The 62,265-nt window shown below is 35.8% G+C and overlaps 8 protein-coding genes and 1 pseudogene across 11 annotated transcripts; 1 reads left to right on the forward strand and 8 right to left on the reverse strand.

Annotated features, from left to right (window-relative positions):
• Positions 1–3,126: 3,126 nt before the first annotated feature.
• On the reverse strand, positions 3,127–3,834 carry LOC140888780 (uncharacterized). The gene is made up of 2 exons (XM_073296479.1): positions 3,760–3,834; positions 3,127–3,537 (listed from the first exon to the last, which is right to left on the reverse strand). Exons 1-2 carry the CDS (start codon positions 3,832–3,834, stop codon positions 3,127–3,129), a joined length of 486 nt encoding a protein of 161 aa, XP_073152580.1.
• Positions 3,835–4,025: 191 nt separating this feature from the next.
• Positions 4,026–5,450, reverse strand: LOC140888782 (uncharacterized). The gene has a single exon (XM_073296481.1). It carries the CDS (start codon positions 5,088–5,090, stop codon positions 4,026–4,028), a length of 1,065 nt encoding a protein of 354 aa, XP_073152582.1. The 5' UTR covers positions 5,091–5,450.
• Positions 5,451–5,643: 193 nt separating this feature from the next.
• On the reverse strand, positions 5,644–9,720 carry LOC140891036 (uncharacterized). The gene is made up of 2 exons (XM_073299258.1): positions 6,190–9,720; positions 5,644–6,073 (listed from the first exon to the last, which is right to left on the reverse strand). Exons 1-2 carry the CDS (start codon positions 9,485–9,487, stop codon positions 5,733–5,735), a joined length of 3,639 nt encoding a protein of 1,212 aa, XP_073155359.1. The 5' UTR covers positions 9,488–9,720; the 3' UTR covers positions 5,644–5,732.
• Positions 9,721–13,458: 3,738 nt separating this feature from the next.
• LOC140886488 (probable inactive histone-lysine N-methyltransferase SUVR2) lies at positions 13,459–20,366 on the reverse strand. Of its 4 annotated transcripts, none has more exons than XM_073293079.1 (12): positions 20,237–20,366; positions 18,738–18,968; positions 18,400–18,435; positions 18,206–18,241; positions 17,447–18,068; positions 16,713–16,823; positions 15,655–16,403; positions 15,293–15,558; positions 14,854–14,920; positions 14,702–14,752; positions 14,189–14,285; positions 13,459–13,808 (listed from the first exon to the last, which is right to left on the reverse strand). In XM_073293079.1, exons 2-12 carry the CDS (start codon positions 18,924–18,926, stop codon positions 13,786–13,788), a joined length of 2,247 nt encoding a protein of 748 aa, XP_073149180.1. In that variant the 5' UTR covers positions 18,927–18,968; positions 20,237–20,366; the 3' UTR covers positions 13,459–13,785. The 4 variants fall into 4 exon arrangements, with proteins under 4 accessions (XP_073149180.1, XP_073149179.1, XP_073149178.1 ...); XM_073293078.1 differs by having other exon boundaries at positions 15,655–16,406; XM_073293077.1 differs by having other exon boundaries at positions 16,713–16,871.
• Positions 20,367–29,304: 8,938 nt separating this feature from the next.
• Positions 29,305–34,029, forward strand: LOC140892001 (BRCA1-associated RING domain protein 1-like). Its single transcript, XM_073300725.1, has 13 exons — positions 29,305–29,477; positions 29,596–29,649; positions 29,738–29,808; positions 29,979–30,074; positions 30,159–30,520; positions 30,722–30,976; positions 31,128–31,228; positions 31,462–31,648; positions 31,755–31,863; positions 32,235–32,344; positions 32,652–32,817; positions 32,900–33,018; positions 33,542–34,029. The coding sequence occupies exons 1-13, from the start codon at positions 29,389–29,391 to the stop codon at positions 33,842–33,844; spliced, it is 2,022 nt and encodes a 673-aa protein (XP_073156826.1). The 5' UTR covers positions 29,305–29,388; the 3' UTR covers positions 33,845–34,029.
• A 1,440-nt stretch (positions 34,030–35,469) lies between these two features.
• LOC140892460 (BRCA1-associated RING domain protein 1-like) lies at positions 35,470–39,884 on the reverse strand. The gene is made up of 13 exons (XM_073301352.1): positions 39,747–39,884; positions 39,588–39,641; positions 39,431–39,501; positions 39,163–39,258; positions 38,696–39,078; positions 38,155–38,490; positions 37,930–38,030; positions 37,528–37,714; positions 37,313–37,422; positions 36,814–36,901; positions 36,466–36,631; positions 36,260–36,378; positions 35,470–35,831 (listed from the first exon to the last, which is right to left on the reverse strand). Exons 1-13 carry the CDS (start codon positions 39,833–39,835, stop codon positions 35,517–35,519), a joined length of 2,115 nt encoding a protein of 704 aa, XP_073157453.1. The 5' UTR covers positions 39,836–39,884; the 3' UTR covers positions 35,470–35,516.
• A 1,770-nt stretch (positions 39,885–41,654) lies between these two features.
• LOC140887174 (rho GDP-dissociation inhibitor 1-like) lies at positions 41,655–44,064 on the reverse strand. Its single transcript, XM_073294250.1, has 5 exons — positions 43,457–44,064; positions 42,944–43,007; positions 42,634–42,855; positions 42,273–42,397; positions 41,655–41,977 (listed from the first exon to the last, which is right to left on the reverse strand). The coding sequence occupies exons 1-5, from the start codon at positions 43,637–43,639 to the stop codon at positions 41,909–41,911; spliced, it is 663 nt and encodes a 220-aa protein (XP_073150351.1). The 5' UTR covers positions 43,640–44,064; the 3' UTR covers positions 41,655–41,908.
• A 222-nt stretch (positions 44,065–44,286) lies between these two features.
• LOC140887173 (protein NPGR2-like) lies at positions 44,287–48,703 on the reverse strand (annotated as a pseudogene).
• A 1,438-nt stretch (positions 48,704–50,141) lies between these two features.
• LOC140888783 (probable fatty acyl-CoA reductase 4) lies at positions 50,142–54,743 on the reverse strand. The gene is made up of 10 exons (XM_073296482.1): positions 54,677–54,743; positions 54,476–54,579; positions 53,815–54,023; positions 52,496–52,596; positions 52,136–52,334; positions 51,492–51,653; positions 51,120–51,201; positions 50,877–50,963; positions 50,390–50,517; positions 50,142–50,292 (listed from the first exon to the last, which is right to left on the reverse strand). The coding sequence occupies exons 1-10, from the start codon at positions 54,741–54,743 to the stop codon at positions 50,142–50,144; spliced, it is 1,290 nt and encodes a 429-aa protein (XP_073152583.1).
• Between the last annotated feature and the right edge of the window lie 7,522 nt (positions 54,744–62,265).

The raw sequence follows: 62,265 nt of genomic DNA on the forward strand, positions 1-62,265 counted from the left end.
TCGAACTTTTGGTTGCCTTTGTCATGCCACTAACCTCTCACCAACACATAAGTTCGATCACCGAGCCCATCGCTGCATATTTATTGGTTACCCACTCGGTCAAAAAGGTTATCGTCTTTATGATCTTACAACAAAGAAATTCTTTGCTTCACGTGATGTTATCTTTCAAGAACAAAATTTTCCTTTTCATACCAATACTCACGAAGAGCAACATGACGAAACGGTATTGCCATTAACTCATATGTGTGATGAACCAATGACCCCCACCCCAGAAAAGGACCCTCTCGAAAATGATAACCATCTTTTACCACCTTCGTCATCACCCACCATAGACTCAACCAATCAGAATATTCCTAACCTTGATCATATCACACCATCACCACCTCTCGTTACACGACATTCTGATAGAACCAAACAGCCTAATCTTCGACTTCGAGATTATCACCTATTCCACTCGACCAGCACTGCCCCTGCCCAGTCATCTTCCTCGTCAGGTACGCACCATCCTTTTTCTCGTTATATTTCTTACGCACAACTTGCACCAAATTATCGAAAATTTGTTTGTGCTATTTCCATGCTCGTAGAACCCGTCACTTATGAACAGGCGGCATTGGATCCAAAATGGTGTCAAGCTATGGATGCAGAATTAAGAGCTCTTGAACAAAATAATACATGGACACTCACACGACTACCCGCTGGCCACCGTCAAATTGGTTGCAAATGGGTCTTCAAAATTAAATATAATTCTGATGGCACAGTTGAGCGCTATAAAGCGCGATTGGTAGCGAAAGGCTTCACTCAACGGGAAGGGATTGATTATAAAGAAACATTTGCTCCCATAGCAAAGTTAACTACAGTTCGTTGTCTTCTTGCGGTTGCTGCAACACATAATTGGCCCCTTTACCACATGGATGTTGAAAATGCTTTCCTTCATGGTGAGTTATTTGAAGAAGTTTACATGCAGTTACCTCCGGGATTTCCTCGACAGGGGGAGACACCTTTGGTATGTCGACTCAATAAGTCCCTATATGGCCTCAAACAAGCGTCTCGAAGCTGGTTTCATAAATTTTCTGAAAGCATTCAGCAAGGCGGTTTTCATCAATCTAGAGCTGACTATTCACTTTTCACCAAAGTATCTGGTAACTCATTCACAGCAATACTTATTTATGTTGATGACATGATCATAACTGGAAATGACAACAATGAAATAGCTGATCTTAAAAAGTTCCTTCATGCGAAATTTCGAATCAAAGATCTCGGCCAATTGCGTTACTTTCTCGGGATTGAAGTTGCTCGTTCCGCCAAGGGCATATCGATATCTCAACGAAAATACACACTTGACATCTTAGACGAGGCTGGTTTACTAGGGGCTAAGCCACTATCAACTCCTATGGAAGAGAATATTCGGCTTTTATCCACAGAAGGAGAAGTATTGAGGAATCCATCTGTTTATAGGAGATTGGTCGGACGACTCATCTATCTCACCATCACAAGGCCAGAAATAAGTTATTCAGTTCATGTTTTAAGTCAGTTTATGCAAGAACCAAGAAAGCCACATTTAGATGCAGTTCACCATCTTCTGAGGTATCTTAAAGGAGCACCGGGACAAGGACTACTCTATCCAGCCAATGGAAACTTAATGCTGAGGGGATTTTGTGATGCAGATTGGGCCCGATGTCCAACCACTAGGCGATCTGTAACTGGTTATTGCATTTTCCTTGGAGGGGCTCTCATTTCACGGAAAACTAAGAAACAAATTACAGTGTCAAGGTCTTCGGCAGAATCCGAATATCGAGCCATGGCATCCATCACTTGCGAGCTCACATGGCTCAAGTATTTGTTGAGCGACTTACAAATAAAACATCAAGAGGCAGCCAAGTTATTTTGTGATAGTGAAGCGGCACTACATATTGCAGCCAATCCAGTATATCACGAACGTACTAAGCATATAGAAATCGATTGTCATGTTGTTCGTGAAAGAATTCAATCTGGTGAGATAGTAACTGCTCATGTTTCATCTAACTGTCAAGTTGCCGATTTATTCACCAAGCCACTCAATTCCTCAAAATTTCATTCTCTTCTTGACAAGTTCGGCGTCATTGACATACACGCTCCAACTTGAGGGGGAGTATTAGGAAAAGATACAAATTGCATTCTATTTGGGAGTAGATCATCCGATGCACAACCACCGGGATATGATTATCTTAATTTAGGATTGTGTATATTTTGTTTATTTTACTTTTCATCTTTCCATTTCATAGCGCATAAGCTTGTAATATATATATACGCAAAGTCTGTAATACAAAACTATCAATTCCATAATATAGAAAAGCGTGACTTCACTCCATTTTATTTTCCCATCATTTAATTTCTTAGTTTTCATGAAGTGATATCAACTCCAATGATAGGCCATAGTTTTTGATAAAACAAGGCTGTAAACCCATCTGGTCCCGGGGCTTTGGACGGATGCATATCAAACACCGCTCGTCTGACCTCATCTTCCGTGAATGGTTCACATAGAGATTCATTCATGTGATTAGTAACCACAGTTTCCACACAATCTATTACCTTGTCGATATCCTGTTGATTAGGATTCGAAGAAGAAACGAGGGGATCAAAATATTGCGATATAATATCAACCATACCTTTTTCACCATAGCACCAATCACCATTCAAGTTCAACAACCCCGAGATACGATTTGTTTGTCGAAGAACAGTAGCTGTTGAGTGAAAAAATTTCGTGTTTCTGTCTCCATGCTTCAACCAATTAGCCCTGGACCTTTGACTCAAGTGAATCTCCTCCTGTGCTATAAGTTTTTCAATTTCCTTCTCAATCTCAAGTATACGGTGGTGGTTATTTTTGGCATGAGTTGATCGCATCAATCGGTTAAGTTCTTCACGGAGTTGACTGATTTTCTTATTCATTTGGTTAAACCGGTTTCCTGCCCAATTCTTAAGATTCCCACTGCACTGTTCAAGAGCAATTGAAAGATTAGCATTCATTGTGCATCCTTCCCACAAATGAGTAAATGATGTAGTAAAATCATCCTCCAATAACCGTTTGTGCTCGAAGGTAAACCGCTCAGGTTTTTTGAACAAATTCATCTATTTTCTCTGATCCATATACTATAAGACCGCCCTATGATGTGAACCCCAGAAATCCAGATTTTTAACCCCCGCTGATGGATACTTCATTCTCCAATCCAGATTACAAACAAAACGATCTAACCGGGCAAATAGCATCTCATCCCCTTTATGCTTATTACACCAAGTAAAAGGATCCCCAGTACATCCAAGATCATGTAGTCCACAATCTTCCATTACATTTGAGAAAGCCGTCATTTGAACAATAGAACGTCTTTGGCCTCCCATTTTTTCTGACTCAAACAGAATTTCATTAAAATCTCCTCCAATTAGCCAAGGTAGATTCTTGAGCTCATGAATACCCTCCAATCGACGGAGCAGCTGCCAAGATAATTTTCGCTGAGATAAAATAGGATTACCATAAAAGCCAGTGAATGGCCAATGAGTCTTATCCTGTTTCACAAGGCAATCAATATGTCCAGGCGAGTAAGATTGAATACCGATATTGATAGGATCACACCAAAGCATCATCAAACCCCCCCCCCCCCCCCCCTCCCTACGGTGATCATAGTCCACCACAAAACATCCATTAAATTGAAGACTACTAATCCATACTCGGCACTGATTATTATATAGCTTAGTTTCACAGATAAATAGTATATATGGGTTACTTACAGCGATAAGACGCTTGAGATCTCGGATTGCACGTTGGTTCCCAAGCCCCCGTGCATTCCAAACTAAGCAATTCATAGTGATCGGCGGGGCTGCTCCGCAGCCGCCACCAAATTACTACTGCCCGCTCGTTCAATATTGTCTTCAAACTTTGCCCTTTTCTCTCGATCAGATGGACTTACTGGTCCTGTCAAGATTCTCTTTGAAGAGCTTACATCTTTTAAACATTCCATAGATTGCATCTTTGCTTTCTTCGGCTCCCTTGCTATTCACTTCCATTTCCCCTCATTGTTCATACTCTCAAGAATCAAAATGTTCTTAACAGGCTGGTCACTTTTACTGTCCAGTACCCTCTCTGTTTCAGTTAAATTCACATCCACCTTATCCAAGTTTGCTGGAATCTTCTCTTCATTGCTTTCACCATGTTCAGCCAATTCACTTAGTTGATGAGAAACTCCTCTCTCCTTGCCGTTTTGAGGTGAATTAAACAAGGCCAAAACATCATCCGAATTTTCCAGCCCATCCTTCGAATGCATACTTGGTGTTTCTGTACTATCAGAACTATTACTTTTAGACGACTGAAATTTCCTGTCTCCTGAAAAAGGTAATGCCCGAATCCAATTGCCAAAAGGGGGCTCATATTCCACTCCAGTCTTCTCCTCATAGTCCCTTTGCATATGACCCAATCTTCCACACTTAAAACAGAAGTTCGGTAGACGTTCATACAGTAATAATATACAGATTTCTTCCATCATATTTTCAGTTTTCACCCAAATACCTTGTCGCAACGGTTTTGTTATATCCAGAATTACTCTTACTCGAGCAAATTTTCCGGAACACCGGCCATCCTCTTCTGAATCAATCTCAATTACCCTACCTATTCCCTCCGCTATATTTCGAATAATTGAGTCTTGCATAAAAGCTAATGGAACATTGTGACATTGCACCCACACAGGTATTTCATCAAATACCATATCCGTCGATTTCTGCAAACCCATTGGTGCTTTAAAAACTATCAGATCCTTGAAGAATGTCCATGGTCCATCCATCAGAGCACGCCGTCGATCAGTCATAGAGGCAAAATCTAGAAATAACAGATTTTCCCCAATTACTTTTATTTTCACCGAATTCTTCGCTTGAAGGATACGTGGCATTTGGACTCTAAACGTTTCACGGTTAATTACCTTAGCAGAGAACACCTTACCCACAAGACAAGAATCCAGCTTTTGTTGCCCAAAATTTGACTGGTCTTTGGAGATAATTCGAGGAGCTTCATTGTTGCTCTGAGATAACTTCAATCTTCCCACCCTCTTTGCTATTTCTTCCGGATCCATACATAAATAAACACTCCTCAGTACAAAGACAAGGAGAGAAACCCTATTCCAGAATAGGAGATATGCTCTCAGAGACGCCCAGGGAAACGAGAGATGGGTGAAACAAATTTTATTTATTTATGTTTTGATCAAATTGGTATTTAATTTTGGTTGCAAGGAAAATGGCATACATAAATTTCATGGAGTGATTTTCTATGTACAATAATTATTATTTCGATCTGCTAGTACTGCAAATATCAAAATTCACAACCAATAAAACATTCAAATTCAAACATTCACCATCGAGTCATCACCATCCGCCACCTTACGTCCTCGGAGCTTAGGCCGGCGTCTGGCGGCCCTCGTCGGAGTTTTGGGAGTCCTCAGGTAATCTCCGATATGCTCCGGCAAGTTATGATGACCATTTCCAATTTTTAGTGGTTCAAGTGTCTCTGTTTAGATATCACTAATAATTTTCCATCCATTTCATAATAGTTTCAAAAAATCAAGTGTGCTCTACTTTCAAAATATATCACTTACTATCTGTATTCAGTTCAGGTATTGTACACTAAAGTAGATTATGTTTCTGAGAAATCTAAACAATTTGCAATTCTATTCACATCACCATCTCATACTCTTTGGAATATGTCAGTTTCCCTGTTTTCATCGATCCTCGCGGCTCTGGAAGTTAAGCCAAGCCTGAGTATGAGCCGCTAGTTCTTGCGCGACAAAACGCATGTCTGGCCTTGTCTCTGGATCATCTCTAGTACATGCTAATGCAATGTTGACTATGAACATCACTTCCTCTGCTATAGGGCCAGTGGGGGGTGACACGCGTTGATCGACCACATCCTTCAAATAAATATCAGAGTTGCGGTGCAATGCTGAATTCGCCGCCCCGGATATGAGCTCTCCTGGATGCTTTCCCATCATGACTTCCAATGCCACCACTCCGAAGCTGAATACGTCGGATTTCTCTGTGACTTTCATGGTAAGTGCCAGCTCTAAACATGTTCAGAAGAGATAACATGTCACTAAAAAGAATATTTTGTTTCCATATAGTTGCATAAACTAAGGTAGCTGGCAAGCAGGAGTTGAAAATACAAACTAGCTCAGTTACCTGGTGCCATGTAGCCGTAGGAACCGGCGACTGTGGACCAGTTTGATGAATCAGGATTCAGCAGTTTTGCTGTACCAAAATCTGAGAGCCTTGTTTCAAATTCCGACTCCAACAAAATGTTGTTTATTGAAACGTCGCGGTGCACGATAGGTGGGGAGCAGTCATGATGCAGATAGGCGAGTGCATGTGCTATTCCTTGGACGATTTTCACTCTCGTAGCCCAGTGTAGTTCTGGTGCCTCCCTATCATCATACAGAACCTTTTGCAAGCTGCCTTTTTCTATATACTCGTAGACCAGGTACACTGACCCTCTCAGAGAACAATATCCATAAAGCTTAATTATGTTCCTATGCCTTACTTCTGTCAATGTTCGAATTTCATTCACAAAACTAAGGAGATTCGTTGGTGGTATAGCAGTAGAGTCAGAGATATTGAGCTTCTTAACTGCAACAATCTGTCCATCTGGCAAATCCGCTCTGAAAACACTTCCAAATCCTCCTCTACCTATGCAATGCTTCTCGCTAAAATCGTCAGTCGCCTTGACAATATCTCCAAATGTGAGTCTCCCTTCCTTTTCCCAAACGAGTGATTCAGTATTTCCAAAGGTTGTAGCTTTACTTTCTTCGTCATGTTTCTTCGTTTTCTTCCTAAAGATAAGACATCCAACAATAATGGTTGCCAAAATTATGATGCTGACAACTGGAACAATGACACCAACTAGAATCTTGATCCTCTTATTTTGTGACTTGGAAGTTGAAGAAGTGGCTTCACAAGGTGATAATCCTTGGGCACTTTCACACAGGCCAGAGTTACCAATATAAGCTGTGGCAGGTGCTTTTGCGAATACATCACCGGAGGGAATCGGACCAGATAGGTTATTGTAGGAGAAACTGAAGTTAGTCAGGCTATACATTCCAGATAATGATGAAGGAATTCCACCTGAAAGGTTGTTATGTGACAGGTTTAGAGTCTCCAATATGTTTAGCTGTCCCAAACTCGACGGAATACTCCCGGACAATGAATTGTTGCTAAGATCCAAAAGTGATTGTAACGCCTTTAAATTTCCAAGTTCAGATGGAATATTCCCTGATAAATTGTTATTGCTCAAGTTCAAGCTTAGCAAGTTTCCACAATTCCCAAGCTCTTCTGAAATGTTTCCTGATAATGTATTTGCTGACAGATCAAGAACTTGGAGCCGCACCAAGTTTCCAATAGTTCGAGGAATTTGTCCCTTCAACTGATTGTTCCTCAGACTGAGCTTCAACAGTTGGCCTAAACGTCCCAATTCAGCAGGAACTTCGTCGGTCAATTCATTTGAATCCAAATCAAGAACACCCAAATGTGTCAAATTCCCCAACTCAGCTGGAATATGTCCAGAAATTTTATTGTGATCCATCTGAATATTGGTAAGCTGTTCATATTGTCCCCATTTTGGTGTAAGTTGGCCAGTAAATTTGTTTCTGCCGAGAGAGATGAATATAAGATCTGGATGATATCCAAATGCCTCAGAGATGTCCCCAGAAAATTGGTTGTCTTCAAGCCTTACTCTCTGAAGGCTTGAACAATTCTTCAAACATTCCGGCAACGGACCCGAAAAATCGTTGCCCTCCACTGCAAAACGAATTAAAGCAGAGCCACTGCATAGACCAGGAGGCAGTTCTCCAGAGAATGAATTATTTGAAAAGCTAACAATGCTCAATCCAGGACTATTTTGTCCCACCTCCATTGGAATGATTCCTGAAAGTTGGTTATTGAACACAGAGAGAACCTGCAAATTACTGAGGTTGGAGATGGATTCTGGCAACTGCCCACTCAACTTGTTTGTATTGAGATCAAGATTTTCAAGTGATGTTAAATCTCCAATCGCAGGTGGGATGGTTCCGTTGAAATCATTGAAGTAAAGGTTTAGGATTTTGAGCTTGGTGAGATTCTTGATTGTTATGGGAATTGCGCCGAAAAAATTGTTATCTGCAAGGTCGAGTTCCATTAAATTCTGCAGGTTTCCAATCTCAGGTGGAATGGAACCTGAAAATGTGTTACTGGACAGAAAAAGATAATTGAGGTTTGTAAGCAAGCCTATTTCAGATGGAACATCTCCGGTGAAATGATTGTTTTGAAGCTGCAATGATGTTAATTCAGTCCAGTGGCTGATGAATGGGCGCAAGATATCTCCAAAGAGATAATTATCGGACAATCCCAAATTGGTTAACTTGGTCAAATTTGAAAAAGATGAAGGTAAAGGTCCGGTGAGCGAATTAACGGCCAAAGCCAAGTAAGTAAGGTTAGTACACTGACCAAGCTCAAATGGGATTGTGGAATTAAAGCCATTCATCTGGAGATCTAGATACTCAAGTTCCCTCAGATTGCCTAAAGAAGATGGAATACTTCCTTTAAATGAATTGTTGGACAGATCAAGAATTTGGAGACCAGATATCAAGTGAATGGAATCAGGTATGGAGCCAGAGAAGAAGTTGTTAGCTAATCGAATATCTTTCAACTTCGAAAGATTGGTTAGATTTGCTAATAAAGACCCCTGAAATGAATTGGTAGTGAGAATGAGATATTCAAGCTGGAGCAGATTCTTGAATACTGATTCAGGGATTTGGCCAGTGAAATTGTTTACTGACAAATCAAGAAAAGTGAGGTTGGGACAACTGGAGATAAAACCTGGAAATTCCAAGGTAAGTGAGTTGTCAAAAAGGCTCAGGTGAGTCAACAAAGGGAATCCCCGGATTCTAGACCAGTCACCAGACTCCAAGAAATTCGAGCCAAAATCCAAGAATCTCACCTTTCGAAAATTGCCGATTTGATAAGGAACCATCCCATTGAGAGAGTTATTATACAAACTAATGTACTCAATCTCCTTGAGATTCCCAATCTCTGGTGGAATAATGCCATTGAATAAATTGTTGCTGAGGTCCAAGAAAGTGATCCTGGATAGATTGCCAATGCTAGACGGTATCGAACCGCCGAAATTATTTCCATTGAGATTGAAACTGGTGAGACTTGGAAAAGAACTAAAATCAATGACTTCAAGTCTGCCTGAAAGATTTGCATCTGATAAGTTTATAGCAGAAACCGAGCCACCAGCGTTGCATCTAATCCCCGTCCATCTGCAGAGGCTTCTTACATTGTTTAGTGACCATGAATTAAGAGATGAAGCCGGTGACAAACCTGATCTTTTCCATTTCACCAGTTCTTCTGCCTCTGTTCTTGCAGAAGACTCTATCTTAAATGGAAGCAAGGCAAAAAGAAGAATATGAAGCAAGAAAATGAAAGGTTTTTGGGATGTTTTCATGTCTCTTTTCTTGAAGTAAATACTCTAAATTCTTGCCATTCTCTGTTTTCTTTGATGTGATAGATGGAAAGTGAAAACTTGGATTTTTGGCTGCCTACAGAATCAAGAATTTATGGAAGAGATGAAGGTAAATAGGTCCAATAAGGTGATAAATTCTCGGGTCTTTTGTCAAGAGTGGTGGTCTGCCTACTGGATATTTCAACCCTATATATATATATATGTGCGTGTGTGTGGGCGCATTCCTTCAAAATATGAATACAAATACAAACTCTTAAAAAGTTGCAACCAACTTGAAATGAGTACATAACCCTTTTAGTCCACGAGCAAAACCCGATAAAGAAAACTTTACAAAGAGACAACTTGTGGATTTTGGGCTGACAAAAAGTAGGGGTGGGTTTTCGGTATACCGCATAAAAAATATCGTTATTTAAAAAATTTATATCGGTACCGATACCGAAATTTCGAAATTTTGATATGGAAAAATTATACTGATACCCTACAAATACCCAAAAAAAAATCGGTATACCAAAAAAATTTTGTATATCAAAAAAATTTTAATACGGTATCCCGATAATTCGATATTTTGATACGGTATGTAAACCCTATCCAAAAGGAACAAGAATTTGTAGAAGAGATGAAGTTGTAAATAGGTCCAAGAAGGTAATAAATTCTCGGGTCTTTTGTCAAAAGTGGTGGTCTCCTGGTACTAAACATGATCATCTTAGGTGCATTATTTTAATTTTTAACACTACTTGACTCGATTCGATTTATTCTTTTCTATCCTTAAAAACACTGATCAAAATATTGACCTAAAAGTTATGCAATTGGATGATTGCAATACCAAAAACATGAGGTGATGGTTGTGTCATTCATGCGTTTCCATTGACGAAGACCAATTAGAAAATCCAAAATTTTGGTCTTGGTATTTTATCAAGACTTCTTTGTAATTCCACAAAATGAGAGATTCAACATTCAAACTCCATATAATATTCGGAATCCACACCCAACATTAGACATTTCATTGAAAGACATTTATTCAAGACTTTTTAGATTTATTATTTTTCTCACATTATTATTAGCAAGAAAAGCAGCAGCCGCAGAACAATTAAGCGGACAAAACTATAGGAAAACTCATTATAGTCTATGCTAATTCACCCTCCAATATGAACCCTTGGATATTCAAAATAAGGTGTATGTCGCCTCCCAAAACACATATCAATGATAAAATCTCTTTAGACTTAGACTTTTGGCAAAAATTATTAAATTAATTAAGCGTCCTAATAAAAGGGGGAGTTTTATCTTTAAAAAGAATTAAGTCGTTTATCCAAGATATTCAATAAAATTAATAATAAATAAACTTGAGTGTTTAATCATATTATCTAAAAACTATATATATATTTAAGATTAACATGGTTTATTTTTATTATTATTAAATTTAATCATCGCAAAAACTCTTATAAGTTTATCTCACGAATTAATTATGTGAGATCTATCTATTATCTAACCTCACCCATGAAAGTATGATCTTCCAATCTAATTTTGGAACGAGTCGACCCGTTTCATGGATCAAGCAGACCTATAAATTTTTAATTATTGGGCACAATTTTATAATAATCTTGTTTCCTCTAGTTATTTCAATTAATTTTAGATTATATCTTTTTCTGCTTAATTATAAGCTTGCTTAATCCTCTCAAAAAATTATACTTGCTTAATAAATACGTGTCACGTGTGTATGTACTTATATGCACAATCAATCATATGTGATTAATTAACGAATAAATAAAAGTAAAACGAATTCAATTCGCCTGTCCAACGAAGAAATGTGAATATTTAGATTAGATTAATAATTTATTTTAATGTATTTGAATTATTTTGATCAACATGTAATATTTTTACCATGCTTAGTGCTCGTTCAAAAAACCATTGGATAATCAAAATGCAACTTATTAAAGATTAAAATTAAAAATTATAAAATTAAAATATATAATACACATTGAATCACCTACGGTATAAATTCAAGAAGATTAATGACTCGCTGAAAAACCAAGAAAGTTACTCTGAAATCGATCTGCATGCATGCAAATGGCGGACGATGAAGAATCTCCATTCGAGCCGGGGAAGATTTTGGTACGCGACTTGGCTCCAAAAACCACTCAAGATTATCTGAATCGCTATTTTACGCAGTTCGGCGACGTCACGGAAGCCATTATCCCGCACAACAGTGTCACCGGAAGTCCCCACAGTTTCGGCTTCGTCGTCTTCAAACACCCTTTTCGAGTCCCTTTCATTCTGCAACTACCACACTGCATTCATCATCACTGCGTGAGAAAAATTAAATTAAGCTCGCTCAAAATATGTGTATTTCTTTCTTTCAATATTTGTTAATTTCTCGATCATTTCTTGATCATATGTCATTCGGGCTGGTAATTTATATATATATTTTTAGAACTCGCAATGTGATTGAATTTGAGTTACGTGACGTACGACTTGATAAAAACAAATGGTGAAATTTGAATATTTTCTCCCCAACTTTCTTGGTTTGCGCCCAAGAAATGCTTATGATGCGATATATATAATCAATTCTTTCAACTGATCAGATTGAAGTTTCAAGGGCAATAAAAGAAGAAGATCTGCAAACTTTGGAATCCCAGAGAATGAATTCACCTTGTGATCATTTTGAAAGGCTTAGCAGTTCTGACAGAAGAAAAATAGTCGTACGAGGACCGCCAAATGTCCGCATTACCAACGACGAATTCCTCAAGTTTTTTCAAGGTTTTGGTAATGTCATATTGTGTCAGCTCTGGAATGACATAGGTGAAGGTCATATCACCTTCAGGATAAAACGTGGTGCCGATAGAGTATTGTACCAAGGCTCCTGCATCATCAACGGCACGCGTTTCAGGGTATATGGGATGAAACCCTTTCCCCAGCTCCAAGATCACAATGATGCTCACAGTTCAAATGTTCAAGAAGAGGCAGAGGAAAGTTCTGGTGCTGATCATGTTAATGGTACCAAAGACATGCAACCACAGGAAGCTGCCGCAAGCGTTGGAAACAGTACCAGAAACGCGCAAATGGTTCCGGCTGCAGCAGATTTCATTCCTCGAAACATGCAAAGTATTCCTCCTGGACCAGATTCCGGTGAAGGATACAGGCCAATTATTCCGGCTGGAGCAAGTTCTGGTACTGCAGGTCATCCATGGAATAATTCTTTCCACACTAATTTCCCTCCAAGTGACCAAAGGATACTGCATTATCGTCTTCAGATGAATTATATGGTACCAGGTGTTCCCGTGCTCCATTATCGTGGTCTTCGTCCCGCCTTATATCAAGCTCGCGATGGAATGGGAATTCCTATCAATGCTGCCAATAATTTCCCCGGCAGAGTAGTTGCCATCTTCCCGCCAAATTACGCCGGCCATGGAAACTTTCCCATGACGTTTACTGATCATGCAGATCAAGATTTCAATCACAATGGCAATTCTAATGGATGAGTGTTAGCGTAGCCGCTCAAGATTCTTGGAATAGGAATTCGAGAAAAATATGCAGCAATATATATGAGCAGTGTTCGTGAGTGGTTTTTTCATCTGATATGTGGACTGAAAATAACATTCTGAATTTCCTTTTCTTTGCGTCAACAATTAAATTCTTCATTTGTTTGAGCTCGTATTGTGTATTCATCTAATCCCAGATTATCCGGTCAATTTGATTTTAGGGGATTCTATTCATTTGGCTTTTACTTCACTTTTATGCATGGACAATGTACATAATCTGATTTTTATATAATTGCTAACAAACAATAGACAATGTCCCAGCGATTTCTTACTTTGATTTTAATAAAACGTCCCGAGGTACCGTAATTTTAAAATTTGGCTCATCTCCATAGCCGGAAGGGACATAATTTAGCAGATATTTTCTAAAGAACTACATTTTAAGTAAAATAGATGTAACATTTTAAAAAATACACGTGATTTAAAGGATGTCTTGCTACCCAAATTAACTAGCATTAGCCATGAGCCAGTTAGAGATGGTTTCAGACAAATGGTACTCCTACAAATATTCACCAAAGGATCAGAGAATAAGATTCGAATATTTTCTGCCATTCATGGCTCAAATGCAACATGATTTCTAGGTTACAACCTCAAAGAAGAGAACTACAAGCCTTGACAATTGTTAGTCGAGGCGATGTGACTTCAAAAGTTGCAGCTACAACTTCAAAGCTAATCGCATGGTTATGCTATTCATTGATATGGAAAAAGGGCAAGCAGGTAAATGGCGCCCCAATGAAAGCCTCGCGGTCATCTTCTCGATGATCTAGATCCTACGAAACAAAACGGGACGTAGGGAATTATTAATGTCAACAACAAAAGTAAGATATCCCTACAATTACAAACAAAACTTGGATGAGATCTCTGAATTTGAAAGTCTTCACTTAGAAGACTTTGCATGTGACAAGTCAAGTTAACGTGTGACAAGTCAAGTTAACGCTGGAAAGGTGAACAATAATAGGTCTTGAAGAACAACAGTAGGATACGTTTACTATCGTGCAATTTCATGAAACTAAAGTTTCTCAAGCCACAAGAAAACAAATTAAGATGGTAACAAGTATGGTATCCAACCCACGCATGGACAATCATTTCACATAAGCAAATCTGCTTTATATAACCAAATAAATAAGTTTCCCTGAAATGTGGTACTTACTACTTGAACGTTTTATGTTGCGGCAAAACTTGCTGCCACATTGACAACGAAATGCCTTTATAGGATGGTCGTGGTCATCAAAATCAATACCATAATCCTGCAAACAGGCAATACACTTCTTAGCTACCAAGTTCCTGAATACACTAATTAATGTTTACTTCATCAATGAGCGACTACCATATTCAAATACATGCTTAATGTGCTGTATAAAGCAACCAAACATTGTGGTCAGCTTGGTAGAGTGAGGCAGGCGTCTAAGTAGACCATAACCCTACCTCCCAGTGAGCATTAAAATTGTTTCTTTTATGCGTGGAATTGAGTAAAATACCCAAAGGTACCCTTCAGTGCGGAAGACAAGATTCCTCATGGTTAAAATTTAAAGAAGTATATGCGCTATCATATTTAAAAATTATCATGAAAATAAATAGCATTTTCAAGACATGTCTCTCTTAATCTCCATGAAACTGAAAGCTTTAAGTATGAAGCAAGAACAAGTAACTAAAATGCAATTACCCAAGTAAGTTCTTCCATCGCTTTCACGTTTCTTGTAGTAAAGAATGCGAGCTGCATTGAGAGAAAATAACCAATCAACTTCAATTAGAAGACTCGACTTTAATCGACATAGATAGTGGGACAAGGTATAGGAAAAAAAAGGGATCCCATACATGATAATAGTGGTGATCCGGAGTCTCCACTTCCACAGGTATCTCAACCATGTTTGAGTCATAACATCTGAAAGCAAAAGGAAAATAAAGATCATCTGCCATTGATATCAGAACCAGAATCTTTGAAATGAAAACTATAACTGAAGCTTTTCCTGTTTACAGGGACAGGGGAAGCGACGCAAAGACATGTTATTTGTAACACAACTTGCATAATACAGGTCGATATAATCGAATCCAATGGTTGTCAAAATTTCAAAATAATAATTGAAATCACGAGCAACTTCTTATAAACTAATATTAAGATGATGCACTGTCAAACCAAATCCAGATGCGACAATCGCGAGGAAAAATATTTAAGACAGATTACCCGATCAAAAGTTTTTTAAAAAAAATAAATAACTGTGGTATGAAATGCATGAGTCTTGATAAATGAACTTACCTGTGATTGATAAACCTCGCAACATTTCCATAATAAGTAGCATCCAAACAAAGAGCTTCTTCGTCTTTGAGTACTTCTTCCGCACCCCAATCAGCATCAAGAAGAACAGGATATGAATGTTTCTCCCCTTTGGGACTGCGTGAAACACGATCAAAGAGCTCTGCATTCGTTAAAACTTCTCCAACATACTCACAAACAAATGCACCTTTTGGCAGGTCCTCCAGTGTACGTAGACCCCACCCCTTAACTTCAGATATCATAAACACCTACGGAAACATGGCATGGAAAACACCAAAAAACATCATAAAACTATGTGAAAAAATTTCAGTGGGCTGGAGCTAGGATGAGAGAGAAGACGCTACCTGTAATTTGCGACTTATTCCTCTCTGTACTACTCGGTTTCCACACAGTATATTGCAGCCACATTTCCACCAGCATTCTTTGATGAACTTCCTCACTAGATGCCCTTTGCAAGGTTCAACGACATCTTCATTTTTTGATCTTTCAAGAACGCATTCCTTACAGAAAAACTGGCAGTGCTTCTTTGGATCACGATTCATGGAAATACACTCGTTAAGAAAGTCATCTTTAACAAGGCCTTCGGTAGTGTATGCAAATTCACCTCCAGTTTCATGTGCACAGGCGCAGGGAGTGGATAACAACAGACAATCCCCAGAACAAGTACCACAACAGTTATTATCTCCCATACGAGCCAGAGAGAAATTCAAATATGCATTTTGAAAAACTGCATTTTGGGGTATGTAAAAGAAAGATGGAGGACGCTCATCATTGACTTCATTCATTATTGTGATTATAACTTTTTCCAGTCCCTTGGCAATATCCAAAACACCATCAAGTGAGCTGACAGTATTCGGAGCCACTAGCAGCTGATGGGCAACCTCCAAGCTCAAATCATTCATTTCTTCAGCACAGCTCACTCCGTTTGATCCACAGTCATCTAGACTTGCCATCTTCTTTAGAGTTGTGACATCATCCATGCCAGTACAAGTTGGAGGAAGTGGCAATGCATTGGGAAGAGGCACCCCAGAATCAAACTGAACAATTGATCCACTAACAGACCTAAAACCCAAACATCCAGCACCTGGGGCATCTGCTGCAGAAGATTAATACAGTAAGACAATGATAGGAGTTAAAGCTATGATTCTGGAACTCTCTAGTAGATTTGCATCCTAATTTCTGAAGTTATCATCAACAAACTCTAAAGGAAAATCATAAAGGAAAGTTTGACTCCAGACTTTTGTATGATATGAGACATTCATCCATCACCAATGCTGTAATTGATAGAGATCAATTACATTTACGCCGTCCGCAAGCCAAATCACAGATTTGAGAGAGACTTGATAACATATCACTTTTCCAAAAGGCAAGGAAGCAATCCTCGGTTGTGGAAGGCACTCACCTGGGATCTTTGCTAGAGCTCCACTGTTTCTCAGTTCATTTGCAGCAGCATTTCCATCAGCTGCGCCTATTCTTTGAGCAGTATGGGATGCTGAGAGTTCAGGGTCATCATCTGCAATGGTGCCATTCATTCTCAAAGCGCCTCCTTCATTCAATGTATCTGTGAATTTTGAACTATGATCCTAAGAATGACTAGTAGAATACAATATTATGTAATGTTTAAGTAACAAAATAGCTGTGCACGAGAGAACGTTAAATGGAATCATGAAAGGGTCATGTGTATACTTGATGACAAGATTTTTACAAATATAATGCTATCTTCAGTAAATCCAATCAGGAATCTGAATGGCATAAATCAAAAGCCAACCAAGAAGCATATTCCTCGAAATTTAACAGGTAAAGTTGAAATATAAAATGTATAAAGCTAATGGTCAGATGCACCCAAAAAACTAACTCCATTTCATCGAATACAAGCAATTAATATACGCTAATGGCACCAGCAAGTGAATCAAAACAGAAGCTATAAACAAGAAACACCCACAAAGATCTGGGGAAAAAAAGAAATGAGATTTCAGTTCATCTAAGGGAGACCTGCTAAATTGACAAAATTTTACATATACACAGATATGTGTTGGCCCCTCAAATTTAGAATACTAATGACAATTCAATTTCAATCAACAAAAGAACAAAAATTTAGGACGCACACACTGGACAACCAGAAGAGGAAAGGTATACCTGGATGGACCTTGGCCACAGGAAACCCTGGACATGGTGTGTCATCAATGATTGGCTCATCTTTAGGCTTAATCAGAGTATGATTGGTATTGCTCTTTTGTTTGGGCGAGGGTGACAAAACATTGTCACACTTATTATTTGGGTCTTTTAGGCATGCTGCATCAGATGGAATTCCAGAAACTGCACTCTTCTCCCCAGACTGTGGAGAGGCAGATCCCTTTCCTCTGTCTCTCAGCCTCATTGGATGAGAAGGCAATCTCCTTTCTGTTCCCGGTGAGGTATTTTGCTGAAATTTGCCTATGTCACTGAGCTGGCAGGGATCATTTTTCTCATCGACAATCAAGGATTTGGCAGAAGTATGTTGCTCTTGTTTATTAGCACCAAGCGATTGACATGTGTCAACCGGATCCACTGTACAGTGTGAACCATTTGCCTTTGGCAAATTGCCTTCAGGTAGTTCATCTGGTTCTTCTTTTGGCTTGACAAGTGGAGTTTTGGGTGCATTAATATTAGAAGTGCTTGGGGAGGAAATTTGACCATCCTGATTTCTATGTCGCAGTCTTTTTAAAGGCCGTTCAGGCTCTTCAGAAGCCTGAGCTTCTTCCTCCAAGCAATCCTCTTTCTATTATTGAGAAGTACACCAGCATAACAACATATTGTGTAAAATAAAAATGAACAAAGATATTAGCGATAAAAATACAACCACCAATCATAGTTGATTTATATTGCATGACAATAATTAAAGATTAAGTCACTCACTTCACCATTCACAATCTGCTTCGGATGCTCTGCGGCCTGACAAATGGCAGAGATCACATTATCAAATCATCAGCAATAACAAATCGTTTTCTTCTGTATATATATAAAACACATAATCAAAACTACATTAATTAAAATTGAACAGCTAGCTCTGAGAACTGATTAAGCAGACTAATATCGAATCGATCACATACTACGCTGTTCAAGGTCCTCCTGGAGCACTCTGCAGCCTGAGAGATCAGAAAAACCAAAGTCATCGCAGTTCGATCAAAATAGAAAGATTGACGGCAGTAAAATTTTAAGTTAACAAGAATAATACGAATACAAAAAGGAAAGAAAAAAAAAGAGAAGAGAATAAAACTGAAAAAAAAAAAAGAAAAGAAAAGGATAATTCACAACTAATTGGACCTTGTGCAACAATCCATGTTTCTAATCTTGTCCACTATTGTGGTCCTCAGCCATACAAGGACACAAAAGAAACATAAAATGTACTATGACATAAGGTGTCACAAGTACAATCAGAAGCACTTACCTCTACTTCATCTCTCTCAAAAATAGCATCAGCAAGGGCTCGATAATTTTCTTCTTCAATAAGCGTCCAATTTTTATCAAACAACTTTAGCAAACTTTTCAATACCGGCTTTATCTTATCCTCAGAGATCCCAATACTTTTCATAGCACGAAAGGCATTTGCAACCCTTTCTTTTGTCTCTTTGCTCATTTCAACAGATATTATAACTCAGAAACTGGTTCTTTACTTCCCCTATAATCCATAATTTGTTATCAAACAGAAAGATAGTTGGAAAACAAAAAATTATAAAAGTATTACAACCACGTCTTGATCAAATTGCGAAAAGAAGTGATTACGAAAATAAAATTTTAAGTTGATGAGAGGTGAACTCCAGCGCAGCAGATCATAAAATACTCAACTTCAAGCACATTGTTCAGGCATTTCTTATGAAATTGCGATCACCACCAATAATAAATATCAATTTTTCGCACTTGATGTGTGCATGCATGTTGAGTAATTGAGTTTTAATGTGACGTGTGATTTCATATAAAAAATGTTTACATAAATTGTAACTATGTAGTTATTTTTGGTTCAGCTTTCATTTTGTTATTATAGATTATATAAATCTTAATTATTAAAATTAAGTTGATGAGAGATGTGTTTTAGAAATTCCGGGGAAAAAAACAATTCAAAATATCAAAGATAGTTATCCATACAGGGTAATTTAGCAATAATACATAAAAACACAGCGCAAGACAAAGTAGCTATCTTATGGTGCTCTTGCTAAGGATAGTGAGGATGATAGGCTAAGTGTTGGCATTGAACAAACAACTGCAGATGATGATTCTCGATTAACAAGTAATCTAAGCACCGCAATGCTCCCCACTGCAGGAAACATGATAACATGATTTTGCCATCGGTTGTGATTATCACCTTTCCATATTCAAATTCAAGAGAATCCTTAAGCATATGCTTCTCCACGTAGTAAAACAGAAAGCAGGTCGTAGGAATCTAAGAAAAACATGTTCACAGAAAGATAAACACAGATCATACTCATGTCCCTCACAAAATTTGCGTATTCACGTGTGTACATACGTATTCTGAAATTTAAATTTTTGCTCATTATTATCATTATTATTATTAAAAATTTTTTATTTTTTTTTTTAAAAGGAGAAAATGCCCATTAAGCTTTTTTCCTACAGACAATGGTGGACACGAAGTTGAACGAAAACAATATTTTCCTCCACAAAAAGAAATATAACAAACACCGCGAAGATAAAATGTAGTATAAGGACATAAAAAACCTAAACACCCGAAAAATTAGGAAACAAAGTTAGCACAGCAAACAAAATTCTCGGAAACTCTATTTACTCCAGTAAAATTAATCGAGTGAATCCCTCATCAACAGCGCAGATTGCGCCAGGTGAAGGTACAGAAAATGGCAAAAAAGCTGCGAATTCACAGATAAAACCGAGTTCGCTATCGGATATATAATGCATGAAGGAAATGGAAGTTCTTACCAGGAACGCAGCTGCTGCGCTCGCTTCCGGCGATCTGTAGCGGAAATAGGGCAAGCGAGCTCCAACGAGTATGTCACTCTGACTATGGAGAATCCAAATAGAATATAGAGATAGAAGTAGTGGAAATGAGGAAGGTGCACTCCACGCGCCTAAGTCGCGTTAGCTAAAGATTAAAAAATGAAAAAACTGCATAGGAAATAGGGATACAAAAAAATTAAATAAATAAATAAATATCACCACATATCTCTCCCTTTACCTAACCCAATCTCGTTTCTTTTAATTCAATTACATTTATTTTAAGAACTTGTTTTACTTATTTTATTATAAAAGTTACTTTCGATATAAGGATTTCAAGTTTATAACTGTTGATTATAGTTTTATGATCAAGTATTATACTCATTATCACTTATTTATACGTTATTTATATTTGTATAAAGTAGAATTGATTTCAAACAATGTTTTATTGATTGGACTTAAAATATTGGACTTTAAATGAATCTTATAATTAAAGTGAAATCTATATAAATAAGTAAGTGAGACATTTGAAGTTTACACTCCTTTTATATAGTCTAGGCAATAAAAACACAATTTGAATATGTATGAAATCCTTATTACTGTAATCTAAATGATTTGTTAATTATAATCGATAAACTCAATATTTTTAATATATGATTAATTATGTTAAAAATTTGTGCACGCGAACTACAATGTACATAGGTTTTTAGCAATTAAATCTCGTACATATCGATGTCATTTTAAGATACCTGGTTTAGGATGAATGAAATTGTTTCATCGTAACTTTAAAAAAAAAAAAATTGTTTCAGTGTCTTTGGAGTTTTGTTTCTATTTATTTTTTAATTTGCAGTTTAACAAATGTTTATGAACACTGAGAAAGTACATTACGATAGTTTGTCAAATTTTTGTAGTATCATTTGACGAAAATGTCCTCATGAAGATACCGGTCTTCAATATAGATAAAGATTCGAAATCGTTAATTCTGCTCAAATTTATAAAGAAAAATTACTAATTTTTTCATGATCTATTTAACTAACATATCCGTTTCGCGGAATGGAATTGGCAAATTGGAGATAATTCCTAAATATATCATTTTAGTTTCGTTATTGAGTCAATTATATCCCTTTTGTTTTTCGTATCCTGAAAATATCCCTTTTCAATTAAAAGTGTCTTGAACATGTCCTTGAAATTAAATAATATCTATTCTGCCCTTTATTTTCCAATTTTATTAAAGTTATGCATAAGCTCATCATGCTTCCGTAAGATTAATTAAAATTAAATACTTCTTTGACCATAGTATCGTCTGGTCATACCTGCCGAGTTTTACGAAGTGCTCCTCACACTCAACCACGCAGTCGCAGCAGATGGTTTCTGCACAAGCTCCTTCAACGACACCCAGCATAGCCTTAATTCGTTTTCTACCTTAAGGCGTATGGTATATAAAACTAATTATAAAATATAAGCATGGATGAACAAGAGACTTAGGAAATTTATTCAGACAACATATTATTACATAAATCAACCTCCTTTGAAGAGGAGGAGATAACTAGTTTAGCTACTCATAGTAACCTTGTTCTTGAAATACATAAAACAGAAATTTAACACAAACTCAAAAAGAGAAATATTACAATAATTTTTATTTCGTAAAAAAACTGAAGGGAATGATCGATGTCTTCAGCTTCCTCAAAACCCTGTATTTATAGCCGAAGTTTCACTCGTTTCACCGAGAAACTTCATGGAATCTTACAGTTGTCTTGAATTTTTTATGCCATTATTGATGGCATCTTTTGCTAGTGGGAGAGTCACAATGCCCGATGACATCTTTTACTAGTGGAGGAGTCACATGCTTGACTTTTTCTTTTGGATTTATTCTCCTCACATGCCTTCTTTATTGTTGTCGGGGCATCTTTTGCTTTTGCAGTGGGCCCCTGAGAAAACGCGGTTTTGGTGGTCTCTGTCCACCTTTGCTTGTCTCGAAAAAATCTTTTCAATCCGTTCGGGGTTTGAAGGTTTTTCCGAAATTCTGGATCCTTCTGGTTTGGACATTCTGGGCAGATATTCTCTGACCATCTTTCGATATGAGCCATGTTATAAAATTTTCGGCGAGTTTCTTTACTCCCCGTTAGCTTGTTGTTCCACAAAAAGTTTCTCTTCTTTTCGAAGAGTTCTTCCGCAAAAGCCATAGTTTTTCCTGTCATTGTGTTTAACAGGAATGATCCTTTCACAGAATTTTGATAAAATTTGAACGGAAACTTGACCTTATCCATCTCGGTGAGACAAACCCAAATGCCTCATGCCCTTCTGGTTGAGATTTCATTTTCTCCAAAAGTGGACACCAATGGTATTTCTTCAGATATAGGATCCTTGATAAATCTTTGATTATTTATGTCAGGTCTCCTTAGCTTGATGAAATGAAAGGGCTCGTGTGATCCTTTTCCTGTTGGTTCTGGAGCTACACTAAAGAAGTATAACTCGAGCACATCTCCTCTGGACAAATGATCATTATTTGCTCATGTTTCTTGGACTGCTTCCTGAATCCATTTTGGTAGTTGTGATATTTCTTGGAAGCCTGGTGAAGTTGTATAAACTGAGGTTAGAGCCCCAAATTCATACCATAGCTTTACATCCTTATGATTGACATTGTTTTTTAGCCAAACCCTTGGATATATTCCTGCAACATCAACCCTGCAAGTGATCGGGTTGATTTCACTTCTTGTGCTTAATTTCTCCCATCTTTGCTGATAAACCTGAAATGAAGAAATGACAGCTGGGTTAGTATCGATCTTAGATTTGCCTTTGTCGGTGTGGGGCCTAAGATTGATCTCTTTCTCTTTTACCCCAGAGGCGGAGGGTTGACTTGATAAGTTATCATCATCAATTATTGCTTTATCTAGATCATCAAAAGCTGATGATAGATTAGCGCTTGTTTCTTGAGTATTAGAATCCTCAACATATTGTTTTACAACTGGTGGTTGTATTTCTTGTTCTTGTAAAACCAATGGTTTTAACATTTTTTGTTTTTGAGAAACTAGTGGTTTTTCTATGGCACGCATAATTGGCCCTTGAATAGCAGCCCATAGTTGAGTTTGAGCTTGCATACATCCTGTGATTCGATTGGATACTTTGATCCGATCAGCTTGTTGTAACCTGTCCTCCATATCGGCACTTAGGACAAGCTGGTTGAACTCGGTTTGAAGCAGCCCAAGGTGTTCCCTGAGATGCCTCTGCATTTTCATGATGGAATCTACGTCACTTCCTTCCATCTCTTGTTAAGAAATCTGCAAGAATATTTTCATGAGATTTAATAATAACAATATCAAAAATATAATTTTGACATAAAGCTTGCCATCTTAATAACCTAGCTTTTTCAGGTTTAGATTCAATCTTATTCCTTAGGAAAGCTTTTACCTGAGTGTTATCAACCTTCAAAGTGAATTTTTTAGCAAGTAAAAATAATGGCCATTTTTCGAAAGCCCTTTTAACTGCATAAAATTCCTTCTCGTTGATATGTCATCTGATAGCTTCAGATTCTGAAAAAAGACCGCTACAGTATCTGCATGGTATTTCTCCATCCGGAGTGATCTTAGTAAGCACTGCTGCCCACCATTCATCACTAGCATCCGTAAATAACACCAGATCATCTTCATCCACGGGTATAGCCATTTTTGGGAGATTTTTGCATATCTCCTTTAATTGGTTCACCCCTTTAGTATGGTCATCGGTCCATATAAACCTTGCATCCTTTTTTAACAAAGGGCTGAACATCTTTCTGTACATTGCCAGATTGTTTATGAACATCCCTGCAAAATTAACTACTCCTAGAAAACTTTGGAGTTGTTTTACATCTTTGAGTTTATCTGGAAAATTCTTTACCTTTTCCACAATATGGGGTTGTAAAATTATTCTAGTTTCATCAATCTCAATCCCAAGAAATTCAATTTTTCTTGTGACTATGACTGCTTTCTTTTTAGATAAAACCAATCCTTCTTGTTTACAAATTTTAGAGAAAATCTCTAAATGTTTAACATGTTTGTCTATATTTTTTGATGCTATAAGAATATCATCAATATAAACAAACATGAAAGTTGAAATAATCTTTAAAAAGATTATCCATTTTTCTTTGAAATATTTGAGGTGCATTAGCCAATCCCATAGGCATAACTTCCCAGATATAATATCCTTGTGGTGTAGAGAAGGCTGTGAATTTCTTACTGCCTTCCTCCATTCGAATCTGGTAGAATCCAGACTTACAATCAAATTTTGAGAACACTTTAGCATTTCGTACACAGCTAATTAGATGTTCTCTACTGGGTATGAAGTACCCATCAAACTCCAGGATTTTATTAATACCTTGGTAGTTAATAACTAACCTGGGTTTCCCTCTTTTTATTTCACCATGATTTCTGACCAGAAAACCTGGACTGCTATATGGTGAAACTCCTTCTTTGATTAGAGCAAGGCCCAAATGTTTCTTGATAATCATTCTCATATCCCTTTGATCTGTTATGTTCATTGGGATAGGCTTATATCTGACAAATTTATACTCTTTGCCTTTCTTTAGAGTAAGACTGGCTTTGAGTTGATTTCTATCCCACTATGTCAAAGGATGCTCATTGTAACTTTCTTTGATCCTCTTTTTGACATCTTCAAGGGATACCTTATTTTCTAACTCTATATCTCTGTGATTTAGAGTTACTTTGAGAAGCTCCATATCCTTTGTTTGGAGTTCTTGTTCTCTTGTTATTTTCAACATGGTTTCTCCAAACCTTCTTGGATCTTTCATTTTTGGGTGAAAAAGTTGTTCTTTATCACCACGCTGGCTGCGAAATATTATCGGTAATTGTCGATAAAAAGCAACCTTGAGTCTTTGAACGATAATTTTATGATCATAAATTGTAGTGAACATAAGTTTTTTTAACTCGTTGTCTTGTGTGTACTTCTTAAACATTTGTAAGAAGTTATTTCCTAACAGGATGTCTGCTCCTGTATCATGGAAATAGATTGGTGGTGTTTTTACCTTGTACTAGGGTGTTTGACCTGCTCCTCCCACAAGGATCTCTGCTTGTTTTATTCCTTTGCAAAGAATTAAAATTCTTCGAGAGAAATCTCGTCCAGAAATTTTTGGCAATTCTTCTTCACATTCTTCAGGAAAAACTCCCCTTTTTGCTGTACAAATTCCTGCTCCCGAGTCAATATAAGCTGCAAAGTATTCAGCCTTATATTGTTCATACAACATACCAATCGGAATGTATATGGAGAAAGGACTTGTCGTCATTTTTTAAAGGGATTACTAAATGGCCCCGCCATTTTTAACAGACTATGTTGTACCTTAGTAATCCGATTAAGACTATTCACCTTTAGTTTTTCTAAGGCTTTAGAAGGTAGAGTATGGTTACTCCTTTCTACTTCCTCAATGCGTTCTAGTAAATAATGTTCATGAATTACTAATTTCAACAATTTCTTCTTCCTCTGTTTGTGAACAGAGTTTTCGAATCTGATTAAGGGATTGTCCCTTATCCAATTGTCTGGTTTTCCATCTCGTAGAATTTTTATTGAATCCTTCAAGTCTTTTCTTTTGCTATAAACTCTATTCTTTTTTTAAGGCGTTTCCATGGTTTATGGTCCTTCATAAACTTTAGGCCAAGAATGAGCCGATCCACTTCTTTTCCTGGAATTTCACAGATTTGAACTTCCAATTCTCCAATATTTATTAATGTTTGGTAAGTTCATGTTACCTGCTGCTCTAAATAGTAAATCGAGTTACAAGGAAATTGGTTCCTGTGACTTGTAATTTCGAATACTATTTTGACTTCTTTCCATCCTTCTGGAGATCTAAGTTTTCTTATTATCGAAAACTCCTTTTCTTCTGGTGGAATTTCCTGAATAGGAGATTTTTCCCACCTTCGACTTGTCATTCGGTCACCTTGGAAAGATAACCTACGGGGTTCTATTTTAAGATCTCTGTATAGAACCGGTTTATCTTGTATTTGAATGTCTGTTTCTTGAATTAAAAGAAACTCGATTCTTTCCGGGTATATTGCTTGAGCAACTTTCCCAAAGATTTCTGGAATTTCAATAAACTCATTTCTAATAAATAATTCAGAATGATGAGTATTAGAAAGAGCATATGAAATTTGATAGGTAATAGAATATGGTCTATTACCTTCCTTCATTAATCTTTTTTCCTTGAAGTTTTGATGCAACGTCAAGGCTCGACTAAAGTCTCTGTCAGCTAAATCGTAGGCTATTCTTGGATAAATAACTCCTACAATTTTTCCTGCACATAGATTTCTTGAGATCGTACCCAAAACAGCATCTTGGATATTTTCCATTCTTTTATCACATACTACGATATCAATGGGTGAATCTATCCCTTCTTTAAAAGTTGTCTTGATCATTATTTGGATTGCTCCAATATGAATCCAAGACATCGTTCTTGCTACCTCATTTTTCAGCTTCTGCAATTCCTCTCTTATTTCTTCAAAAGAAATTAACTGCATCTCTATTTGATTACTTGTTAACTCCATAGGGATTGTCATTTCCCTTTTGGATACTTTGTAAATCAAATGATGTCTTCTTTGTCTAAGCCCTAGGTTGCCTAAGACTCTTTCTACTTGTCCTGCCGAAAATCCTTGGTACTTTTGTAATGTTGGATTTTCTCTCATAATCCTTTGGACCATATTATGAGATACCGTGATTTGACTAAAAAACTCAGCCAAACTCTCATGTGTTTCGTGCCGAAACACTTCTTCTTTATTCTGATTCAGATTCTGATTCTGATTCATCTTCAGATTCATCTTGGTTAAACAATATCTATTCTTCGTATATACTTTCATCTGTGGGGATATCCTCAAATTGATATACTTGGACTAGATCTTGAAAGAAGACCGCATCATCCATATCTAGTGTTGCTTCAAAGAGTTTAACTCATTTTCTCTCGTTTTTTGGACAGTTTGTAGATATATGGCCTCTAGCTCCACATGTCTAGCAATTGCAATCCTTAAAACTTTCACTTGCTCTCGTATGAGTTCTTCTGAAAGTTTTTCTAGATGGTGTTCTTCCCCTGCTTTGTGATGAGTTTGTTGCTGGGGATGCTCGTGTAGGTCCACTTCTTCTACCAGATCTATAGGCTCTGGCCTTTTGTTTGGACCAAAATGTTCTTGGTTTCCAAGAACTTTTCATTCTTTTATTGTAGGGATTATTTCTGAATTTCTTCCTCTTAAATCCCTGTGATTTATTTCTTATAATCGTATGGAAATCATTTTCTCTACAACATAGAGAAGTATGCTTATTAATACCCCTTATTTTCTTGTAGTTCTTCTGTAATGCTGCCATATGACACCATTCCGCCAATTTACCTTTCAAAAAGGAGGCGCGTCTTGCCAATGTATCAAGATTACCTGGAACGTATTCTTTTATCAGCATTTCTCTCCAGGGGCTTGACATTTTTGCGAAAAATAGTTGAATGGCTATATTTTCTTCAAGTCCCGAATTTCATCTGTATTTGGTGAATAACATAATATATTCATCAACTAAAAAAATATCATGTAACTCGAGGCTATACAGAGCTTGAGTATATCTTTTCTTTTTCTCTGTATCTTGATTATTGAAATAGTCTACCCCTATGAATTGTGCTTTAAAAAGGGTGGTCATTCTTCCTCCAATCTCGCTAAGTGATTCTCCTGCTAAGATTGATTCCTTGGTTTCTAGCATGGTCATTTCCCAAGCTATCTTGATAGATCCCATTAGACTCATTTTCAGAAGTTTGATAAATTCTTCTTTATTGAGATCTAAAGTTCCTGCTGCTATTCTCATTGCTGATGTCCAATCATCTATAAGATCTTCTCTATTTTTGAAGTCCAGAACATCCAGGTTTAACATAAACCCATAAGGATGTATATGGTCTAAAACAGTTTTTCCATAAGGAGTTTGATGTATTGGTATATTACTCCTTCTTGATCTGGTTTCGGCTGGATGTGAATTTTCTCCAACATGGAACTCACTATGTGGTTCTTCTATTTTAACCATATATGTAGGGGGATTCCCTATGGGTTGTTCACCCTCGGGGGAATTCATTTTTAGATCTACTACTTTGAGATTCGCAAAAGAATCCGCAAGATCTTGTAGATCATCGAGATTTAATCGTTCTAAAGTAGTCATCAGATAGTGTTTTTCTCTGATACTTCCTTTATAAGATTAATCATCATTTCATCATCAGTTAAAGGTTTTTGAACCATTTTGGTTTTACCTTTCTGATGTAACAGAGGTTCGGTACCAAACGAGAGTGGTAACCTTCCTCCTGTATTTCCCTTTCTAGAACTAGAAGTGTGTTATAGATTTACGATTTTGGTTTGAAGATCCTTTATAGTTACAAGAATTTCTTCTTGTTTCTTAAGGATTTCTCCAATCTGCCGAGGTATTTCGTACAGCTGATTACTGTAGTATTGTACCGTCTTTTGAATTTCTCTAAGATCTCCGGAGAGTTTAGAGGAATCTGGTGTGATCTCTAGAAATTGAAAATTAGAAATCATATTTCTTAATCTCTTCAGAGAGTATATAAGACCTAAGTCTCTTTAAGTTTTGTAAAGAATTTATTTTAAATAGATTCACTTGTTTTTGGGATTTCATTCAAACTCTTGTTTGAAACCATGGTTTGTTGAAAATCTCTTCCTCAACAAAGAAAAGTATGATTTAATGAATAATATAAAGTCTGAATAAAATTATCTAGGCTCTGATACCATTTTTATACATTGGGAAATGTTTATACAAAATATTAATATAAGGGTAGTATAGGAAATTTTTAGTTTGGAGGACATATCAAAGAAACTTTTTATAAAAAGAGGGATGTAATTGGTCCCGAAAAAAATGTTAGTATATTTTTGAGAAAGTTAAAAAACTTTAGGAATATAATCATTAATTATCCCGGCAAATTGTTACAAAATTACATTTGTTATAGAAATCACACATTTTATTTATTTATTTATTATTATTTAAATAGATAGATTAGAATTTTTAAAATCACAAAATCCACCCGCTCGGCATCACTACCTTTTCAAATCTTTCCAACAGTGATTATGCATAAAAACACAGTTTCAAAGTGAAAATTCTTAAACGAAAGGGGACGGCAGAGAGAAGCAATGTCGGATTCTCAAAAAGCCTCGGGGTTTTTGAATCTGTTGGTTTTTAATTTACAGAAGCTTGGTCTTGAGCTCAAATGCCCTTTCTGGTAAATCTTCATTTCAGCTGGTATCATTTTTTGTATATATGTAGGTTAGCAGAAGAATTTCACAGGTTCCCATGATGGGTTTTTTTTCTTTTCTTTTTTCCCCCGTGATTTTTGTCAGTTTGAATTTGCTGAGGAAGCCCACGTTGCTACCATGCGATCATATTTTCTGCAAGTAAGTTCCAGCCTTCTCTCTTTTGATTTAATTATCCCTTGAATGCTGAAAGATCTCATTTTGAAATTTTATTTTCTGGATTTTGTAGTGTTTGTATCCCCAAGCCTAGTCAGTTCAGTGGTGACTGTCCCTCATGCCAGCAGCAATTCACGGATCAAGGTACAAGATTTTTCGACAGCCTGTTTTGCAGATGTTTTATCCATGATTTCAGTATAAAGTTCACATTTTGGGGAGTTAACAATTCGTTTGCCTGGTTTTTAATTGCACACTGATTATTGTTTCTGATTCCATGTGGGTTATTGATTGGAAAAGATTGATTTGTTTTACAGAAATAAGGCCAGCTCCTTACATGGATAATATTGCCGCCATTTATAAGAATTTGGATGCTGCTTTCACCTCTACCCTGTTGCCAATGTTTTCTGCCGGTAAAAAAAAAACTCTTTACTGTAAATGAGGTGCCACATTGCTCAGACAGTTGTATGTATGTTGCTGATTTTTTATCTTTGCAGATACCAGAACTCCGATTTCAATATCAAGTTCTGTAGGCCAATTGAGGAAGGCTCCAAAAAATAAGCACTCTGCTACTTCATTGAAAGATGAGCTTGAGTTGATGAAAAAAATTAAAACATGTGGAGTGTCAAAGGATGGTAATTGTGAGAAATTTGATAGGCAGTTTGAATGTAGATCGGCACCGAAAGCAGGTCAGAAATCTCCATTGTATCGATCTCCAATGGAGAAAAATGAGGCAAATTTTCGCTCTGTATCTGAAGAATCGGAAATGAATAATGCCCCAGAATTAACTCTTGGAAGCTCACCTGGTGGTAACGAAGATATGGAAGGTTGCAATACCGATCCAGGCAGTGGAAATGGGGTTAGTTCAATTCTCAATTTTTCACTTGAGTTTCTGAAATGTATCTTGCCTCTACTCTCTAGAACTCAACGAGTTAAATCTAGTTGCCAATGGAACGTGTTTATGAATGAGTCCATTCATACTTAATCTTTGCCAATAAAAATATTAGCTACTTGTTAAGAATCTCTTTTCTGTAAAATATTAATTAGTTCAAATCTTCAGTGTACAGAAAAATCTGCAGCCAAGAGGTGTGCCAGAGATAGTCTGGTTACCCTTTCTGGTGAAGTGGATAATAAATTTGATCCAATAGACACATTTCGTAAAAAGGAAACCAAGAGACAAAAGAAGCTATATTATGGTTCGTCTGATGAAGTTACTCCGAGCCGTGCCTATAACAAAGATTACACTGTACTCGATGTCGAATCATATATGGATGAAAGCACTTGCGCGTTTTGCCATTCTTCTGAGATAAAAGATGTAAGTTTCATTTCAACATAAACAGTAAGTTTGGACCTAGATCTTGCCACTTTTCTCTTTGTAACATTACTGGCTATATCAATTTTGTACATTTGTTGTGATAAGATGTAAATATGCTTGCATGATATTCACATGTTAATGGGTGTTGCAGGGTAGTGGACCTATGCTGCACTACGCGGATGGAAAGGAAGTTGCAAGAGGTGAAACTACTCTTTCTAACGTCATTCCCGTCCACCGTAAATGCATCGAATGGTATGTGTGGTTTTGGCATGCATCAGAGCTTTAATTTCTGTCAAATCTTTGTTTTTTCGGAACCAAACCTCCATTTCTATGAGAATAACTTAAGATAATGTGAAGTTTTGTTGTTCTCTGAATATACTAGCATCGCAAAAAATTCTTTTAATGATGTTATATGTCTCCTCTATTCTTAACTGGTGTTTGAATGGATAAATATCTCTCAAATTGAGAAATATTCTGTTGTTCAGGGCCCCTAAAGCCTATTATGTTGGAGAATCTGTTAAAAATTTGGAATCTGAATTGGTGAGAGCTGCTATGCTCAAGTGCAGCAGCTGTGGTTTAAAGGGAGCTGCACTTGGGTGCTTCGCAAAATCGTGTTGTAGGAGTTATCATGTTCCGTGTGCAGTCGAAATCCCAGATTGCAGATGGAGTTGTGTGAGTCTCCCATTCCATCCGTGCTCTTTTTTTCTTCTTTTGTTTCTTCCACAAATTTATTCTATTAGCTCGTTTTGACCCGTTATCCCATAATGTTGATATGTAGGATGAGTTTTTAATGTTATGCCCAGCTCACAAATCTGTGAAATTTCCGAGTGAAAAGTCCAACCCTAGAAAGCGTAATCGGGGAGAATCAAGTCCTTGTCCACTAAAAGGTATGGACATTTCTATTGTCATCGTTTGTTGATTAATTATTCTTCATTATTCGAAGAAGTATCGGACTCAAATACAAGCCACCATGCAAGTAAATCTCCGTTGTCATTTGTTATTTATGCCATCTGAAATTCGCCTTCTACCTCTAGCTTCGATGACTAAAAAACAGTTACTGAGTTCAAGTCAAGAAGATTTTAGCAGGATGCGTGAAAGTTTTTGTTAATATTTGTACTGAATACTATACTATTTAAAAGAAGGAATCCGCATGAAATGTTGATGGGTGAATCATCCATTCGTTCTTTGATAAATTGAAATGGAAAGTATATTGTAGTTTCTCGGAGGGTTGAAGTACTAAAATAATGGTGATTGATAGATCATTTTTGTCTTCTTTCATACAGATCCGTTGAACAGTCCTTTTGGGCGCTTTCTCCTAATGGACCACAATGGGTTCTATGTGGATCTGCTTTGTCTTCTGAAGAGAAGGTTAGTGTCTGCCAAACTTTGGATCGTACTTTTCAGTTACAAACTTAAGGTAGTATTTGGGAGAGCTTATAGGAAGTACTTCTCAGCTTTTTCTTAACACAATTTTGAAATTTTGTAAAATTTTGTGAAAGAAAAGCTGATAAGTGCTTCCTATAAGCTCTCTCAAACACTGTTTAAGTAAGGTTTTCAGGCCTGACTATTTGGAGTCTATTTCATTGCACTGGTTTTATCATATTCTCACTGTATAACACACCGTACAAAGAATGTTCAAGCTAACTAATATCTTATATTGATTGTTGGCTTTCAGCATAAGATGACCAACTTTGCCTCGATTTGTGGCGCTGAAGTTTCCAAGTCCTGGAATTCAAATGTTACCCATATGATCGTAGCCACAAATGAAAACGGCGCATGCAGCAGAACTTTTAAAGTTCTCATGGCTATTTTGAACGGAAGATGGGTCCTTAATATGGATTGTGAGCATGATACATCTTCTACTTAACTGGCATACAATTTTGTTTGAATCAGACTAGTGAATGTCATACATCTTTACTTTAGGGGTTAAATCGTGCATGGAAGTAAAATATCCTGTGAATGAAGAAAATTATGAAGTTCAGCTGGACAACCGTGGTGTTCTTGATGGCCCAAGAACTGGAAGACTGAGAATATTAAATAATGTAAGTCATTCTAATGCAGGGAAAGTAGTTCATTCGTTACTGTTACTTTTCAATTTTTTAAGGCATGAGTTTTAGAGAAGAGAGCCAGCACTCACTGTTATATGGTACAGAAGCTTTTATAAGTCAATCCATGCTTTGCCGTAGAGCTGTTGTGAAACATGTGACATTCTCCTCATTGTTATTGTCCCGAGGGATTTGTGTATTTTGCTTGGATAACTAAATATATCTGGTGACGTAAATCAGAGATTTAATCGTTATTTCTAAAGCCGTATTGATAAAATGAGACTCTGGACTCTGGACTCTGGACTCTGGCCAGTGCCACTCCCACTGCCACTGCCTGATGAGCTATGACTCTGAGTCAGTACACTTAATTTTGGGTATCAAGATTTGTAAAACCAACTACCAACTACTTTCATGTTATTTTTCAAGAATCTTAGAACCTCAGATTGAAGTTCAGATGTAATCTTGAGTGTCAATGTGGCATTAAGGATTGATATTTTAATATTTGTCGTTGTGCAAGCAGGCTCCAAAGCTTTTTGATGGTTTGCAGTTCTATTTTCTTGGTGATTTTGTTCCTGCTTACAAGAGCGGTCTTTTAGCCTTAGTTATAGATGGTGGAGGAACCATCGCAGGGAGCTTGGAGCAGATAGCCGCACAAAGACACCGTCCTGAAGAAGTTTCCAGATGTCTTGTTGTGTATAATGCTCAAGTAGAAGCGAATACCAGAGCAGCAGAAGCCGGTGATTTAGCCAAAGACAATGATGCTCGTGTCATTCCACACACATGGATCTTGGAATCCATTGCTGCACAGAGGTTGTCGTCTTAAGATTCTATTAAGTGATGGTGACTTATTCGGAGTAAACTAGCATCATGAACATGAATATAATTTATAGCAGTGAATTAACGATTTTAGTCCGACGAAAAATGCCATGAAATTAGTTATTTCTGTCCGATAAAAAAAAACAAAAACAAAATTGTTATCTCTCATAAAATGCCCCTATTTATAGGTGCACTTCCTCGTCTAAAAGCATGCTTCCGTTTCAATTTTTTATTGCCAACCATAATTGACAAAACAAAATAAACATGTACTTTGCCTTTGCCATCTACCTCATTTATTATACCGCCGTTATATTTGATATGAAAAATTATATTTTTTTATGATTGACTCAAATGGATGATCTTTTCCATTTCAATGTTTTATTGTCAACTATAATTGACAAAACAAAATAAACATGTACTTTGCCTATCTACCTCATTTATTATTCATATTTGATATGAAAAATTATATTTTTTCATGATTGACCCAAATAGATTATCTGTCTCAAAATTGATCAATAAAACTGGCTCACAAGAGTTGTGTTGTATAAATTAACCAATTTGGATTGAAACTTTAGTTTTTTTTGTTCATGTTAGAAAAAATTAGTGAGAATTAAATTTTGAACTGAAATATTGGCTCAATTTTGAAACTACATTGCAGTGTTATTAAAATTGGACCGGCCGGTTCGACCGGGAACCGTTCGTCGGTCCGGTCCGGAACTTCACCATGAACCGGAAAACCGGTCCAACCGGTCAAAATCGATCAAGAACCGGTTGGACCGGTCAAGTACCGAAAAATCGGTTCAACCGGTTGAACCGGTTTTTTGATTTTTTTGATATTTTTTAAATAATTTGAATTTTTTTATTTAAAAAAACTTTAAATTTAATATTTTTTTATATATATACATGATTATTTGAAATTTGTACTTCATTACAAAATTATTTTAATAATTATTGATTTTTTAAAAATTAAATAATTAATTATTTATATAATTTAGAACTATAATTGACATTTTAAATATATTTACATATTTATTTAGCTTTCAAATTATGACAAATATATATATTTTTTGTCTATTTATATATATTTTTGAGTTTTTAAAATTCAAAATATATTATTTATTAGATTATATTATATAAACGGTTTTTCGGTTCGACCGTCCTGTTAAAACGGTCCGACCGGTTGGATCATTTTTTTTAGATAGACCGGTTCGATCATAGGTTCGGTTATGAAAACACTGCTACATTGAACTATTAGCCATGCAAATTTTAGTTTTTCGTGCCCCAATAAAAATTGACCACTTGTTTTTGGGTTTTGTTCCTGAAGTTTCAAGATCCATGAAAGGAGAGGATCTGCAAACCAGTCCTAAATTTGAAAGGGCATAACACAGTGACAACAGAAGTTTATCTGTATCAGGACAGCGATCATTAAAACAGAAGTATATGGGTACTATCTCTGGCCTATGCAAGCTTTTTGTTTATGGATTAGAAATTAGTCCAAAACTTGGATGATGACTTTGTAGTTTAATATTTGAATCTTTACAACATTTGCAACTCTTGTACTCTTTTCGAAATCAAATCAACTTAATATCATTAAACATGATTTAAAATACAATGTGGTAACACGAAATTAAATTCATGTTCGTGAAGCTGGTTTACTTCACAAAAGACTCAACCACATGTTAACATTTTAGAGGATAAGGTAACAAACTGTGTCCAGCGATGGATTCCAAGATCCATGTGTGTGGAATGACAAGAGCCTCGTTATCTCTGGCTATATCGGTGGCAAATGGCACAATACTACTTGCTTCAACTTGAGCATTATACACAATAAGACATGAACAAACTCCTTGAGGCTTGTGTTCTAGTTCTGCTATCTGTACCAAGCTACATACAATTCCTCCACCATCTGTAACTAAAGCCGAAAGATCCCTCTCGTAAGCTGGAACGAAATCCCAAAGAAAAATGAACCGCAAATCCTCAAAAAGCTTTGGAGTCTGCACATCGAATATTTTGAAAATGTCAATCTTTTAGTGCCACATTGCCACTCGAGATTAGGTCTGGACTGTAATCTAAGTTTTTCTAATATTCTTACGAAAAAATATACACAGAAGCAATCGGCAGTCTTACATATCTTAATACTTCAAAAGGATCGTGTCATAGCACGCTCATTAGGCACTGCCCAGAGTCTCATTTTCATCAAGAAAACTGTCTTAGCAAATAGACAACTACCTTGGGTTTATAAGAATGAAGGCAATGCCATATGCCAGTCCCACAAAGGCTATATGGCAAATCATGTCTTGGCTTATAAGCTCTTCTGTCTAATGTACCAAATGAGTTGGGGCTCTTCTTTAAGATTTTCATAAAATAAACTGAAAAGTTGAAATTAAGAATAAATTTTTCTATTTATATTAGAGGGACTTACATTATGCAATGCCCTCAGTCTCCCTGTTCTTGGGCCATCACAAACACCATGATTGTCCAGCTTAACTTCAAAATCTTCTTCACGCATATGACCTTTCGCTGCCATACACAAGTTAACCCCTGAAAGTAAATGTATAGTACTTTATTAGTTTGATAAAACACAGCAAGATGGTAGGGAAGTTTAAATAGAACACGTATTGAGCTCACAATCCATGTTAAGGACCCATCTTCCATTTAAAATTGCCATGAGAACTTTTAGAGTTCTACTGCAAGCCCCGTTTTCATCTGTGGCTGCAATCACATGGGTAACACTTGGATTCCAGGACTTGGAAACTTTAGCACCAAAAACTGAAGCAAACTTGATCATCAAATGCTGAAAGCCAAGAATCAAGGCAAGATATTAGTTTTTTTTTTTTTACAGCATGCTGTTCTTCAGTAAGAATAGTGATAAAGCCAGCACAACAAAATTGAGTCCGTATATAGATATATTTTTCCATAAAAACCTATAATTCAGGTTGTAACCAGCAAATATGAGAACGTTCGGCTGGAACCAACCTTTTCTTCAGAAGACAGAGCAGATCCACATAAAACCCATTCTTGAGGATCATTAGGAGAACGTTCCCTAAAGGACTGTTCAATGGATCTGTACGGAAAAAAAAAACAAAACAAAAAAAAACCAAAAATGATCCATCAATCACCATTGTTCTAGAATTTTAATGCTCCTACGGTCAGACCTCTATATATACTTTATGTCAGATAAACAATAAAGCAAATGAACGTGCCAATCACCCATCAAAATGTCCCACAAATTACTTCTTTTAAAACATATTCAGCACATGTTAACCAAAAATTTTAGGCATTTGCTTAAAACCTTCTTGCGTAAAGCCGGTAACTCCTTATTCACCACAGCAAGAGTTAGCTAGAGAAATTCACGTAACAATAGTCAAGGAGATTTTACATGCATGGACCATGGTGGTTAGCATGAGTCCTTGTAAAAAAAATGTGAAAATAATGAAGAATTTAGTTACATAATGATGGTAAAAAACAGGCATACCTACGAGTCGACAAGGATTGTGGTACTCCCTGGTTATGTTTTTTAGAGTTGGACTTCTCACTCGGAAATTTAATAGATTTGTGAGCTGGGCATAGCATTAAAAAATCATCCTGCATATCAAAAACCTTATAAGACAAAAGGCCAAGACGGGTGAATATAATCAATCTGTAAAAGAATAAAAAAAAATAAAACTCTGAATGTATTGAGATACTCACACAATCCCATCTGAAGTTCGGGATTTTGGCTGCACAGGGAACATGATAACTCCTACAACAAAACTTCGCGAAGCATCCAAGTGCTGCTCCCTTTACACCACAGCTACTGCACTTGAGCTTAGCAGCCCTCACTAGTTCAGAATCTAAATTCTTAATATCTTCTCCAACATAATAGACTTTAGGAGCCCTGAACAACAAGATATTGATATTTTTCAATTCAACAGATCTATTCATTTCAAAACCGAGTAAGAGTATACGAGACATATAAATTCGTGAGAAGTTTATTTTTCAGTGTTGATGCAATATGAGAACATAACTTGCATTATCTTTTGTCACTCTTTTGAAAATTGAGATTTGATAGAAAATAAGGCTAATGGACCAAAAAAAATATTTCAAACGTACCATTCTATGCATTTACGGTGGACAGGAATGACTTTAGAAAGAGTGGTTTCACATCTTGCTACTTCCTTTCCATCCGCATAGTGCAGCATAGGTCCGCTCCCCTGCAACGCCAATTAACATATTTCAAATATCAAAGCAAGCATAACATCTTATCACAGTAATCTCAAAAGAGGGAAGTAAGACGTTCTTGGTCAAACATACAATAAATATGTAGATGAAACTTACATCTGTTATCTCAGAAGAGTGGCAAAATGCACAAATGCTTCCATCCATGTATGATGCGGCACCAAGAACAGCTGAAGACATCGCAGAATTATGTTCTGTACATTTACCCTCCAAGTTAAAGCCGACAGCTGCAGCTTTATCGAATTGAGTGACTGTATCGTTTTTATACTCGCAGCTCCGAATAACTACATCAGATGACCCATAATGTAGCTTCTTTTGTCTCTTGGTTTCCCTTTTGTGAATTGTGCCTTTTGGATTAGTTTCATAATCCACTTCACCAGAAGGCATAACCTGAGCATCTTCTTCACAACTCTTGGCCACAGCTTTTCCTGTACACTGCAAATTTGTACTAATGAATGTTAGGGAAAAGATATTATTAACAAGTAGCAAGTATTTTTATTTGCAAAGATTGAGCAAGAAGTTGTTCTATTTATAAATACACTCCATTGGCGAGTAAATTTAACCCACTGAGCTCTAGAGGCAAGATACGGTAAGATACTCTGATATGAAAAAAAAAACAAAAACAAATATTTGAACTAACCGCATTTCCACTTCCCAGGACGCTATTGCAACCTTCTGCATATTTATGAGTACCATCAGAGGGTGAGCTTCCTGGAGACAATTCTGGGGCATGGTTCACTTCTAATTCTTCAGATACAGAGGAAAAATTTGTCACATTTTCCCCCACTGGAGATGGATACATTGGAGATACCTGATCTGCTTTTGATATCAATCCACATTCAAACTGCCTCTCATATTGATCACACCCATCATCTTTTGAAAATCCAAGTGTTTCATTTTTTTTCGATAAATCAATCTCATCTTCCAATGAAGTATCAGAACGATTATTTTTTTGGGCAATTTCACCGAGTCCCTTATTCAGTCGGCCTACAGAAGTCGATACTGAAATTGAAGTTATGTTACCTGTGATGGGTAAAACTCAGTTACAATACGGATAATAATTTAAGCAATGAGACACGTAAATTTACATTAAAGACATTTTTTTACCAGCAGAAAACATTGGCAACAAGGTAGAACTGAAAGTAGCATCCAAATTCTTATAAATGGCAACAAGATTATCCATGTAAGGAGCTGGTCTGACTTCTGTAAAATACATCAATCTTTTTTAATCAGTAATCAACACGGAATCAGAAACACCAAATAATCAGTTTTGCAATCAGAGGCTAGGGGAACGAGTTGTTAACTTCCCCAAAGTGTGAACTTTATACTGAAATAATGGATAAATATCAGACAAATTAACTGTCGAAATTAGTACCCTGATCCGCAAAATGTTGCCGGCATGAGGGACACTCAGCAGGGAATTGGCTTGATTTTGGGACACAAACACTACAAAATTCGAATTAAAAAAATCAGAATAAAAACTCTCATGATTCAAGAAAGAATAAACTAAAAAGGAGAAAGCTAGAACTTACTTGCAGAAAATGTGATTGCAGGGAAGCAACATCGGCTTGTTCAGCATATTCAAACTGACAAAAAAAAAAAACAGGGGGAAAACAAATCAAACTGAGAAATTATTTTAATAGCCTAGATATATACACACGGAGGAGGTGGTTTCTAAAATGGCGATTTACCAGAGAGGGCATTTGAGCTCAAGACCAAGCTTCTTGAAATTGAAAACAAATGGATTCAAAGACCTTGCGGCTTTCCGAGAATCCGACATTGCTCCTTCTTCCGCCTCTGGTTTAGGATTTTCCACTTTGGAACCTTGAGTTTGGGGATAAATGATTGAGCTAGGTCACAGATGAAAGGATTTTGGGGTGATTTTTTATTTTGGCGGAGGCGCGTGAACTTTGAAACTGGCGGGAACCACCGCTTATTGGCGGGTTTTTTCATATTCGATTTTCTGTAAATTACATATTAGTCCCTAAACCAAAACGCAAATTCATTCTCAGTTTCTTGTCAGAAAAAATATAGTTTAAACTCTCTGGGCCCACATAATTTTTCGAATGAAATTCGGTACAAAACGTTAAAAATATGGTACGAATACATGATATTTGAGTATCAAATATTTCAAATATAGTACAAATGTATGATATTTGAGTACTAAAATATGTAAATAAATATTGATATTAATGACATTGTCTTTTTTAAAGAAAAATCGGTACAAAATATCAGAAATATGGTACTAATATATGATATTTGAGTATCAAATATGTTAGATCTGGTGCAAATATATGATTTTTGAGTACTAAAAAAAATATTGATATTAATGGCACATTTATCTTATTTGGATGGAAATCGGTATAAAACATTGAAAATGTGGTATTAATATATTATTTTTTAGTATCAAATGTGTTAGATCTGGTACATATTTATGATTTTTGAGTATTTAAACATATGTTGCAAGTTAATATTAATAAAGATGTTCAGGTTTTATACTTAAAACCTTATTTTTTATACTTGATCTTAAATAATTAGTGATACTCGATCTTGAACAATTAGTGCTCGAATATCATGTATTCGTACCATATTTTTAACGTTTTGTACTGAATTTCATCCGAAAAAATTACGTGGGCCCAGGGAGTTTAAACTATATTTTTTCTGACAAGGGACTGAGAATAAATTTGTATTTGGGTTTAGAGACTAAATGCTAATTTACCCTTGGATTTTGACTCCCTCCAAGATTTTTAGTTTCACCGCTCTCTTGTTGTTGTGACTTTCACGCGCGATTTGATTGATTAACAAAACACTTCATATATTTTGTAGTTGTACAAAAATTCTTTACAACATACTAGCAACCTCTTTAAAACATAATAGCAACCGCGTCTAATAAAAAAATTAATATTTATTATGTTTATTTATTTTGAAGGCGGAAGCAGAGAACGTGGGAGCAAAAGCAGAGAACGTGAGAAGAATTAGAAGGAAGTGGTAGAAGGATATTTTCGATAAATAAAAAAACAGACAATGTCACCAAACAGTTTATATGGTATTTAGCTTTAATAAATAGTAAGAGATTAGTCATCTTTTTTCTTTTTTGTTTTGAAAAAAAAAATTACTAATTTAATATGTTGGAAAAAATTATACATATATATATATATATATATATGTATATTGGACGGTAACAAGTTTTAAATTATAATATATATGTTAAACTCAGTGTTTTGTATTGATGAAACTTATCAAAAAAATGCAACAGTTCTTCAATTCGAAATATGTAATCTTATTCTCTATAATTGAAATGAGTTTTATGAGAAAAATTTCTAATTCGAATCACATATATTATTTATTACATCAATTGTACGGTTGAATTTATGTTAACATTAGAGTAGTACTTTAATATTAATCTGATATCTAATTTTCATTTAATTACGCAAAATTCGTGACTAATCATTATGTCGTATAGTTTAAGAATTTGTAGGTTTTAAAGCAATCACTTGCTATTTTAATTATTTTTTTTTTATCATAACAATGAATCTTCCATTCACACTCCATATATTTTAATCTAAAAATACACTAATCGAAATCAAAATGTAGTGACATGAAACAGTATATTTATAATTAAATAACAAGCTACAAGAATAAGCATTGCAACCTTAAACAATCTAATTCATAATGAAATTTGAAAAATAGTACAAACTTCATCTTGACATCACAGATTCCGGCTAGAAACAAAAATATTCAACAAAAGATAACTGTTCTGTTTTTATCCTCTTCTCATCTAATGGGGCGACACAAGAATCAACAATTGATCGAAAGACTTGAAAACGACGAGAAGACGACTTTAAAACTATTGCTAATTGCTCTTTCTGATCTCGAACAAGTAATCGAGCTCCATATGACATCTTTTATCATCGTCCTCAAACTGCAAGAACACGATAAAACCGTGATGTAAAACCAAAATGGTATCGAATTTGTTATCATTCATAAGAACGAGTGTAACATTAAATCATTTCTTAATGTTGCATAAACACTCATCAAACATACGGTTCTTGTTTCTCGGGACTCAAGAGCTACTTAGCACCATATATCATGCATGAAACTTGATTCAGAGCATAATACAACAGCAGAAGCAGATAGGATATTTGTCTATCATAGTATCATTTTATTAATGTAATTTAAACATCAAATGGGAGAAAACGTTGTTTTGGAGTGCACACCTTTAGTTTTGCAGTGTATACACCCCTAGCAAGAATGCCAGATGGAGTGGTCTCCTCCTCTAAGGTGTGTACATAAGGTTCTTTCCGATGAGCAAACGTGCCCAGCATTCCACGGTTTCGATCGACTGCATTTACAAATAAGAGGTAGTCGGATATTCATGACTATCAAATTTTTCATGCATACCTCCAAATCCTTCATTTCATCTTGTTACAAAGTTGTAGCCATTAGTAAATCTAAGACCATCCAGCAACAGGCAGTAAGGGGGATTTCAAGCTAAGCAAGTGTCGGAACGTGCAATTGAAGTGAACAAGAAAACAAGAAAATGCAGCATGCCATATAAAATAATGTTAGATTCCGAACCTTCAAGTCCACCTTTCCAAACTGTATTTGTGTATACCAGGCCCGATACAATGTTATGTAGGACATAGAAGGTCAGCTTAAGCTGATAATTTGAGCTCTCTCGAAGGGTAAAAAGTGGACATTTGTTCAGGTCTTCACTCAGGGGGAATGGAGTGTTAACTTCTCCAATATCAGAGGATATGATACCAATCAAGTGGAATTGGACTTCCGGCTCCATTTGACCTGAAAGAACGGACAAGTTTTTGAGCGGAACAAGATGAACTAGAGCTAGCGTACAATAATTATACCAAGTTACAAGCTTGAAACAAACCATTCAAATCACTTTCCAGGCAACCAAGAAGCTTCTCCTTCCATTTTCTTAAACTCTCGTCTTCCTAAAGGTACATAGGAAAGAAGTCAGAGTTTTAACAAAAAAAACCCACAAAACGGAAGTAATTATGGCACTTGTCAACCATTTCGTGAACAACATGACAGTGTTAACAATCTGGTCATCAAACAACACAAGCATGTATTGGAACCAAACTACACTCAAGTTTATACATGGCATACTTTAAGAGCACAGAGGATCCACAAAGGTGTCACCATCTCTTGAATTTCTGGATCCAACCATATGTTCAAATACTTGAAACGTCCATTTATCAGACAAAAACTTCACTTAGAATGCCAAAGTAAAAACTTGTCATGTTGGCAATTGCTAATGTTCAACCAACAAATTAAGAAATGTTTAACCAACTAAACGAGGAGTTAAATGTCTAATAAAACAATAAAGAAAGAAAAAGTAACAGAGAAATGAAAAAAAAAAAAACGGGATGCAAAAGACAACCTTATCTTTTTCAATATGCTCTTTGAGAGGAAGAAGAGGGCCCGGAACAAACTGTCCAAAAATCCCTTCATCTTCTTGATGTTCAACATCTTCTTCCTTCATCACCAATTCTTGTTTTTTCTCTTCACCAGCCAATGCCGAAACTGAAGATGGACCGACCTCTTTTATCTCCCCACTGTCCATTTTTCCCCGCAAAATCTCCAGAATTCTTGCAAATGGCTTGCAGAATATATAGCAAACTTAGCGTTACCAGTAAGAAGTATTTTATTCGAATCTACTGTATCGTGGGCAGACCAAGAAAATCTGTCAGGGTTTCTTGATTTTCTCTCTCAAGAATATTTCCTGGGTAAAGACGGACGAAGTTAGTTGCTTGTCGCTGGCTGAGGCCCTTCGAAATTTATAGTGTCCTGCAACGTCCCACTTGCAGTCACTTTTGAAACTTGAAAGTGCTAATTGACTAGATTTCATACTTGGCCTACTAACTATTCTTGTGAAAATGCAGCTGTAATCTGACCATCCGAGCAATGATTGGATATGGGTGTTGATAGCTCATTGTTGTTGCAAGTTTTGAAATATAGACCAAACAACAATAATTTTGCTACAATCATCCAAGATATGTTGTCTACCACGTGTCCATGGAGATGCATCAAAATTTTTTGTTTCACTAATTCACTTCAATTATCAGATTATATTTTAGTAGAAGTCCCATTTCTATAGGCCACATAATTAAACTCACTCCTGAGTTCAGAGGTGGAGCAGAGGCATCAGACTTTTACTTTTCCACATTGTTTGTTTAACGATTGAAGCACCCAAACATCAGTCAGAGTTTATATTTTCAACGCTATTAAATTTAAACGACCATTTACTAATTCACAATCATTCATGAGCCCTCCACAAATTGTACATCATCTTATGCTTGTTATTTATACTTTTCATTGAGAGATCCCAACACGGTGATTTTATCGATGCTAGTCACCTCAAAAATATGAATATTTATTACACTCATCAACTATATCCGTGTTTCACTAAATTGTACAACGCCGGCATTGACAAACAGCTACTCATCTGAAGGGCTCCACCGGAGCAGTCTCTTCAAGAATCGCAGCAGCTTTGAAACATTCAGCAGCCTCGCGTGCTAATGAACTACCTTCGTCTTTGTAAAGCAAGCCAAGGTTATACCATGCGGAACTGTTCATCCTGTCATGCCGTAGAGCTTCCGTCAAAAAGCTCCGTATGATTGCAGGAGATAGGCAACCGATTTTTCTCAGAACTGTAGCCTTGGATACTAGACTTGGGACGTGCGTTGGATCAACTTCAATGGCTAGTTCATAGGCTTTCAGTGCTTCTTTGGGCTGGGCTTTTGCTTCGTGAAGCAAACCTGATTTTATGACACATGTGAATAGGGCTTTTGACCAGCTGGTTCATGATCAAGTACAAGTATGCAGCAGAATGGAAACTATATTACACCTTATACCAAATCACCCAGCATAATTTTTTTTTACTTTGTCATTCAACTCTAGACTAGTTCTGTAGAACTATATTGTTAGATACAAATAATCTGAAATCATGTACTTCAAGATCTTAAAATAATTTTATATTATGATGCAATATCACCTTCCATTCATTTCTAGCATCATTGAGTATTTACACCCCAACCAAAAGGCCAAAACAATAAGAAGCATTCAGTTGATTCTCACAAAATCAGTTCAAAATTTTTCCCCGGAAGATCCAAAATCAATCCAAAAAATGGCCTTCGGTTTTGTGTGTTACGTTTCATTATGTGTGTTTCATGTAGTTCAGAAGCATTTCATCACTGTGACACCACGAAACAAATAACATAGTATGGATATATGAAGGGGGGAAACACAGAAAAACAAGCATTTTATACCAGAAGTGTGCAATCTAGAAGCACAAAAAGGACTGATGGTTTTGGATTTTGAAAGACAGATCTCAGCATCTTGCCACTGGGACAAACTTATGTAGATGAAAGCCAAATCATGCCATGTTTCCATCTCTAGATTTTTGATATCGTTTCTTCTGTTCTGTCAATATGAAACATGAAGGATCTTCATCAAACCATAACTTACATAGAGACAGCATACACAGGGATATGAGTAGTGTTTGCACCGAAATTAATAATTTGCAAGAGAGATGGAAAATGGGGAACATAACAAAGATCCAACACGAAGGTCAAAGATCAGATTACGGACAATGGCAACTACAATGCCAATAACAAGTTGACCAAGCTAAACATATCAGTTTTCAAACAACGTGCCAAGTAAACATCGTGTCTTGCCATCAGTCCCAATATGAGTCAACAAAGCAGTAGCAAATATCCTTGTGGGAAGTTAATCAGACAATAAAAGATTTGGTTGGTTGGGTTATCAAGTGTCGCATGTTTGATTGTGCATTATGATGACATGCATTTTCTCTTCAGCTTTTTGAATAATGCTGAAAACCAGAAGGGAGTTATGGCAGCAAACATCTATTTCAACAACTGGATATTGGCTACTAAACATCACAAGGGTCCAATTAACCCATTCGGTTTCAATTAAACCTTTTTGAGTTAAAAATATAAGAGGCATGGATAAATAAATTTATGCCATAGAGAAGTGAGGTGTAACGAACCTTATTTTTCTCCGAAGCAAAGCTTTTACTCTGAACCTGAAGGACAGCAAAAAGTCGAGAAAAAGTTTCAATGGCCTCCTTCATTAGACCCTGGGCAATTTGGAGCTTAGCTTTAGTTCTTAGCAATTCCCCCCGATTCCATACTCCAGTTTGATCTAGAGCAGCATTAACAATTATTTCAGCATCTAAGTAACGTTTATCAGCAGACAATATTTGAGCCAACAAGATCCATCCTTTAAGATTAGATCCTCCTTCCAATTTAACCAATCGTTTGGCATGATGAAGTGCTGAATCCAACTTTCTCTGCTCAGCATACTGTAAACACAGCTGATAAACAGAGATGGGATCATTCAGTTTAGTCATTCTTCCAGCAGTTTCGAGAGCTAAAAGAGCCTCAGATTGTCTTTCAACCCTCTCACTGTCAGACATAACTAATCCAGATTTTGACGTAAGAGAGATGGCCAACATGCAATTGGCAACACCGGCCAACTGATCGCATCTCCTATGCGAGTCTTCAACTGCTCTGCGAGCAAAACTGATCCCATCTTCCACGTGCTTTAAGCTTTCCCCACATATATTTGAAGCGAATAATAGGCCTTGTAAATATGTTGAATCAGAGTGACTATTCAATAATTTTTGCCAACAATCCAAAGCATCCAAGTCATCGCCTTTTGAGTGATGGCAAAGAGCTAAGATATCATATCTTTCTTTTCGATCTAAAACTCCAGGAAGCAGCTCTTCCAGTTGGTTAGCTAAAGCCCTAAGTCCACCTGATACAGATAATGCGTAGGTAAGGTGATCCAAAATTGAAGGATCCAACTCACTCTTCATCAGAGAAGTTTTCCTTAGAAGAATTATCAAAATAAGAATTGCTTCCTCAATATTGTTTTTTGGAACAAATGAACTATCTATCTGTGATCGTAGGTTTGGGGGAATTGCTTCAACTCCACTGTACAAGAGAAAGATTGCAAACTCTTTTTGTATCTTTGCTATAGTTTGTGCATCAAGATTCCAATGATGGAGAAGGGCCCGGCGATATGTCAAGATAGACTCACGGGGAGACTCAACAAGTTTCCACAATTCCGGAAGCAGCTCAACAGCCTTAGTTAAAGTCTCCTGCAATTTACAGTCAGCACCAAAGTTTTCAGGTAAGCCTGCTGGTAATGAAGATTCAACAATGTCCAGAATTACTGAGCATTATTGAGCAGCCTCTGCAAAAGGCGATCGAAAACACAAATCAGAGAGCCATTCACATATGCACGTGTGCCAGACTCGAAGAATTGTTGAATGCACTAACTGTTGGCCATACTACTTCTTCCCAAAGTCAAAACAAGATATGAAAAAAACAAGGACTTCTTAAGTATGACCAGCCACAAGCTTCAGGGGTAAAGACAGATATCAGAACTTCCACAAAGCACCGAACTAAACCAACAGGAAAGTTCAACAGGAAAGTCCAACAGGATATTACTAAATGCCACATCTGCCATAACATCCTTTCCTATGGTCAAGATAATTTGAGGATAAACTAGAAAGGGAGTGCCACTGACCGACAATTTTATTCATTATAGACAAACTCTCAATAGTCAAAGAAGCATGAGGAATAGAGACAATTCAGAAACCATATAATAGAGATGCTAAATTATGATTCATATGTTGGTCACCCATTAAAATGCACATGCCAAGAGGGAGCGAATCACAGCTGCCTTTCTTCGAATATTCACTTGGCACAATTAACATAGCATTGACATTGAGAAAAAAACTCAACAGGAAGCATAAAAAATTCCAAATTTTTTTTGAAAAGACAAATGATTCTACATGCAGTAAATGTGTACGTATTGCTGGGAGATGACAAAGATAAGATTCACTAATAAATACAGAAGTTACCTTTATACCTCCCAAGAGCTTGAAATGATTTTGCTTTTAGAAAAATTGATTCCAAGAGCAGACTAACAGCGTGCATAGACATTGGTGGTGTTGCATAATTTTGCGACCGTCTCTTACGAGTTTCCCCTCTTGCAGCAATTGTAATTTTCATCTTTGGTGTCACTGCGGCAATATCTATCCCTTCAAACACATGCAAGGCCGCCTCTAAGTTTACTTTTTGATACTCATACCTCCCCAAAAACGCCCTGGCTTCCTGATAATTATAATTTTTAAGTTCAGATCATACAATATTAATTAAGTTCTGCCAAAACCCAATCAAAAGAAACAACAAATAATGAACTCTTATGTTAAATAAAAAAAAAAGATAAAAGCCAAAATAAATATTATAATCATAACCAAGATCGTATCAAATGGTATGAAATTGTGCCAAAAAATTTATGCCTGGAGAAAATTTTATATGAAGAACATGAAAAAACAACCTCATAATTTAAACAACCACTTTCACGCAATGATGTCTCAGCTTCTTCAATATTGCCAGAATCAGGTTTGCGTTCAGTTTCTCCAGCTTGGGATGAATATACACTAGCACAATAATCTTGGACAGCAATAGATTTAGAAGAAGGCACCATTTCATCTACTCTTGTCTGTTCTCCTGAGCAGAGACTGCATTATCTTCCCCAACTTAACTCGACTGTGTTCCCGTTGTCTTTCTTTAATCTTATTCTCATTCGTCATGTTGTTTCAGCCCCCTAAAACGCCAACAACAAGAACATTTTCGATACTTAAAAAAATTAGCCTGCTTTTGGATATAACATCCATAAATAAGCAAACACTATAAAAAAATATCTGTTCTTTGAAATTATGTATATCAGTAACTTAAAAAAAGTAATACATGATTGCAAATGCTGCTGTCAGATCAATAAAGCAACGGATTAGAGCTGCAAATCTCATGGCCAAGTATCACTTTTTAGAATACTCACAACTTGCTATAAATTGAATACTTCAGAAACAAAGTCCATAATTAACAAAACTTCCAAATTCTGATAGCCAAAGAGAGCTCATTTCAGAAAACAGAAACTATCGGTCAGTTAACTCAGAAGGAACCCAACCCACCAGCCCTTGATCAGTAAAATTAACAACTCATATCCCATACCACAAAATGTAAAATAAAAAATAAATAAATAAACAGAAACCCTTGTGGGTAAAGATTTCTAATTTCAAGAAGTAAGACCCCATAATAAATCATCAAAATTCAAAGGTCATCCAATCAATTAAGCAAAAAACCAGACGTAGACGTAACAATATTACCTTTGACTACTGAAAGCAAACCGCAAGCGACCGAAGATTGAAGGCCAGGGCACATACACACCAGCCCACATATTACCAATGAAAATTCCCAATTCTATCCAAATGCAGGGTACTAACGAAAACCCTTTGATCAAACAAGAATCCAACAAAGCTTACACAAAGCAGTCTTTTCTTCGCCCTTCTTTCCCTCACAAAAAATTAAAAATAAAATCGCAATTAAAGTTTCTGTACAAATTGGAGGGGTTTGGTTAGGGTCCGCGGGTGAAAACAGGGAACGGGATCTTCGAAGGGAAGCGTGTGATTGAAGATTTGGGGGAAAAACAGAGCCACGATTAAATTAATTATTAATTAATTAAAAACCCAACCCCAAAATCTATATCGTATCTGGCAATTGGGGATTGGGGCAAGGAGAGTTATATGTGGGCCCCAACTGGAATTTTTTTAACATTTCGAGGTAATAAATGCGCCACCTTGCGACCTGTATGGCAACTAACTCATCGTTGATGACTGAAAATTCTCAATTTAGTATCTCCTTTGCATCTAAAATCTATGTTTAGTCCTTCGTTTTTTAATTATCTCGAATTTGGTCCTTCCATTAGTTTGAGTTAAAATAGATGAACTTTTAGCAAGAGATTTTGTAATCATCTAAAAATGCAATTTTTGTCTTATATAAACTCTTATTTTTACAAGAAAGCAAGTTATAAAAACAGAAGCGAAAGCTTAAATAAACACCATTTGAAGTTGATTTATTAATCCAACATATATATCATGTATAGCATTTCATTTATTATTGAGCTATAAATACATAGTATTAAGTACTAAACAATGTGAAACAAGCTTATAACTCCTCCTGCAATATGATATATTACTTGAGCAGTACATACTTAACAAGTCCTGGAAAATGAATGTTGGTCAAATATTCTTCCCAATTGGTGCTCTTAGGATCAAAACCAGACATGTCTTCCTTCCCATCACTCATTTCGACTCGCAATGTTTGGGTGTTGAAGTCATCAAAGCTGCAAAATATATATCGATTAATTTAAGTGCTAGTTCTTGTTCTTGTTCTTGTTCTTGTAAGTATAAATTTAACAAGGATATTGATGAAGAACATACATTCCTTTGGAGAACGCGAAGGGCCCGTAAATGAGGACTAGTGTCATTGCACGATCCAAGCTTCGTTTTGCATCCGCGTACCAACTTCCCGGATGTTCGCCTGTTAGCATATCCAACACTTTGGAGATCTAGATCATCAGCATGCAGATCATATCAAAAGAATATTGCATCAGGAATATATAGGTGACAACAAATTAAACGTACGTAAAATGAGCATGTGCTAGCTAGCTAGCTAGGCAAAATTTGCCAACAATTCTAATTTGGCAAGCTAGTTGTTTATGTTTGCAATTTACCCTTAAAACTGGAACGTATTTGATCTGGTGGTATCTTCGAAAGCCGTCCATGCTCATAAACGTGGGTTTCTGCTCTTGACGGGATTCCCGCGATTATCGGACAGCGGATTCACCCTCGCAAATTCATAAAATAAATGTGCTAACTCATCGTGTTTTATTGGATTCTTTCGCGATGAACCCACTTGATAAATCACCAGTTCATGATCATATTGTTTATTATTAAGATCGAAATGCTTTGCCACCGTGGCCATCATACAGTTCACCACCATATCACATGGTATCTGAATATATACACAATCAAATGTGTAAGATATATATATATATATATATATATATATATATATGATCACACAACTCTATACATATATATAATTAAGTATTGTAATATATAATTTGTACTTAATCGAAGTTTTTAGAGCTAATATTTATGTACATGCCACGTCCGCTATTGTTCGAGGATCACCAAACAAGAATTCGATCTCCCCCTTTGCGTAAGCAACGAGAATGCTGTCGAATGTTCTGTCATCCATGTGTTAAAATTAATTTTGTTAAATTAAGTCCTTTGAAAAAATAGCAACTAAAACCCTATATGAAAATTTTATCTAGTTATAATTAAAACCCTATGTGATCATAGACATGTATGTGTCATGTATGATGTATGTATAGCCAAAAATTCCATGCATGTCGATAAATTTTTCGTGGCACTCATATGATCATATATATGCATGAATCAGTACCATATGCGCTTGAAAATTCAAGATCCACAGAAGTCGATAGAGGTGGTTTTAATTAGATCGTTATATATATACCTCAACCCTTCATTCCAACCGGGAAAAGGCTCTTTGTAAGTACTTGAAATCATAGTTGGTCGAATGATAATTATCCTTACGTGTTCTTTGAATTCATTCAAAATCATCTCTCCCATTGCCTTTGTAAATGTGTATGCGTTTGGCCATCCATGCTGTTTTGCTCTGAATATATAAATATATGCAAACATTTAGAGTGGTAAATCTCAAGTTGCAGTGTAATTTAGCTAGGAAAGAATAAATTAAATTAAAAAGAATAAAAAATATTAGTATATATATACATTAATGTTTCAATGCATACATATTCAAGGTCAAATACATATCTTGTAGTTTATGTAATTATATTATATTATGCAATATATATTTGTCCCAAGTGAATTTTATTATAACGTCGGGATCCAATGCATGCTCGTGGTTAGTAATTAAATAACCCAACGATCGTTTTACACGAGATGTGTTTTTCCTGATATACGTAGCACATGCGATACTATATATATGTATCTGAGTTTAGATATGATGATCATATTTAAATTTTACGTCCAAAAACCCAACGATTGGGTGACATGAAATTAAACAATATCTAATGAACATTTTATCTTATCAGATCACAAAATAGAGCATGCAGTTATTAGCTAGAATGATCTAACCTTTCAGAGCCCAAGTCTATCATAACCCTTGTGGCATTTTTACTGTCTGCATTAAGTGTTTCAAGTTCCTTTGACTTAGCCTCCACTATCTTCTTCTCTGTGTCAATGCTCAAATAGGGAACTTGAGCTCCTTCTAGGGTTTCACCGGAACGAAACGGCGTCTCTAGTATGACTCCTGCTCTAGGGTAATGCACGTAAGCTGCACGTAGCATGGATTATATAATATATCATTATTAAAGAGATTTATTTGATTAACACTTTGTATGAATCTATGTTATTAATTAATTCATAACAAATTAACAAGCTGCAATGGATGCATGCATATATATAGATTTCTACATCAGCTAGCCGAATTTGAACCTGTTGACACATGGAGAAGGCCCTCCAGTTTTGGACATTTTCGAGCGAAGTTAAGAATGTGCAGGACTCCAAAAGTATTGATACCCAATGCTACATCATATCTGTCGATCCAGATAACAGCATATTTAATTAATTAATCAAATCGAATATAATAAAAATAAACATATATAATTTAAATGAGCATGTTTGCATGGACCAATGAGAACGAATATATATCATGGTCTACGTAGGAATTTGGAGAGAACCATGAGGAGATAAAAAAAAAAGTTGCACATAACAAGTTTTTGAAGTTTTAATTAACTTGTGTTTTTTTGAAAAGGGGTATGAATATATATAACTTTTCTTGTTAATTTCAGGATGATATGATAAATTAAAATATTACAAAAATTAGATAAATATACAGTAATATTATTCAGTAATCTAAAAAATTTTAAAAGTGGATATATAATATTATAATTATAGATAAATTACTAAGTTAATTATTCTATAATCCTTAACCTTACTAACATACTGTATTTGTAAATGAGGATACAGCTGTAACTTTTATTTAGACTTCACCAATGTGTAGGAGGTTGTATTTTAATATCTAAATATCTGTGTTATTTTATTAAAGTTGAGGGGTGGTATTTTGGTATGGTCAACCCCTTTTTAATTAGCCCTTTAATATATATTTAATTACAATAATGTCATTTTATTTTGTAATAACTACTTATTTGACAATGTCATTCTCATAATATTTTTTTGTTCTTTATGAATATTTATTTCAAAAATGTGATTTTTTTATTTCACTATTTATTATTATTATTTATTTATTTTAGTTAAAAATTATACAGTAGAAAGCACGCAACGCATGCGTCGGAATATTAGTATATATAAAGATTATAGGAAAAGTCAAAAAGATTTAATATGATTTGTTCAAAAATATGAAGAAGCTAGACTTGAGTTTGTTAGGTTTGGAAAGGTTATAATGACGATGGTGGTGACAGTTTATTGAAATCTTGCAAAAATATTTCTTTCAGTTTAAGTCGATTATTTTTGTTTTTTTTAAGTCTTAATAATTTTTTATTTCTGATGTGATCAGTCCTCTGAATTAAAAATTACCAAAACTGTTAAAACTTAATTAAAAGATATATATGATTAAAATTGAAATATATTTGACGCTACTTAAAAAAAAATATTTTAGACCAAAATTGCAAAATTTTCTATTTGATGGACCTAATTTTTCAGGTACGACTGATCAATTAGTTCATGAGACATTGAGCTAGAATATATATACAACGCTAAATGCACTATGCACAAAATTTTAATTCACGAATTACCTCTCGTCGAATTTGATTGTTCCTGCTGAGTGAATAATGATGTCTATTTCTTGGCACATCTCATTTCTCAACTCAGAATCAGCTATTCCCAAATTTTCTTGAGATGTATCTCCTAAAATGGGTATAATCTTTGCCAATACATGAAAATTAAAGTCATTCAAATCATCAAAATTTCCCCTCAAAACTTGAAATAGATGCATTCCAAAGACCTGTTAATAAAAAAAAATAAAAATAGAGAGAATGATTGAAAACATTAGTAACATAAATAAATAAATAAAAACCCAAAAAATATATATATGTAATTTATAAGGGTTCTGGGTTCCAAAAGAGCTAGATATTAGACCTGTAAATTAATATTCAAAGTTGTATTTTCGTCTGGTATAAGTTAGTTTGTTTGGGCATTTATCATACTTTTTATGGAATATTAATGTGGCGCTCGATACTGACGCATTCCACCGTATCATATCATCTTTTTTTGATGCTACATTATTATTTTCCGAGTCCAGCCCAAAACAAAAAAAACAAAAGACTACAAGCCAAAATATAACCGAACCAAAAGCATATTTTGGATAATTATTGAACCAGAACATGGAATTAATAATTCAAAAATCGACCAAGGTCGGAAAAACTTCATGTGCAAGCTTGAAAGTTGCCTACGTACCTCGTCGTTTAACCTTTCTACCAGTGATTCTTCATTTTTCGCTCTAATTATAAGGAACACTTTCTTGATTTTGGGTTGAACTCGAAGAAGTTTCTCTAGAAAAACTGGTGCAAATTTGCCAAACAATAATAATATTATATATATTACAATATAATATATATTTAAAAAATCATAATATACTAAAATTAGGATCGTGTGTACCCTTTGCTAAAAAACCAGTGACGCCCGTGATCAAGATTGTCTTTCCCTCAAAATATTTAGCCTCCATCGCAAACTATATACTGAATACGAAATAGAATCGATAATTAAGAAGCTTTCAAACATGCAGATATGAAATAATGCAAAAATTGCTCGATATTTATAAGCATCTTTTCCCAATGAAAACAAGCCATGCGCGCAAGATTAAAACATTAATAACTCGGGAGTACTCCTTTCTATTACAAATAATCTTATCAAAATTAAGGAGAAAATTATATTTTAATTTGCTCATGTAACTTACATGGATGCATGTTTTTACATTTCTAGTCATGTTGTCGGTTAATTTAATTATATATAATCGTATCCACTAATTTAAAGGTTTTTCGATTTTTAGTTCTTTTACATCGGAGTACTATTGATGTGACGCTTGAAAATGATGATTTATCGTTAAAAAAATTGTGTATCTATTCGATGTTACGTCAATACTCTAGTTAAAAATGACTAAATAATATATTGACTGAAAATGAAAAGGTACAAATTAATCACGTGACCAAATATGCCATTAATTTCCTGTCCACATGTAATATGTTGCCAATATTATCAAATAAGATAAGCATTTCATTTTTATTAAAAAAAATGGGTTATTCCATTGTATAATTTTGAAAAATGTTATAACTTATAATAATCTATATGTATATATTTGTCATCGAAATTCAAGTTTGAGACAAGAACCGTTCGATTTCGATTCCCAGCCATAACATATATGTCCATGGGATGAGAAAAAATACCGAATTTTCGGTATACAGAGGTTACCCGCATATTGAAAAATATAGAGTTATCGAATTTTTGGTATACTATTTTTTCGATACGGTACAGTAACACCGACCTTTTTAATACGTACGGCAACAATATGAAATTTAAAAATTTTGGTATATATCGGTATACCGAAACATTATATTAAAATTTTAAAATATATAATATTTTTAAACAATAAATTTATAAATTTTAAAAAATATAAGGTTTTTTTGTATAAAACTGTATATACGTACCGATATCGTACCAAAATCTCGGTATACCGTAAAATTTTGGTATAATTGATATGCTAGTTATATGTAGTTATGTACAGAAATTTTTGGTATAAAAAAATTTTATACCGTAATTTTCGATACAGTATACGATATACATTTTTCGACACAGTACAGTACGGTATGCCACCCCTACAGACTACGTGCATGTCCCCAACTCAAAAAAAAAAATTTATTTTGTCACGTGAATTTTGGCATATAATGTTTATCTTTACATTATTATAATACTCGTTTGGTTTGTAGTTTGTGTTGCACGATCGATCTCTTATGCTAAAACTGAAAGCTGGTTTTGGTTTTTGTATGAATATGCATTGTTTTAAAAGGCAACGCCTAGGACCGCGTAGGTGGTGCCTATGGTGCTAGAAAGCGGTTGCCCATTGCCCTGATTTTTAGACAGTTGAAGTTTCTGAAATTTATTACATTAACTGACCATTTAGACCGCCTAATCTCTGCCTAGACGTCTCAAAATCCGCCTAGACGACCGCTAGATTAACATATAATTTTTTTTATTTTAATTTTTTAAAAAAAAATTGACTTATTTTTTCATCAATTTGTATGGGATGAAGAAGATAAATATGTCATGTAATTCGAGTTTGAATTCGATAAAAAGTAGTTATTGGAGAAATATTAAGATAACGAGAATAATTAGATATTTAGAACAAAAAAACATCACTTAAGCAGGAGAAATCGATAAAAAAAATTATTGAAAAAATATTAAAGATTAAAAAATAATTAAATTAAAATAATTAAATATTTAAGCTAAATATAAAAAACTGCCTAGACGAGTCGCCTAAGCTAGCTCCTAGGCGCTAGGCGGTGATTGTAACGGGCCGCTTACAACGTTTTAGAACATTGTGAATATATCATGATCTTGCACTCAAAATTCTTTATTCCAATGAGAAATCTTTACGTTGATGCTATTTGAAATATAAAAAATTGATTCCGTCGACTTAGGATATAATCTATATATAATCCAATCACTTGCATTGTTAGAAAAATCATATGCATAGTAAAAAAATAAAAATACAGATAAAAAGATGACAAAAACAATTATAAACATCTTGCCTTCATATTAGGACACGTTTTCAATTCCAACTGAAGGTATGCTAAAAATTGGTACCACAAATTTATCATCTTAATTGTGTGTTTTGATACCTAAAAAATAGAATGTGAAATTGGAATTGGAATTGAAATTGGAATTGGAATTTTATTTTGGTGTTTGGAAAAAAAATTAAAATATATTTTGGAATTTGATATTATAAATTTTGGATAAATGATATTTCGTAGAAAATTATAAAGAATAAAGAAAACTTAAAATTTATTAGTAAAGTATATAAATTTATTATAAAAAATAATTTTATTGTTTTATAAACACAAATCCCGTGAAATCCGACCAATTTTGTCAAAATTTCAGTTAATTAAGTGGTCCTATGAAATTCCATCAAATGTCAATCCCACTTTGAAATCTCAATAATTTGTCAAAACCTAAAACGATATTTTCAATTTCAAATCATATCAAATCTCTTCTACCACTAATCCAAACACAGTGTAAAAGCTATTAGATGCATAGGTAATTAAACTTTAGACGGGTCTTTTAAATCCTATCTTTCACATGGTTAATTTCAAAATATTTTATCCAAAAAAATAATTATTCTGACCTTTGTGTCAAATATTGTAAAGTAGACTAATGTTGTTTAATTTACACATATTTTTAAGTTTGGCATTTTGTGAGACGACAGTCTCACGGATCTTTATCTGTAAAATAGGTTCGCACAATCATATAGCTTGAATATTGATGTTCCCTAAAAATATAAAGGTCTGGTCCAATCCAAGCCCATTAACATGTGCCCGGAAAATTTGTTTTAAACTCATTAGGCCTCAGTGTATTAATTGAGGCTCAAACTCACTAAAAGCCCAAAATATGCAGATCCCAAAAAATAAGTTTATGATTGAGCCCTAGTGGGTAGACCTGGCCCATGTTTGGGTAGGGAAAAATTTCGACGCTAACCCGACATCCCATTCTTTGGAAAAGTGCCCCAAAATTCATTAAGTCCTATCATATGGAAAGCCTAAGCTGGATAAATGCTCAACCAAAACAAAAAGATAATATCTATGGTTCAAGCCCTAACCATTAAGCCCATTAGGCCGAGCCAGGACTGGGTAACATAGAGGCCCGACCCGGTCCCAATATTTGAAAGCTTGGATAATCGGAAATATTTTAGGATATTTAACAGATAAAGATAAGTTATAACAAATCCAAAATTTGATCAAATATCAAGTCGGCTCAAGAGTCCTAACCACCATAGTGACTGAGTTTTACCTACTTTAGTCTCCTACCTTGAGTAGAGTCTTACCCTAACAAAAATTCTACCATAGCAAGGTAACTCATCCCTCCAGCCTCTATAAATACCAGACATCTCTTATGATTTGAGACATTCATTTTTGCTCACGCATCACTCACATATATTCTCTTGTTCTTTTACTTTCGTTACGCTCTTCATATTCTGAGCACTGACTTAGGCATCGGAGGATTCACATCGAAAATACTTTCGGCGCCCCCTAACAAAGTTTTTGTCTGTGCAAAACCATGTCACGCCCGACCCGACCCGATTTGTTGAAGATTTGAAGATCCGCTCTACCAGACCGAACCCGAGGTAAATTTTTGAACGCATCATATGTGTTCAAAATCAATAATCTTGACATAAAAAGTAATATTTTTCACATGTCTAGTCACATCAGACATTCGTCATCGCAAAATTAACTCGAAAAGATTTAATGAAAGTATAGCACTCTGAGATTTTCACGGGAATATCTTATTGCGAAACAAATAATGTGTGGTTCATCAGTACCTTTCTATTTTACCGTGAACTGTTCGCACGAACATCTTACAAACACATCGATAATAGAACTCCCACGTTAACATAGACGGATAGACTTGCTCTTCCAAATGAATATTGCCCCATGTCTCATAATGTAGTGACCTTGGATTGAATCACCTACTAACTGGCAACTATGACATGCATTAATCTTAATTAATAGATAAACACTTAACAGAGTAAAACGTGCGGAAACAGAACCCATATATTACATAACTGAGTACAAAAGTTCAAGGCTTAATACTGTAGCGATACAACCAAATCGAAACTACTAGAAAGTAAACATTATATAACTATATCGAATCTTGTTGTATAATAGATCCTCAAGGCTCCTGCTCCCTAATCCTTCCTCGAACTTCCAGCTTCGTCCATTGCGACCTGCCCCGTGAAATGAAGTGTCCAATATAACAACTAGGATGTGAGCGACTAACGCTCAGCACGTAAATATGAGTAAACATAAGTATATGATGCATGCAATCGCGATGACTGGTAATGGGTCATCTGATAAGTCATGCTCAGTACAGACATCATATGAGTGTTGTAACCTCACAGATCAAACTCTGGGTATAACCACACTCGTCTATAACACCATAGTAATCAGACATACACGTCCCCGTCATCGCGGTACTCTCAGTAACAGACTATCAAGTATAAAGCTTAGCGACTCTATAATCAGGGTATAACAAGGTACATGCTCAATGTGTATGTGCACAAGACATATAAATATGGAAAACAGTAAAACATACATCATGCCACATAATAATGTCAAATAAATGCAACATATAAACATGTATACTCGCTGGCAATCTCAGTCAATGTGTACGTAATTCTAGGCTAGTTCAAGTCTAGTAGGACCTAGGTTTCAAGTCTATATTCAAAAGTTCACCGTATCACTATACAAGTTAAGTCTTAACTAAGCTAATAAGTACTCCCAAAACATAATAAGATTTCCGGACCATACCTTCGTCCTTCGTAAGCCCTTTGAAGTCGCTAGTTCTGGAGGAATATAACAACGTTTTGTTATTCCAGAACCTGTCTAAAAACCGATAGGGCCCTCAAGTGTATATCTCACACTATATAACTGAAGAAGGAAACTCGAGAATTCGTAATTCAAAATGAATACAAATGACCCCTATTTATATCCCCCAAACTCGGCCAAGTTCGGAGCATCCGATCCAACTCCCTGCTTGCATGTGTGACACGTCACTTTCGGAGCGTCCTTAGTCAAGATCAGACCGTCTGAATTGCTCTATGTCCGAAACTTGTCAAAACTCATGGCTTAGTCATCGTGCATTGTTGGCTAAAGGAGTTTGGACCGTCCGAACATGGTTCAGATCATCTGATCCTACCTAAACTCCGAATTAAATATGCTCATCATCGGAGCTTTCGATTCACAGGGTTCGGATCGTCCGAACTGGGTTCGGACCATCCGATCCTGGCCAAACTTCGGAAGTCCAATTCTTGCTTGTAACACCCGATTCAGACTTTGATTTGGTTAATTACTAACCCTTAATCATGTTTAACATATATTATCTTAAAATAAAATCTGGGTTACTACACGTAATATGAGATAAACTGATAATTTGTTTAACACTCTGAGATTTTCACGGGAATATCTTATTGCGAAACAAATAATGTGTGGTTCATCAGTACCTTTCTATTTTACCGTGAACTGTTCGCACGAATATCTTACAAAACACATCGATAATAGAACTCCCACGTTAACATAGACGGATAGACTTGCTCTTCTAAATGAATATTTCCCCATGTCTCATAATGTAGTGACCCTAGATTGAATCACCTACTAACTGACAACTATGACATGCATTAATCTTAATTAAAAGATAAACACTTAACAGAGTAAAACGTGCGGAAACAGAACCCATATATTACATAACTGAGTACAAAAGTTCAAGGCTTAATACTGTAGCGATACAACCAAATCGAAACTACTAGAAAGTAAACATTATATAACTATATCGAATCCTGTTGTATAATAGATCCTCAAGGCTCCTGCTCCCTAATCCTTCCTTGAACTTCCAGCTTCGTCCATTGCGACCTGCCCCGTGAAATGAAGTGTCCAATATAACAACTAGGATGTGAGCGACTAACGCCCAGCACGTAAATATGAGTAAACATAAGTATATGATGCATGCAATCGCGATGACTGGTAACGGGTCATCTGATAAGTCATGCTCAGTACAGACATCATATGAGTGTTGTAACCTCACAGATCAAACTCTGGGTATAACCTCACTCGTCTATAACACCATAGTAATCAGACATACACGTCCCCATCATCGCGGTACTCTCAGTAACAGACTATCAAGTATAAAGCTTAGCGACTCTATAATCAGGGTATAATAAGGTACATGCTCAATGTGTATGTGCACATGACATATAAATATGAAAAGCAGTAAAACATACATCATGCCACATAATAATGTCAAATAAATGCAACATATAAACATATATACTCGCTGGCAATCTCAGTCAATGTGTACGTAATTCTAGGCTAGTTCAAGTCTAGTAGGACCTAGGTTTCAAGTCTATATTCAAAATTTCACCATATCACTATACAAGTTAAGTCTTAACTAAGCTAATAAGTACTCCCAAAACATAATAAGATTCCCGGACCATACCTTCGTCCTACGTAAGCCCTTTGAAGTCGCTAGTTCTGGAGGACTATAACAACATCTTGTTATTCCAGAACTTGTCTAAAAACCGATAGGACCCTCAAGTGTATATCTCACACTATATAACTGAAGAAGGAAACTCAGGAATTCGTAATTCAAAATGAATACAAATGACCCCTATTTATATCCCCCAAACTTGGCCACGTTCGGAGCGTCCGATCCAACTCCCTGCTTACATGTGTGACACGTCACTTTCGGAGCATCCTTAGTCAAGATCAGACCGTCCGAACTGCTCTATGTCCGAAACTTGTCAAAACTCATGGCTTAGTCATCGTGCATTGTTGGCTAAAGGAGTTTGGACCATCCGAACAGGGTTCAGATCGTCTGATCCTACCTAAACTCCGTATTAAATATGCTCATCATCGGAGCTTTCGATTCACAGGGTTCGGATCGTCCGAACTGGGTTCGGACCGTCCGATCCTGGCCAAACTTCGGAAGTCCAATTCTTGCTTGTAACACCCGATTCAGACTTTGATTTGGTTAATTACTAACCCTTAATCATGTTTAACATATATTATCTTAAAATAAAATCTGGGTTACTACACGTAATATGAGATAAACTGATAATTTGTTTAACACTCTGAGATTTTCATGGGAATATATTATTGCGAAACAAATAATGTGTGGTTCATCAGTACCTTTCTATTTTACCGTGAACTGTTCGCACGAACATCTTACAAACACATCGATAATAGAACTCCCATGTTAACATAGATGGATAGACTTGCTCTTCCAAATGAATATTGCCCCATGGCTCATAATGTAGTGACCCTGGATTGAATCACCTACTAACTGGCAACTATGACATGCATTAATCTTAATTAAAATATAAACACTTAACAGAGTAAAACGTGCGGAAACAGAACCCATATATTACATAACTGAGTACAAAAGTTCAAGGCTTAATACTGTAGCGATACAACCAAATCGAAACT

Source organism: Henckelia pumila, chromosome 3 (genome assembly GCF_033568475.1).
Source record: "Henckelia pumila isolate YLH828 chromosome 3, ASM3356847v2, whole genome shotgun sequence".
Lineage (NCBI taxonomy): Eukaryota > Viridiplantae > Streptophyta > Magnoliopsida > Lamiales > Gesneriaceae > Henckelia > Henckelia pumila.

Excerpts from the sequence above, each read along its gene's own strand:
- LOC140892460 (XM_073301352.1), bottom strand. The coding sequence starts at position 39,835 with ATGTCGGATTCTCGGAAAGCCGCAAGGTCTTTGAATCCATTTGTTTTC. Across the intron at positions 37,423-37,527 it reads CGAACTTCAGATGGGATTGT|GATGATTTTTTAATGCTATG; the intron begins GTGAGTATCTCA and ends TTTGATATGCAG. Across the intron at positions 36,632-36,813 it reads CTCTGTCTTCTGAAGAAAAG|CATTTGATGATCAAGTTTGC; the intron begins GTTGGTTCCAGC and ends CTTGGCTTTCAG.
- LOC140888780 (XM_073296479.1), bottom strand. The coding sequence starts at position 3,834 with ATGAATTGCTTAGTTTGGAATGCACGGGGGCTTGGGAACCAACGTGCA. Across the intron at positions 3,538-3,759 it reads ATCTCAAGCGTCTTATCGCT|GATAAGACTCATTGGCCATT; the intron begins GTAAGTAACCCA and ends CTTGTGAAACAG.
- LOC140888782 (XM_073296481.1), bottom strand. The coding sequence starts at position 5,090 with ATGGATCCGGAAGAAATAGCAAAGAGGGTGGGAAGATTGAAGTTATCT.
- LOC140886488 (XM_073293076.1), bottom strand. The coding sequence starts at position 18,926 with ATGAGCAAAGAGACAAAAGAAAGGGTTGCAAATGCCTTTCGTGCTATG. Across the intron at positions 16,407-16,712 it reads AGCTCTAGCAAAGATCCCAG|CAGATGCCCCAGGTGCTGGA; the intron begins GTGAGTGCCTTC and ends AATCTTCTGCAG. Across the intron at positions 13,809-14,188 it reads CAACATAAAACGTTCAAGTA|GATCTAGATCATCGAGAAGA; the intron begins GTAAGTACCACA and ends TTTGTTTCGTAG.
- LOC140892001 (XM_073300725.1), top strand. The coding sequence starts at position 29,389 with ATGTCGGATTCTCAAAAAGCCTCGGGGTTTTTGAATCTGTTGGTTTTT. Across the intron at positions 31,229-31,461 it reads CACCGTAAATGCATCGAATG|GGCCCCTAAAGCCTATTATG; the intron begins GTATGTGTGGTT and ends TCTGTTGTTCAG. Across the intron at positions 31,649-31,754 it reads CAGATTGCAGATGGAGTTGT|GATGAGTTTTTAATGTTATG; the intron begins GTGAGTCTCCCA and ends GTTGATATGTAG.
- LOC140887174 (XM_073294250.1), bottom strand. The coding sequence starts at position 43,639 with ATGGACAGTGGGGAGATAAAAGAGGTCGGTCCATCTTCAGTTTCGGCA. Across the intron at positions 42,856-42,943 it reads CCTGGAAAGTGATTTGAATG|GTCAAATGGAGCCGGAAGTC; the intron begins GTTTGTTTCAAG and ends CCGTTCTTTCAG. Across the intron at positions 41,978-42,272 it reads TATACACTGCAAAACTAAAG|TTTGAGGACGATGATAAAAG; the intron begins GTGTGCACTCCA and ends GTGTTCTTGCAG.
- LOC140891036 (XM_073299258.1), bottom strand. The coding sequence starts at position 9,487 with ATGAAAACATCCCAAAAACCTTTCATTTTCTTGCTTCATATTCTTCTT. Across the intron at positions 6,074-6,189 it reads CTACGGCTACATGGCACCAG|AGCTGGCACTTACCATGAAA; the intron begins GTAACTGAGCTA and ends GAACATGTTTAG.
- LOC140888783 (XM_073296482.1), bottom strand. The coding sequence starts at position 54,743 with ATGGAGGCTAAATATTTTGAGGGAAAGACAATCTTGATCACGGGCGTC. Across the intron at positions 51,654-52,135 it reads ATAGACTTGGGCTCTGAAAG|AGCAAAACAGCATGGATGGC; the intron begins GTTAGATCATTC and ends TTATATATTCAG. Across the intron at positions 50,518-50,876 it reads AACAATATGATCATGAACTG|ATCTCCAAAGTGTTGGATAT; the intron begins GTGATTTATCAA and ends CTGATGATCTAG.